We start from the raw sequence: 72089 nt of genomic DNA on the forward strand, positions 1-72089 counted from the left end.
TTAGTGAATATGTCAACCAACTATTCCTTTGTGTTGACATATTCCAATCTCACTTCTTTCGTTTGTACCAGCTCTCTCAAGTAATGATACTTGATCTCAATATGCTTAGTCTTAGTATGCATCACATGGTTCTTTGATATGTTTATATCACTTGTTTTATCATAATAAATTACAACAAGTTCAATGGTCTCTTCCTTCATGCCTTTCAACAATTTCATACAATGTTTGAAAATTTTACTACTGCAACAGCATATTCAGCCTCTGTTGTAGATTGTGAAATACAATTACATTTCTTGCTTGTCCATGAAATCAATCTTCTACCCAAGAATAAATCTCCTCTACTTGTTCTCTTTCTGCCATCAACATTTCCTACCCAATCAACATCTTTGTAGACTTTCAATTCAAATTTGTCACTTCTCTTGGACTATAGGCCATGGCCTTATGTTCCTTTCAGGTATCTCAATATTCTCTTTATTGCCGTCATTATGATTTTCTTTGGGATTAGCTAAGAATCTAGTAACATTTCCAACAACTAATGCAATGTCAGGTTTGCTATGTACAACATATTGTATTTTCCCAATCACTAACCTATACAATGTTTGATTCACCTTAGTAGAATCATCATTCTTGGACAATTTGTGTCTAGTCGCCATTGGTGTTCCAATTGGTCTTGAGTCTTCCATACCAAAAGTCTTCAATATTTCTTTGATATACTTTGATTGAGTAATGAAAATACATTTGTTCATCTAATAAACTTGCAAACCAACAAAGAATTTAATCTCTCCAAATATTGACATTTCAAACTCCTTTTTTCATTTGATCAACAAATGATTTTCTCAATGAATCCTCTCCTCCAAATATGATGTCATCAACAAAAAAATTAGCTAGCAATATTTTGTTTTCAACTTCACTTATTCAGATACAAATCATTGTTGTTATTAGTTCTTGCAAAACCAATATTCACCAAGTAATTGTGTAACCTTTCATACCATGCTCTAGGGGCTTGCTTTAAACCATATAAAGCTTTGTGTAACTTAAGTACCATATTCCTTTTGTTTGGATCAACAAACCCTTCAGGTTGTTCAATGTAGACTTCTTCCTCCAGAATTCCATTAAAAAATGTAGATTCTACATCCATTTGGTACACTTTGAATCCTTTGTAAGAATCATATGCAAGAAAAGTTCTCATTCCTTCCAACCTTGCAACTAGGGAAAACATTTCACCATACTCAACCTCTTCATCTTGTGCATATCCTTTACAAACTAGTCTTGCCTTGTTCCTTGTGACTTCACCTTTATTATTCAGCTTGTTTATGAAAACCCGCTTAGTTCCAATCACATTTTTATATTTTGGTCTGGGTACCAATGTCCATGTTTTTTTCTTCTCAATTCACTCAATTTCTTCATTCATTGCCTTGATCCAATCTTCATTCTCTAAAGCATCTTTGATAGATTTAGATTCAAATTCATATAATAAGCATGTGTCATTCTTCAATCTTCTTCTTGTCATGACTCCCGAATCTTCATCTCCAATATTTTTTTCTGGTGCATGATGTCTTCTCACATACTTTTCCAATATATGTTTAGATCTTCATTCCTCTTGTTGTTGTTCACTAGATTCTGCATGTTCAATATCTCCTATTGTCTTTGGCTATAACTCGGCTTCCTCTGTCTATTGGTTGGCAATCATAGTCTATGACTCAACTCCTATAGCCCGATGCTTGACAAACTATTGATGCTTGATAACCACCTTTTCTAGTTTAGGTAAGGTGTTAGGTTCAACTTCATAGACATAGACACACTTTGTATAATCTTTAGGTTCTTTCTTGCATTCTTCTTCATTTTCTCTCTACAAATTCATCAACTCTAACATTTGCACTTTCCACAATTTTGTTAGTGTTATAATTCAAATGCTTATAAGATTTTCTTTTAGTGGAATAACCTAGAAATATGCCTTCATCACTTTTAGCATCAAGTTTATGTTTTCTTGCATCTTTTAATAGATAACATTTGCTTCCAAAGACTTTAAAATAATTCAATTTTGATGCATATCCATACTAGAGTTTAAAAGGTGGCTTATTTGTTTCTTTCTTCACTTGAACTCAGTTCAAAGTATAAACTAAAGTGATGACAACCTGTCTCTGGTATTTTTGTGAAACATCCTTCTCCATCATCTGTGTTCTTGCACAATCCTAATTGATATTTTCCTTCTCTTAGCTACACCATTCAGCAGTGATGTCCTTGGTGCACTCATTTGACTCTTGATTCCTTTGTCATTGCAAAATATGTTGAACTGCTCTAAAATGAATTCACTACCTTTGTTTGATCTTGAACATTTCAGACTCTTGTCTGTTTCTTTTTTAACTCTAGCAAGACACCACTTAAACATTTGAAATGTATCTAATTTTCCCTTAGAAAACATCACAATCATCATTCTTGAAAAATCATAAACAAACAAAATAAAGTATTTATCACCATAATAGCTTTGTATTCCAATAAGACCACAAAAGTTAGTATAAATCAACTCCAAAATCTCATCTAAAGAATATGCCTTGCTCTTGAAATTAGACTTTGTCATTTTACCGATTTGTCATTATTTGTAATAACCCCAACCGGTTATAACTTTAACAAACACCAAATTCTTTTATAATTCAGTTGTTTGACATTTTGTCAAACACTTTGCAAGTGAGCTTTGATACCACTATAACGAGCCTTGTTGACTCTCAAATAATTTGTGATGGGAATTAATTCCTTTTATTTTTTAGTTTTGATGTTTTACAATTTTTGATACAACAATATAGCAACAAAATAGAAGATATTGTAATAATAATTTGAACTCAAATATTTAGAAATTACATATGGAATATACAACTGAAAATTCCAGATTTTAATACCAATTTAGATACTGATTATTTTTCACAAAAATATAAACAACCCAATAGATAAAATATCCCCTATTATCTAAATCAACAATACCCAAAAAAAATTAGAAGTTATAGGCCATGAACTTACATGTTGACATGCTTTGAAAACCCCTCTAAAATGAAGACTAGTAGCAGTAACAGAATTCTCCAACAAACAAATGCAACTGTAGATATGTTGCTCCCAAAGTGCAGATAGAAAATAATACCCAACAACAAATATAAACAGTGCCCAACCAACTCCAAATTAACTAGCACACAATATGATATAACAATTCCAACGAATGCCTCCACAAATTCCAAAATGATCTCCAATAGTAAGAAAAAATAAACTTCTTCTTAGCAACAATTAATACAGTAAGAAAAAAAGGCAATTGTATACCTTAGCACAATTGCAAATGTAATCCTCATAATTGAATCTACAATACTTCAGTTGTAGATCCCAAACCCTTATACTTCAGCAAGGGCACAAAATTTCAGAACTTTAAAAGTGTCACAAAGACAACAAGAGAAAAATAATGTTTAATTAGATGCCTTGCTCATTGAATGGGCTTATATTTATAATCTCCAAATGGCACAAAGTTTCCCAAATGAACTTCACTTAAGAAGCTTCCCACACACAACATTAAAATATAATAAATTGTCATTATAATCTAATTTATTAATTGCTTTTGCATCCAAAAATGACCTTTTCCACCATAACTTTATATACTGACATGTAAGGCCACTATTTCTTGTTCCCATGATTTAAAACTTTTCATCTTGGTTCCAATGAGCTATGATACTGAGGTGACCAACCGAAAAAACCAACAAAAATAACAACCTCACTATATTTAGATGAATAATAATAATTCAATCATCTTGAAAAAATAATTGAAGAAGCATTAGAATCAAAATTTGACAACACCAAAATGATTCGGATGATGAAAAATGATGACTGAACCTGAGGGGGTGACTTACTATAAATAAATGCTCTCTCCAAGATTCTTGGAGATCAAACCGAAAGCTCAAAAAAAAACTAAGAGCATCCTCCAACTCCTCTAACTCAACTAAGCTCATCAGAACCAACATATCGACTTAATATAAATAGTAAGTCCCTCAAATGAAGCCAAACACACCATAGGCTACTGGAAAGCCTATAACCACACAACTAAGACCCTTAAATCCCACTGCCAACTCACAAGGGTCACAATGGTGAATTGATTGGCCAACTACAGGAACCTACTAAAAATGGAGACATTACAGTCCTCCCTCCATAAGATTGCTTGTCCCCGAGCAATCTTGAAGCAAAATGAACACACGATCCACCTAGATCCCAAAGGTAGAACTGAATACTATTCCTGCTATGTGCAAGCAACACCTATAGCACCAACACCCAAATAATGAATATCAACATCAAAATTATCTGAAAGCTAACTCGAGGCACTGATGAAGGCAACAACCCATCAGGACACAATGCAACTAAAATACCAACTCTGTCAACACCTTAGTCCCCATCAAACTGATACTCACACCCAACTACATTGTAGAGATGGTAACAACCATAGGTACCTGAAACACTACCACCAACTCCAACCTTTGAAAAATTGTCTACAATGTGTAGATACTACAAGGGGTCTAATTTGTAGCTATCAATCCCATTTGCAAAAGATGGTGCTAACCCATCCCACAATGGATGGTATAAAATTGGAGCTAACCCACACTAACGCGAAACCAAATGCTCTACCTGTGGATCAAAATGTAATGAGCACTCCTCATAATGTAATATCAAGAAAAACTCCCAATCTCTATGAAGGGCTTATCAATATCAGTCTATGAATCAGAAGGTGGCTCCAATCTCTAACTCTAAACTATTGATCAGGCAAGATCCTAAGCAATCCTCTCAGCAAACCCAACCTCAAAATCCCTATTAGGAAGCATAGTAGTCAGAGTCTCTATAATCTTTCCCACCAACCTTCGAATGACACGAGAGCCTTGGATGAGAGTACCCTCAGACACTACGTATGAATCCTCCCCCACATTTGAACTCTCCAAAAGATACTCCATGAAAGACTCTATGCAGTAAAAATTATATGTGGAACAATCAACCTGCTCCCTTGTGATCCACAACTTATCCCTCTAAAAATGTGGCCTAGCCAACTTTCCAATGGTACCAACTTTATGAAATGAAGAAATAGATCTACTTCTAGTAGAAAGAAGCAAATCACCATGAGAGCTCATCTCCACTAATCCTCTCACCTCCTCAATACCTACTGTACTTATATGTTGGACGAATGTGTCAGCCACATTATCATGTCCATCATTCCCAACTGTAGAAGCAAAGTCACCACCAACCACAATATGCAACTAAATTAGATTTGGGGCTGGTGTGGTCCGAACATGCTCCAACTCCATGGTCACCTCATCTAATTGTGATTATGACTTCTAAAGAGTCAACTGAGTACATTGAAGAGAGTCCACAGTCACCTCAAGCTCTTGCATGAGCTCAACCTCCTCCTCCTCTTTCTCTTACAATGTCTCATAATAGGTACTACCCCACTCTAGAAGATAATCCCTGTCAACAACTAGTTGCGAATAGTTGTGCTTCAAGATCTTGATAGCCTCTCGAAGCACATAAACCTCTACTAGAGAAAGACTACTATCACCATGCTCATCAAACATAGGATCACCCCAATGAGATGTAGCCAACATTTGACAGATCACATCATAATGATTGAAGCTGAAGAGATGTCACTTTCACTCACCTTCAACTGACTGGTCACATGATGCCTTTGTAACCTCTGTCTCCTATACAAGATCTCTATCTCACTAATTGCATTGTGATAGGAAATTGAATCAGAACTATCCACCACAAGATCACTCACTTCATGTGTGTTATCGACCTCACATAACTCTACATTCGAGATACAACTACTATGTACCTCAATCAACTACTCATTTGAACAAATGGAAGCCCTCGCAATATCAATATCCTCGCATGTCTCAGCTTCCACCTCAAAAGATTAATCCTGTAAACACTGATCCTAGGACCCATCCAAAACCTCCTCAGAGTCATGAGTTGATACTTGGCAAGGGAAATCATACGCAGTGCAACTCATAGCATCATCAAATGTATCATTAATGTGTCCATACTATCTGCATCCACATCTCCTAATAAAGCCTCAACTACTCACATCTAACTTTGGACACATGACTCAATGTCAACCTATGAATCAATAATGCTAGAGTATGAACCCACATCTAATGACTCCGTTGTATCACCCAAATCACCAACATCAATGTTGGGTGACTACATACATGCATCAGTCCCACCTGAGGAAGTAACCGCCTCTTGCATCGAAGCAACACTATGACAACTCACATATAAATCTCCAATAATAATCCCCTCCTCAAGAGATAGTAAAGTATCAATAGTAACAACTATATCAACTGTCTCTACACTAACTACAATAACAACTCTAGGAGCCTCAACTTGTTGAAGCTCAGTGTCACTATCCTCTGCTACAAACACAACCACATGCCCCTGTGAAATAAGTCCATCATCGACACTCTGGATAGGACTAGCAAGAATCATACTAAATATAGGTCCATTTGCATCATGGACACTTGTCAGGGAAAACTCAAGCCTTCATCTTGTAGACCTTCTAAAGGAAGAAACCATGTATCTCACGGCTCTCTCAACCATCTTAGGATTCAACAAGCTCTTCACCAACCTCTATTGATGAAGCTTAGTATTCTCCATACTCTCCCTCAAGGAATTTAATTTCCTGCTATCTTTCTCACTACTCCGCCAACTCCCATAACTACTAAGCCTCTAGTATTTGTCCATAGCTAGAAAAGCTTCAATGTTGGTCACTCCGCAACAAACAATAGATCTGAAAATGAAATAACTTTCCTACCCCACAGGATGACAAAAAACCACTCTGATACTACTGTAATAACTCCAACCAGTTATAACTTCAACAAACACCAAATTCTTTTATAATTAAGTTGCTTGACATTTTGTCAAACACTTTGCAAGCAAGCTTTGATACCACTGTAATGAGCTTTGTTGGCTCTCAAATAATTTGTGATGAAGAATTAATTTTTTTTTGGTTTTGATGTTTTGCAATTTTTGATACAACAATATAGCAGCAAAATGGAAGATATTGCAATAATAATTTGAACTCAAATATTTGGAAATTACATAGGGAATATACAACTAAAAATTCCAAATTATAATACCAATTTAGATACAGAGTATTTTCACAAAATATCAACAATCCAGTTGATAAAATATCCTCTATTATCTAAATCAACAATACCCCAAAAAATTAGAAGTTACAATCCATGAACTCACATGTAGACATGCTTTGAAAACCCTGTAAAATGAAGACTAGCAACAATAAACAAATTCTCCAACAAACAAATGCAACCGCAGATATGTTGCTCCCAAAGTGCAGATAGAAAATAATGCTCGACAATAGATATAAACGGTGTTCAACCAACTCTAAATTAACCAGCACACAATATGATATAACAATTCTAGCGAATGCCTTAACAAATTCCAAAACAATTTTCAGCAACAAGAAAAATTAAACTTCTTCTTAGCAACAATTAATACAGTAGGAGAAAAAGGCAATTGTGCACCTTAGCACAATTGCAAATGCAATCCTTAAAATGAAAACTCATAATTGAATCTATAGTACTTCAATTGTAGATCCCAAACTCTTATACTTTAGCAAGGGTGCAAAATTTTAGAACTTTAGAAGTGTCACAAAGACAACAAGAGAAAAATAATATTCAATCATATGCCTTACTCATGAAATAGGTTCATATTTATAATCTTCAAATGGCACAAAGTTTCCCAAATGAACTTCACTTAAGAAGCTTCCCCCACACAACATTAAAATATGATAAAGTTCCATTATAATCTAATTTATTAATTGCTTTTGGATATGAAAATGACCTTTTCCACCATAACTTTATATTCTAACACATAAGGCCTTTGTTTCTTGTTCCCATGATTTAAAACTTTTCGTCCCCTCAGTTCCAATGAGTTATAATACTGAGGTGACCAACCAACAATACCAACAAAAATAACAACCTTGACATATGTAGATGAATAATAATAATTCACCCATCTTGCAAAGACAACTGAAGAAGCATTAGAATCAAAATCTAACAACACCAAAATGATCCTCAGGATGAAAGATGATGAACGACTTACTATAAATAGATGCTCCCTCTAAGATTCTTGGAGCTGAAATTGGAAGCCAAAATAAAAATTGAGAGCATCCTCCAACTCCTCTAATTCAACTAAGCTCATTAGAACCAAATTATTGACTTTATATAAATAGTAATTCCCTAAGATGGGGCCAAACACACCATAGGTTGTTGGAAAGCCTATAACCACACAATTGAGACCCTCAAATCCCACTGTCAACTCACGAGGGTCATGATGGTGAACTAACCTGGCCAACTACAAGAACTTGCTAAAAATAGGGACATTATATTATTTGCACATCACTTTATCAGGTTTGCTTAGTCTTGGTAACCCTCTAACTCTTTTCATTTTACTAATGCTTACCAACTTATCAAAATTCACATGACATAACCAAACATCTTCATATTGTGCAAATAAAAAAGTATCTTTAGATAGGTGGAGGTAGAACAATTTACCTCTTGTTTTCTCTCCACTTCCAACTAGTTCATCAGTAGGATCATAGATCTTTGCTTTCTCATTCTAGAAATCAACACTGTAACATAAACTTATCAACTGTGCTACACTCAACAAGTTATATTTCAAACCATCTGATGCAGTGCAAGGCAGGAGAAATCTCGAAGGAGATGTCCTAGCCCTTAGCAAATAACCATACAACAGAAACACAATACAAGATACAAGATCTGATATCAAACAAAACTCTTTACTCTTAAAATAACTATTTACATGCAATGTGCCCGGTTGTAAGGCCTTCCAGGTTAGGGTCAATTACAACAACAATTACAATAACAGTTCTGTAAGATCCCTCAAGATCCAACCCAAACTCTAGCTAGTCTAGTTCCACAGTCTGGTAGAAACCTCCAAGGTAGATCTAAACTTCTACTTGCAAGCCCCCTTCTTAAACTTCACTCTACTACCACATCCTTTTCTCCAAGCTAGATGAATAATAACTTAAGACTCTACAAGACCCCTTACTTATACCCAATTTAGCCACAAGTTGTCCTAGCCCATTACAATTTAAAATTACCCTTACATTAAATATATGCAGAAACCACAAGTCGATTGCAACACTAATCAAGTACCTACAACCCAAATTAAATGCCAAAAGGTCAGTTTACAAACAACTTGGGAAACACATAAACCAAGACATGATCGTGTTAGAAACCTCCACCAAGCATAACTAAGCCCCTTCATTGATTGAGCTAACTCGAGCAACAATATTGCCAAGTTCCCAGTGTAAACTAAGCCACAGTATATGCCAAGTGCCCCAAGCATTGCCAGACACCTTCATTAATCGAGTCACTCGATTAACACATCAACCAAAAACTACCCAATAATGACTGAGCATCATCTCTTCACTAACAGAGTCCTCCAACTCCAAAGCCAAACCACACCATCCTATAGGATGCTCCTGCATCACCATCAAACCAATATGCATTGTCAGACTTGATCTTTTCATTCAGTTTAATTGATCCTTTACCTTTCACATAACATGGTGCATCACTAACAAACTTAACACTACTTCCATTGTAATGTTCTTGCTTATCAAATTTACCTATATCACCAGTCATATGGTGTGAGTGACCACTTATTGGATACAATTGTTAATTGTGTATTGTCTTTGATGTTACACAAATGTCATACCAGTCATCAAATAGAGTCTACCGAGCACAGATGATCAACAAAGCAATTTATAGTGTTAACCGAGCTCCCAAGGTTAATGAAGAAAAGTTAATGTTTACCGAGCTCACTCGGGCATCAAAGGATTTTGTAGCAGAAAGTTAGTGTTAACCGAGCTCCCAAGGTTAACGAAGAAAAGTTAATGTTTACCGAGCTCACTCGGGCATCCAAGGATTTTGTAGCAAAAAGTTAGTGTTAACCAAGCTCCCAAGGTTAACAAAGAAAAGTTAACTTCTATTGAGTTCACTCAGTTATCAAAGGAAATGTGGCAGAGAGTTAGCTTCTACCGAGCTCACAAGGTCAGCAAAGGAAGGTTAGTGCTAACCGAGTTCACTCAGTCTCCAAAGGATTTTTTGCAGGGCTTGTAGTGTTTACCGAGCCTCACTTGGTTAACACTAGAAAACCATTCTGGAGCGGTGATCATCAACATTTGAAGGGGAGTAATCATCAACATTTGACAATTCAAATGCAATAAGTCTACCAATTAGACCATCCAAGGTCAAATCATTACTAGGTGTACATCTTAATACTTGAATCGTAGAAACTTTGATTGCATAGATAGGAAGTAAAGTCCTCAATACCTTACTTATCACAGTCTCATCAGTTATATGTCCTCCAACTCCTCTGATAACATTCACCACTTCTTTGATTTGGCTACAATACTGTGCAATATTCTCGCCTTCCTCCATTTTCATGTCATCAAATTTTCCTCTTAAGCTTTTTGCCTTAGCTTTTGACACATTTTTGTCTCCACAATGGATTTTTTCCAACTTGTCCCACATTTTCTTGGTAGCAATGTATTCCTTCACATCATTGAATAGTGCATAATTGAGGGCTGTTGAAAATTCAATCACCATTTGGTTGTGCTCCCATTTCTCTTTCATTTGTTCAACTATCATAGCTCTAGGCACTTGAATGTAGTCATTGTCCAATTAGTAGGATGTGGAATCTCCAAAGTGCAATCTCGTCAACCTTTGCCATTATGGGAAGCTCTCCTTGTTCAAACTTAGGTATCTCTCTCGTACATCTTGATCTTTGACTTGAGTCCCTTTAAACTTTCTTGACAAGCACCAATGCTCTAATACCAATTGTTATAATGCTTTAGAATAACTTGGGGGGGGGGTGTGGTGTGGTGAATCAATTATCTTTGGGTCTAAATGTACCAATTCAACTTATAAACTCTTTAAACAACTTAAACAAACTTAGATACCCACTTAATCTCTATGGTGTATCATCAATAATTTAACTTTCCATGCATTGTCTTAACTCTCTATCTCTATATGTGCTGACTGCCAGTAAATAAACTACTGTAAAATATGACATGCAAAATTAATAACATCTGCACATGAAAATAACACTATTGACACCAAGATTCAACGTGGAAACCCAATTTGGAAAAAACCACGAAGTAACATACTACCAACTTTTCACTCTTCTAAAGTGAGCTCAGTTAAGAGCCAACCCTATTAAACATTATACAACACACTGTTAAATGTGACCTTGTTAAAGGATTTAATCACCCTGTTAGGAGTGGCCTTGTTAGAGGACTTTAAAACATTCTGTTACACTTATATTTTTCTTCAGCCTTAACGTCAAACATTCAAGTCGTGGGAGTGCCCAAGTTGAAGTTGAAGTTGAACCTTTGGGTCAATTCAACTTCAAGTTCAGTGAGTTCATAATATACTTTCGAGTGTTGAAGTCGAAGTTGAATCTTCTAGCCAGTTCAAGTTCAACTTCAAGTTTTATCATTAGCACAAAATGTTAAAAATAGGACAGTCGTTCTCCTATTTGTCAGCATTCCTATTCACATATGATGGGGTTGAAGTTGAAGTTGAAGTTTCAGGTCAGTTCAACTTCAACTTCAAGTTTATGTTGGAATCGGTGCAAAATGCAGTGCTCAGTTCAAAGTTTCAGTTTCAGCCCTAGCAATCAAAAGTTCGAGAATCATTATGATTCAATCAAGATTGGGAGCTTCAAAATTGTATTTGAAATGGTGAAGCTTGAAAAGAATCCACCGTTCTTAAGTTCAAAGCTCATGGACAGTTTCAAGTATGCAGTTCACAGATCAATGACCCAGATTCAACAGTTGGAATGTGTGGCTCAAATTCAAAATCAAGCTCAGATCCCGTTTCAAGGTTCCAAGTCTAAGACCCGAGGCCAGAAGAGGATGGTGGATAATGAGATGAGATGGAATTCAAAGGAAATCATTGTTATCTGCCATGAAAGATGCATTGATGATAATGGAAGATATGAATTCAAAATCGGGCCTTATTTCATTATAAGTAATATGTTTTGGCTTTTCAGGCACTTGATAAATTCGTAAATGAATATGGGCATTTACGGTGGAGATATAATAGGTAGACTCTTATGCAACTTACAAGTAAATTCCAACATGAGATTCAAGTGCAGGTATTGGTGTATATATTGTTGTCAGTTTTAATACAGCCTGTAACTACAAATTTTTGTCTGCATTAAAATAACAGTCACAATCTAGGGAGCATAACTTTTTATCCCACAGTTGGATTTTGCTCAATTTTTGATATGTTGTAGAAAATCAAGTTTTCTAAATCTTCACTAAGATGATTTTCAAAATTTGGTCGAAGTCAAAAGTTATGATGGACTGTATGCGGGTCTGTCAACATATCAGCAAATGTAAAATGTTCTGCAATCAGAAAAATAGTCATGTTGCGGGGCCCACATATTTTAATCCAACCATTGGATTGAGCTAAATTTCGGATATGTTTGAAGAAACCTAGTTATCTAAATTCTCTCCAAGCCGTTTTGCAAGATTCCTGACGGATTAAAAGTTATGACTGTTTGAGTGTGGAAATATATTAATGACAGTTACAGAATTATGATTGCAATCTATAACCAGCACATGCCACCTATCCAACATGCACATGCAATTCATTTTTGTAGTGATAGGTGTCTATAAGAGGAGTTTGGACGAATTTAAGCAATATCATAATGTTTATTAAACATTATGTTTTTTTTTTTGATACATTACTCTTGCTCAATAATGGACAGTGGAATATGAAAGGTTGGGAGCAGTTTCAAGAAACAGTTATTCAAATTGAAAAAGAATGGACAGAAAGAGAAGATAAATAGTACAGAAAATAATAAGAGGGGGGTTCTTCTTTTTCTGTGGAGGAGTTCTATAGCTGCTGCTAGAGGAAGAAGAGATTTCTATTTTGTAGCAGAGGAAGCAGTTTCATTTTATGCAGATTGATTGTAATAAGGGGATGGAACAGTACTATTATTGTTTTATCATGCCTCTGAAATAAAGAGAGACATTAGTGTGTTTGATTTATAGTCATATACATTTGTGTTTTTGATTTGAAAGGATTTTGGAGTCCTTTTATTTCTATTTTAGATGCAGTTCTTTATTATTATGTCACATGTGATATATGCAATCTTATGGTTATGTATTCACACTTTTGCATAAAGATGTCTACAACTTTCTCTCTCCCAATTTTCTCTGCAATGTGAAAGACTTGGTAGATAGTCCTATGGCTATTTGCTGGTTTTTCTCTCATTATCAACTTATTAACCTTATAATCACGTTCATCTCATGTTGATGAGTGGATGTTAGAAAGCCTTGGTGTCTTCTGGTAAAAGGCATAACCAGCTATTAAAATTCTTTGAATATCTTTCTAAGAGGGAGCTGTACCTCTCAATTCAGAGGAAAGCTATCAATCCCATGATAGTATTTCCAACCGTTAGTGGCAGTTGTTCTTCTATTTGGGCATTTGGAGTCATTCTTTGTATTTAATTTCGGAAGGACAAAACTGTTTACTAACACATTCCATTATAATGTCACCTTGATTAAAGAATTTACAAAATGACTGTTAGGTCCAACTTGATTAAAGGATTTTTTATTGATACAATGGTCAGAATGTAACAATAAGTTTGATTAGTAAAGTACAACTCACTTTGCAAATTCAGATCTCCATTCACTCATCTGTTGGTTCATTGACTGGCCTCCATTGACATCTCTATCACTGATCTGATTGACATTTCCTCAAGCAATGACACTTCACAAAACTCTTCATACTTTACCTCTGCTATTCTCCTCTTCACAACTTCTCCTTAAGATCACCAATCAACAATGAACCAACCTTGAAATTCATTCCTTATGACTCCTTAAATAGGTAATTTGAGCTTTTTGCACTTAAACATCATTGTCGATCATAGCATTAGGTCAGTTTCATCAAATCCTTCCATCTTTTTGTTCTCCTTCTTCTAGAAATTTTTGATCAAATCCTTGCCCTTGATTCTATAACAAACTCTCCTCATGCATTAAATATGCCAAATCACCAATCATTATCTTCCATGCACTTTGAGTAATACAAAATTTTGACTATGTCGGCCTCAAAATCAAATCTTACTCAAACTGTAACTTTTGTTGTCACTCGACATTCACTGTGTTCTTTAGCTCGGTCATCACTGTGTAGCTCGACAATCGCTATACTTTCTCACTCGTCATCAACATGCTCACTTGGCCATTACTATGCTTGATCATTAGTATACTTATTCATACATTTGCTCGACAATAACTATCACTCGACTTCTACTTAAGTTTCTTAATGTTTTGCTTCAACTTTTGCATCGACTATGCTACACTAATACTCGATCAAGCTTATCCTTATGTCTTGTTTCAATTCTTAGCCTGATCCAACTGTCTTCCACACCTCATGTATTGATTGAACAATACATTATCTTATCAAGGGCTAACTTATCAAGTGTCCATTGTATTTTCATGATACTTAGCACATCTCAACTCAACCTTTCACTAGGTCATCTCATGATCTCTTCTTTTCAAATCCTCTTCATCAACCAAATGATATGTCACTCTATACTAATAGTAAATGTCTCTCCAATAGGTTTGACATCAATAACAACATAACAATTGCTCCAATTGTAATTTCCAACAACATGCATGTACATGGATAGTTTTGAGAATTTTATAAAGTATAATGCTAATTTAGGTGATAACTTAAGTGCTAATTTGTGCACTATATTACACAGTATGTTAGGTGCTACTAATTTAGGTTTTAAACCAAGTGCTATTTTAGGTGCTAAAATATGTGCTAATTTAGGCACTAATATATGTACTAAATTGGGCACTAATTTAGATACTAAATTGGGCACTAATTTAGATAGTAAATTAGCATTAATTTATGTCCTAAATTAGGTGCTATTTTAGGTGCTAAATTAGGCAACAAATAATGTTTAATTTAGTGCCTACTTCTTGTATTCATCACAAAACATGTCTGAAATAACGTCATCTTGAAAAATAGCACTGACATTTTAGAAAATTAGATAAAAATTACATTGAAATAGTGGATGGAAGCAAAAAAGGAAGCTAATTACATGTTTTGTTGTACTATACTAACAAAAATTAGAGAGAAAAACAAAATGTTGCTAGAATATGGCCATGCTTTCAACAACATAATACAAGTCTATGGAGAATACACACAAAAAAATAAACAATTAGCAAATTGAATGTTGAAAGTTAGAGGCAATGGATAATTTAGAGGTAACTGGTCCATATATATGAAAATATCACAAATTGTGAATGGAAAGTGGTAGAATTTTTTTGTAGAGGATGAAAAAATGAAAAAATAACACAATGACCATCATTGATTTTATGCACAACCGTACAATAATGACATAATTTGTAAGTAGATAAGGGCAAAATGGGAACACAGAGCTTGAAAGGAACACTTTTGTGAATCTCTCTTGCTCTCAACAATATCTAATGGTCTCCATTCTCTCATCCACTTATACAATAGACCGACAATTTATTTATTTAAGGAGGATGACAATTAATCAACTATTCAAATAGCTTCAATTGTCTTGCATGATTTGCACCATAGTTTCTATTATTGATGTAGATATAAAATTATAGAATTTCATGAAAAAATAGCCTTCAACATAAAAATGTTGATTTAAAAAAACTAAACAATTTATTTTTAGAAAGAACACCTCTATATAATTAGATAAGACTATATCTCTAAGCGTATTAAAAAAAAAAAACACTATTCAAATAAAAATATTTGTGAAACATTAGAAAACTTTATTTAAGCTCTAGATATCATTTTAAGGAAGCAATAGAACACATAACCCTCGCACGAAGAGTGCAACAATATTCAAAATTTTCCAATATAAAATTTCAACATTACGATGCGAAAAATAAATAAAAGAAGAATAAAAGGTGAAGCTTTTACCGTTCAAAGATGCCTGTTTCATTGGGTTGTACATTGGAGTCTTTTAAAAGGCCTCTCTGAAAGCTCGAAGGGAAAGAAAAATTTCATTTGCAGATTTGCAAACAGACATGGCTCCCGCTGCTGATCCAGAAGACATTGTCAACGACAATAGCAACCCTCGCCCTCTGGACGACGATGACATCGCCCTTCTTAAAACCTATGTAATTTCTCTATTCACAACTTCTTCCATATCTCTATTCACATTTCTTATCACTTTTTCCACACCTCTTTGCTCTTCTGAAACGCTATTTTTCGCTCTAGGGCCTGGGGCCTTATTCGGCTCCTATAAAGAAAGCAGAGAAGGAGATAAAAGAAATGGCTAAGAAGGTTAATGACCTCTGTGGTGAGTGAAGCACCTCAAAACCCTAATTTAAATAGTACTTAATAGTTATGTTTATTTGGCTACGTTGTTTTTAAAGTTGAAGGCTTCTGTAACCCTATGCTTTGATAATTCTCTCATGAGAAGTTCATAGGACCTATAAGATGTAAGTGGCAAAGGGTACTTTTAATGGTCACGAGCAAGCCGGGTGCAAATCTGGAGCAGATGACACTTCGTGAAAGCTCAGACACAGTATTTTTATTTATTTCTTTCATTTATAATACTGGATCAAAAAAATTCATTTCCCATCATGACAATACATTAGCCTAGACAAGACGAGGTCTAGATGACGTAACCTCTTGGAGTCAAGCTTGCCGATAAAGAACACTAGGTACTCAAATTGGTGAAAGCACTCTGGCATTAAACAGGCTTCTCAGACATGGTACATGAAAATTGATAAGTACTTCACAGGTTAAGTCCTTCTGACTCAAATCTGTATGCCAATACTATGACAGGGATATTAACATTTTTGATTCAGGGAATCAAACAAATTTTTTGACAGCTTTTTGATATGACTGGCTGGACTTTTGCACTATTACTTAGGTTTTGAGGTTTGTCAACAGTTTTTGTGGCATTTTTTATCTCTTAGTCTAAGTACGCAAGGTCTCTGCTAGATAAATTCAAAATGCAGGACTGCAAGCCTATGTTTACACCTATGGAGTCTGTTCTAAAGCTGTTGGCCAAATCTAGTTCTCCAGTTGGGAATGAATCCGTGTTTTAGGCATGTTTAATATATCTCATTGCCACTACACTGATCTCAACTATGCATTGAGTTTTATATCTTGCTTCATGACACCTCTTACTTCACATCATTGGGCTTTAGTGAAGTACATCTTGTGCTATGTCGAGGGCACTTTAGACTTTGTTATCCTTTAAGGATGAACCAAAGATCCCAGACTCATTGGTTACACAGATTCAGATTGGGGAGGCTCTGTTCATGATAGAATGTTCACTTTATGATATGTCTTCAGTTTGGGCACATGTGCCATCACTTGGACTAGTAAGAAGCAACAAGCCATATCTCTTTCCTTTGAGAGGCAATTTGGCTTCAAAGTATGCCTTTAGTTTTAGATATTGAAATGTCTCAAGCAGGCCCTTCATTCCTCTTTTTGTCACAGTTTTGTGATAATTAAGGGGTGCTCAGACTTGCTAAAAACCCAGCCTTCCATGAGCGAACCAAGCATATTGAACTTTGTTCTCACTTCATCTGCCAGCTAGTTGAAGATGGATCTGTGGACTTGCAGCATGTTCCTATAGTGGACCAGACTGCTGGTATTCTCGCCAAGTTCCTGATTCTAGGTAAGTTTGTAATATTCAGGGGCTCCTTAGTGGAGTAGACAAATTGACCATTGATGGTGGGTTATAAAGTAACATTTTTGTAGATTTCTATTTGTGTTTTACGGTCAATATTGAATATCTTGTATGTATTAGAATATCTCTAATTGTTAGGATTGTTTTATTATGGAAACATCGTCTCTTTGTAAACTATAATTGAACGACTTATTCATTCATCAATTTAGTCATAATACCAATTACCTGTATAACTGTCTCTTGGATTTCCTTAAATATGTTTTTCCTTTGAATTTTTTCTGCTTTAAAACGTGATTGGCATAGATATGTCAACGTATTAATTTTTAATCATACTTTATTGACAAAGTGTTATGTTCCTTTAGAATGATTGAATAGACTATCAAATCTTTCATTCAGTTCTACCTTTTTGGCAGAAATGTTTTGAGTTAATAGTTCCCTATGGTATAATGATTTCTTTTTTAATAAATTTTCCCACTGGATTTTTAATTTTAAGTCAATAATAACATAGAAGCAAAGAATGGGAATATAAAACCTGAATTACTTCATTTGATTAGTGCATATCAATGCTTCATACCCGGGTGATGCTGCTTTAGTTCCCTGTCAAACAGGCACAGCTTTTTAAAAATAACTGCAGCTTATTGAACAGTCTGTGTTTTTCCTGTTTTTGAAAATTTTCTGTTCATGCATTTGAGGTTAGTTTTGCCATGTTTCTTTCCCTTTGTCCTGTTTTTTAACCTGTGACAATTGGATATCAATTATCATCTATTTTCTGTGTAATTACATTGTTACCTTGGACAATACTGTATTTTGGAAATTTTCTTTTTTTAAAAATATTTATAGTATTTGCATTAAAATAATATTTTACTGAGGCGGCTATATCTTTCCATTGTAATGTTTTCTTTTTTTTTTCTGTACTGTAGAAATTATGGTTCCATAAGGCCACTTTGGTTGCCATTTAAACTGAATCTAATACCAATCACAACCCACAATCTTGGAAACAACTTGACAATTAGTTTTTAGGCCACATGGGATTAGTTTTCAGCCTGAAATAATGTTGTTGACAACAATTACATACATTCAAAGGAGGCATATTTTATTAATCTGAAGATTCAGTTTTCATTTCTCTTTTCCTCTTTCTTGTCATATTGCAAATTTCTTCTGTTTTTTTTTCATAATGATAATTAAAATAACCATAAAAAAAAAAATCTATGTATGTTGATTAAAGTTGACACTTCCAAATTCTAGGGTCTATCATAGCAGAAGAAATACAAACTTTATAGTTCAGTTGCTCTCTACTATAAAGATGAGCACTAATTCTAAGAAAGCTCTGCTGGGATATGTGACCATAATTATAGCTGGTAAAAAACAGTTTTGTCTCTGGAAATCTATGTTGATGTTTGTTGAGACATGTTTTTTTTGAGGTGTAGAAGTATATAAGATATAAGACCATCTTGGGTCAACAGCATATGAGCTATCTTTTGTACATGAAACTTCCCCAAAAGGTAATTTATAGTAGTTTCTTCCTCCAATTTGTAATCGATTTCTTGGGAGTATGAGTAAAAATCTGAGTTACACCAACTTTTCAGGACATGGATAGTGAGAGATGGGGGTATGCATTTCTAGGAAAGATTTTTATGGATGCCATTTTTAGGCAATAAATACAAAAGAAGGCAAAATTTTCAAAATATAGACAATTTTAAATATTCATATGATGACATTTATAAAACAGATAGCATATGCTGCGGAACCTTAATACAGAGCATGAGAGTTGACAAACAAATTAACAAGATGAAGCTCTATTTAGACTGACCACCAATTTCTCCAATGGTTGAGGTAAGCCTGTTCTTTGATTGACTAGACAAAGTTTTATGTAGACTGATTACTTTTGCAATTGAGGATTTGGCAAACCATGAAAGGAGACCAGCGTATAGAGTCTGTTTAAGCCAATGTAGTTCTATTAGTCCTCATATTTGGTTTGCTGAATTTTGGGTTGCAAAAATTGACAGAGGCTAGCCATTGTGTTTTGAATGAGGTAAACCTCTCATCACTTTGAATTTTTTGAATGGCTTCATGAGCGTCTTGTCCACCTCTTCATTATTTAGAGGCACTCTGCTGAACTTGCTGCATATTTTTTGGGATTTAGAGTGTAGGTTGCCATATGAAGTAGAGTGTTTATAGTGTCCTTCCCACCCTTTTGTCAGAATGTGCCCAATGTGGTTCTCATAAAATCTCGATACCTCTTAGTACAGGTGTTACACTGAGTAATTTACAAATTAGAAACTTAGATGCAAATATTTTATATGTTAAAAATTTAGAAACATTAAAATCAACAATTTATTAAAAATAAAGAATTTCTTACATCATTGTTGACTACCAATTATTATTGTGGATGTTTTGTTGCACTTTTTTTTTTCATTCAGGAATGCTTGTTTTAGTCATCCACCCTACCTTGGATTAATAATCATTAACTATAGAGGGTCATCACCCTAACTTGGATTATAGAGGGTCTTGAACCTTAGCATCCTGTCCAACAAAATAAATTAGTTGGCATGTCTAGCATCCATGGGCTTGGGTAATTCCTGTAATGAAAAGATTTTAAACAAAGTAAGTGAGGTTTGATGGTTGCTAATGATCATTTGTTGCTCTCTAGCTTTTATCACATCAGTTTTGACCAACCTATCTTCTCGATGTCTTTGAATGCATTGTTCAATGCATGTACATGGGATACAAAAAATGTGCTTGCAAACACCCTTCACCATTAAGCAAATATCTTACATACACGGGCTGATTTGGTGATTACTCATACAACAGGAGAAGCTCAAACCTCTTCTATGGCATCCTTCGAAATTTGAAAGAAACTTTGTGTCGTCCTTGCTCCCAAAACATTAATATTCCTAAGAAAATAAAAGCTAGCTGAACATGTGCTAATGCCATTGATGAGTGGTCAATGTCAATTATCGGTCCACCTATCTATAATGATAGAGCAGCCATCCTATTTCCATATTTGACTCATCTCCTCCATCATTATGCTCACTTTGGAGTTCTCTTAAAGGAGGGATATTTTATGGGCAAATGAATTCCAACAATAATTGCATCTTTGAACATTTGCTTCAAAATGTGGAGAGAATGCCACATGAAGTGTTATGGCATAGATAGAATAATTTGGCAATTGAAGACTGAATCACTTCTCTTTATACATGTAAAACCATGGGGACAACATAAATGGCCATTTTCTTTCCCTATGTAGAATTCTCTTATTGTTTCATCAATGGATTGGGTTGGCATTGACACGGTAGGCTCCATAGTCTCTGTTGGCATTCCTTTATTTCTTGCTTAATCTAGTAACCTAGGCCTTATGAGCTAGGGTTATCTATTCACACCCTTTTGAACCTTGCCCACTTATGCACAAAAGATTAGACCCTTATGGGGTTGCCCGTATTGCCCCTTTTATGCACAAAAGATTGAACTCTTTAAGGGTTGCTCGTAGTCTTCTTTCTCCTAATTTTTTTTGTCTTCATTTATGGCTTTAGCAAGTTGTAAAAGACAAAATTTTGAACAAAATGGGTCTTCAGCTTAAGGTTAGAGAAGTTTATAAGGGCATTCAAATATGGTTATATGAACTAACTGTCCTTATAATAATCCTGTTCAAAGTAGAACCTCCAACAGAACTTGTAGTGCTACTTTCTCTTTGTTGAATTTAATTTCGTTCACCCTCGCCACCTTCATTGGTTGGTGCACTTGTTAAATTTAAAAGTAAAATAAAATAAAATTCAATTGATAGTTACAAAGACAACCATATAGCGTTCGAGTCAAACAAGTATCGTGAAGTAATATCAATATAATGAAATATTCAGAGGGCTTAGACTAAAGTCAAAAATATGAACAAGAAAAATTAAAGCTCATGTTTCAAGTTGGATAAATTACTTAAAATTGAAAGGGTGCAATTATGTAAAGAAAAGGAGTTATTTGTTTTCAAGGAGATATGATCTTTACATTTTGAAAAGACATACCTATTAGTGAGGCATATATAAATATAGATTGAATTTCAACGATACAAAAAAACATTCAGATTCATATTCTAGAGATAAGATAAGATAATAATATTAATGTGCCACAAAAACCCAAAGAGTTTTATGGGACTGAGCATACAAACAGAAGAGCCAATAGCAGCATGATCACCAAACAGTGACAAAAAATAAACAACAAAACAAGAAACAGGACCAAACACTTGGTAAGGATTAAGAATCCTTCTTGGGTACAAAGTAGTCAGTCACAAAAGGATATAACCATGGACGATGCAATGTGATAGATCATTGTCGGATCTGCTGGAGGAGTGCCACTGTCTAGAAAGACTGGTGCAATGTCTGACCGCTCTGGAAGGAGTAATATTGGAAGGCCTTTTCATGCCTCATGACTGAGACAAGGGGGAGAAAAAGGCGGTGATGAGCTGATTTGAGGTGTGGTTCTAAGATGTGGCTAACTGAAGGGTATGCTCACAAAGTTGGATGGCCTCCCGAAGATAAAGTGCAAGACATCGCTGATCGTCATAGCTGAAGAAATCAGAGAGAGAGAGAAACAATCACTGAAAAGACAATAATATCTCCCCCTAATCTCATAGTAGATAGGGCAATGAAATAAGAAATGGCTCTTTGTCTCAGCCAATATACACAATCTACAAACCCGATCCTCTCTATCCAAATGGTGATAAGTTCGGACCCGAAGATGATGAGAACCAACTCTGAAGGAGCCCAAGGAGAGTCGAAGAGCGTGACACCAATGTCGATAGAGATAACCAGGACGCACAATAATACCATTTGGAATCTCAAGAAATTGCTCTGCATAAAATGCCATCTTAGGGTGTAATCCACCAGGAGGATTACACCAAGTAGTGATAATATATTGCTTGTAAATATCTTGTCTAACACACTCATTCAACACCTGCCGAGAGGGGAGGAGATGAGCAGGAGCATCCAGTGAGAACTGGTATGGAGAAAGACAATCAATATCAATCCCGGTCGAACCCAACAAAGAGGTGGCTAGGACATACTAGGAGAAAGTCTTTTATATTTATTATTGTATGGAGGGATAAGGAGCAACATTATGACTTTGTAATATGAATTCTATTATTTTATTTTTATAATAAAATAAAATGTCTTTTGTTTGTTTTTTAAATGGCACGGAGATTTAAACTGCAGATGAATTGTCCTTTGTAATAATTTTTTGGAATTCTGTATACAGTTTAAATGTCAGATGCGTGGACATGGTCATTTAGCATCTTGATTAGGATCATCATTGATATTGTGAAATATCAAATTGTTTCTGTATCTATGTCCAGTTTGTCTTTCAGAGGAGTTAGAGTTCAATCTAGACTAATTTAAGATTGCATAAATATTTGATCTGTCGCATCTTGATTATTTAATTGTTGGCAGTACAAGTGCATAAGAACTTTATGAAGTTGTACGTAAAAATTCACTGAAGTTGATTCTATTGCCTGAATGAGCAGAGGCACTAGTCTTTTATTATTGAAGTCAGAAGATCTATATCTTCCTTCCTACAAGCATCAAATCACTTATTTACAAATATTTTACAATCCATTCAATTTAAACACTCAGCATCCAGTTTTAGTTTCATCGAGTTCAAGGACCTTGCCAGCCGGAGAACTCCAAAGCTTAAATTTTCTTTAGAAAAGCTTTGAACCAAGTGATCAGGTTCGAGGAGAAGGTCTCCCCACCTAGGTGTAGTGGGGCCTGATGTGTAGGGTAATCAAGAAGTATTCCTGTTCGTGTTACAAGATTCAAGAAGAGTTGGTAGATTTTCGGATTTCCGGATGATTGATTGATTAACAGAGGAACAAATGTGTTCCTTATAAAGAATTACAAGGACGATGTTTCTAAAAGAAACAACGTAGACTGAAGACGGAATTAGAAACAAAACTGAAGACAGGATAGGAAACATTCCTATCTAGACTGAAGACAGAAGAGATAGGATAGGAAACATTCCTATCTAGATTGAAAGACGGACTACAGACAAGTAGTTGACCGTTATAGAAAGTATAAGATATTATCTTAATACCCTCCCTTAATGGTCAACGTACGAATGTCGGAACATTCTCGGATAACTGAGACCCTCCTTGGATCTACAAAATGCTGAAACCAAGAAGCTTTGCCAAAAGAGTGCTATGACTCAAAATAAATTACAAAACTTCGTTTTTGTGGAAAAAACGGTAAAACCCAGAATCTCATGCAACCTTGCGTATTACAGACAACTTGAAATGATTTTTGAGGAGAAAATCAACAAACCTAGAAAAACAGAAACAAATTTAGAAGGCTCTGCTCTTGTCGGAAGTCTCGTGAAGACTTTTTAGATGTGTTCAGATTTTTGCAGCTGTCTTGCCGGATGGAATCTGAGAAAGCTGGTCATCAGCTACGGATAGTTTGAGAAGCATTACTGCCTCTCGATTGTTCAGATCCCATGTATCTTGATCAGGATCCGGAGAAGTCGGACGCTGCTTAACACCCAGAACAAGTTGATCGGTGTTTTGATATTCGAAGATTGCGATGATGCGCTGCTTGTAGGTTCCATAATTGTGACCATTGAATTTGGAATTATGTTCGAGCATAATATTTGTCAGAGATGCCATGGCACGTTTTTCAATGAAAAATTGTGAAAATCTGTGAAGGCACGTTCTTCGAGGCAAAAATATGAAAGACCCAAAAGAATCAGAGAATGACCTAGAAGAGAGCTTGAAAAAACCAGAAGGAATTTGCTATCATTTTTTGGATCGGTTGGTTCGAAAATCGAGGCACCCAAAAAAAAAGGACAACAATCCAGTTGAGCTCTCGAAAAACCCACCAAGAATCTGCAAACAAAATATTTTTTCGACCCCAAAAATTAGGGTCTTGAAAAAAAACGGCCCTAGCTGAAAAAAGCTTGAAAAAACTTCAGATTTCTTGATAAAAAATGACAGATTTTTCTTCAAGGATCGATGTGCATGGACGAATGGGGCTAGAGTGTGCTGAACAAACACAGGCAGACCCGAGTTCGGGAATTTCTCTAGGCCGAAAACCCTAAGCGGGTTTTAGAGAAATTCAACAAAAATAATTTTAAAAAAATTTAAACAAATAATTTCACGAAGAAATTATAAATTTTTTCGAAAAAATTTAAGTAATAGCTCTGATACCATGTTATAAGATTCAAGAAGAGTTGGCAGATTAATGGATTTTCGGATGATTGATTGATTAACAGAGGAACAAATGTGTTCCTTATAAAGAATTACAAGGACGATGTTTCTAAAAGAAACAACGTAGACTGAAGACGGAATTAGAAACAAAACTGAAGACAGGATAGGAAACATTCCTATCTAGACTGAAGACAAAAGAGACAGGATAGGAAACATTCCTATCTAGACTGAAAGACGGACTACAGACAAGTAGTTGACCGTTATAGAAAGTATAAGATATTATCTTAATAGTTCGTTGGCCAGAATTGATTGAGAAGTCCTATCGGAGAAGTGGCAGGCTTTTGGATTTCCAATCTGTGGTTTTGGGAACCAACAAGGCCATCAATTATATACCTATTCGTGGTTTCCAAATTATCACATTGCCTGTCGAGCTGTGTAATTGTAGAGTACTGCATCAGTAATGTGAAGCCTCCTTAGAGGTTTTGTTATAAGCATTTTGTAATGCAATGCCAATTTGTTCCTGAATGAATGATTCTTGTATATCTCATATTCATGATATTTATACTCTTACCAGTTGCAGGGTAGTTTGCTTCTTAGTTGAATATTTATGACATGCCAGACATGGAGCTTGTAATGTTAGAGTTTTTAATAACTGTGAAGCCATTTATATTGACAGGAATAAAGGAATCAGACACTGGATTAGCTGCACCTAGTCAATGGGATCTTGTGTCAGACAAGCAGATGATGCAGGAGGAGCAACCACTGCAGGTATTTTATGTTGCCAACATCCTACTTGACTGCAGAATGAGGCAGACAATCATGGTTTTAGTTAGTGCTCTGATGTAGAGAGTTTTTTAAGCTTCTGTAAAGGAGATATACGTCTATGGGAGGTTTTTTGGTGTACCATCTGTGCTGGTTCCAGTTTTAGTTACAACCAACCATATAACTTATGTATGTTTTTACTGATGACGTGAGATAAAAGTGTATCTTTATCCAGTTCTTGTTTCTGCCATGCAGGTGGCAAGGTGCACTAAAATAATTAACCCAAATACTGAGGATGCGAAATATGTTATAAATGTGAAGCAAATTGCTAAGGTGACTTATTTTTGTTTTGACTTCTGAATATACTAATTCTAATTTTTTAGATGCATCAACTGGTTTATTTGGAAAATTCCAAACAGATTAATTCAAAATATCACTGCTGGGATGCTCCTTCATGGAGTGGTATTTTAGAGAACCTTCATGGAAACTTCATTCATGTTGTTTAGATCCAATATTGCCTTCAAAGCTGCAAATATTAATATAATATGTGCATGATTGATCTTCGAAAATGCAGTTTGTAGTTGGATTGGGTGATAAGGTCTCACCAACAGATATTGAAGAAGGCATGCGAGTTGGGTCAGTATTGACTTCCTAGACAGGCTATCTTTCTGTAATCTATGACAAAAGTGTTTAATCATTTTTGATTTATGAGATATTGTAATACATGCTATGTGCAAATTTCTACAACTCTTCTGTTTAAGTGATGCAGAAATGCCTTTGGATAGTGTGACTGATGACATGATGTTGGTTTATTGTGGAATAAATGGTTGATAACTTTTTTAATGTGCAGTGTCGATCGTAACAAGTATCAAATTCAAATACCATTGCCCCCTAAGATTGATCCCAGTGTTACCATGATGACAGTTGAAGAAAAGCCAGATGTCACATACAATGATGTCGGTGGATGCAAAGAGCAGATTGAAAAAATGCGAGAGGTTTACCAATTTTTTTTTCTTAATACTATATTTCTAAAGTCATATTTGAAGTTCTAGGTTTCTAGACTGCGGTTTCAAACACAGTTAAGCATCTATTTGCCCAAAGCCATGAAATATAAGGACTGCATCTTTACCACAGAATTTCCTTTGTAATGTGAAATTTGAGTGGTGTTGCACTCTTCCGTTTATGTGATTTAGTCTTTTTTCCATGGTTGAAAAATTAACTTCTAGTGCGTTTTGGGAATTTACAATGATAGCAATTCTGTGAGACAAGGTTCTAATAATTCTTATATTCAATATATTCCTTTCTTGTTTTGTCTCTGTAGTTTACTTCAATTTATTTTTGCATCACCTGTTATAGTTTGCAATAATTACTGTATGTCCAGTATCTGAAGTGGGACTACGTTTTTTGTTTATGCTTTTTCTAATTGTTTTGTTTTTCTTATCAGGTTGTAGAGCTTCCAATGCTTCATCCTGAGAAGTTTGTAAACCTTGGAATAGATCCACCCAAAGGTGTTCTCTGCTATGGGCCTCCTGGAACTGGAAAGACTCTATTAGCTAGAGCAGTGGCTAATCGGACAGATGCATGCTTTATTCGAGTCATTGGAAGTGAGCTTGTTCAAAAGTATGTTGGTGAGGGTGCTAGAATGGTTCGTGAGCTTTTTCAGGTTCGTAAATTCTAGATTGTTTTCTTTTTTGACTTTTCTATTTATAAAGTCAGCAACACAGCTTGTCTTCATGAGTAATATAAAGCCTAGGTTTTCAATCTTATTAGTACATGTTATGTTTGGAATCTACTCAAGTTCCACAAATATAAATGTTCAGAGGCATTTCAAAAAACATGGCATGCAACAGAATAAGCAGTGTTCTGTAGTATTTTCTTTGAATCAATAAGAGGCAAATACCCATTTTATTAATTTCAAAATATTTACAAAACCCCGTTCAAGTGCAAGCACCGGGGGAAAAAGAACGGGGTTAAGAAAACCCCGGTGTAACCTGGGACCGAAGTCCTGTGTACGGACAGATGCTCAATATGGGACATGAAGAGGGCGTTCCCTCTTTTACAAAAAAATTCTTGAGGGCATACCCCCAATTACGAAGTTTGAGAATGTTTTTGTAAAATTGAGTGATTACATTTTGAGAAGTTTTACAAATTTTTTCTCAGTACTTTGAATAACAATGACAAAGGTAGAGTCCCATCCTTCAAGAATTGAAGAAATTGGATTGAGAGCCTTATTCAGGAAGATGCTGTCCTCAAATAAATCCACCTGCCAAAGTGATTTGCTATAACACCCAAACAGATTTTGCTCGAAAGTGAGTTAGTACCAGAATCCTGAACACAATTGTCTATTATTTACTGGAAATACTCGAGGATATTCCATACCACAATATACTTCTAACAAGCCAATATATGGATTTGAAAAGAAAGAACAGAACAGTAATGCCACAGCACAAGCTTGGTGAGGAAAGCCCCTGCAAGGGTGTTAGTCAGACCTGGGCCTAACAATTAATGTTTAAAACCCGAGCATATTCCTTGCTTCATAGCCTATAATTAAATAAGGACAGAAAGCAAACTATATTTCAGAAGCTATGATCTAATAAATTAAATTTCAACTCTCTGCCGTCTTAGGTAATCAAGGCCAGATTAGCAATTAGAAGAAAAAATGTAAATTACAATTTATCCATTAAAACTAAATTATTTCCTACCACATTCTTCACCTATGTACTTTCAGCAGAACACAATTTGGGCTCCTTTTAATTGAAAAAGTGCCCACCACAAGAAATTTTTCTGGTTCCAGATTTTGACCCCCCAAATATAAAAGCCATGGAAGCCAAAGTCGAGCATTTCTACCTTAAAAGCACAAGAAAGGTAGAAGCTTGGCCATATTTAGTTCTAGATAAAGAAGCTTCTCATTATCATGACATACATACATACTGGGCAAGTCTTTTAAGAATGCTCTGCAATTCAGTATTGTAAAGCAGTCAAAAAGTACCAGACATTTAAACATAATTCCAGAATTTCAAGAAGTAAATATTAAAAAACGTAAGTGGAGATAAACCAGACTAAAATTTCTTTTGTTCATATACAGTAATCAACTATATTTAGGTTCATTTGGCAGTCAAATTTTAAACGATTTTCCAGAATAAAAGTAGTCCACGAGTTCATCTATCTAAATAAAAGACGAAAAGATTTTCAAAAGGACACAACTTCAGATACTAGTTTTCCCTAAAGGCCTCTTGAAGATCTTCAATGGCTATCCTCAGGGATCTTTCATGCAGAATACCCTCTTCGAAGTAGTGTTCTAACCTGTCTTCTTCGATGGGGTCCAGGATAGAGAAGAAGGGGAGGAACCTAATATTCCTTTGGCAAACTTCTCTACCCTCCTAGAAGTCTGTTGGGTCTTCAGTAAAGCTTATCGAGTAGGTAGGGATCCCCCTTAACTAAAGCTTATCGAGTAGGTAGGGATCCCCCTTAACATAAAGCATATTGTAGTTGGCCGCTAGGGGAATTGAAAGGTCCCCTCTAATATTCATGAGAAGAGTATCAAGGTCCCCCAGCAGTTGTTCATTGAACAATTCTCGGCAGAGATTGGCTATGAGATCATTATCCGCATAGAAATGGCAGACAACTGCTATAAACATGTCCATAATGTCTGCATTAGAGCGGAGCCTGTTGGGACAATTAATGTATTGAGTTCCCAAATATTGGAGAGCTGCTCTCAAAATCACTTTGTTTCTTATTGAGACAAACTGCATAATTCGTTCAATCTTAATAGGTTTATTGAAAGCCATCGGACGTGAAGGAGAAGTGTGCTTAATTGGGGTGTCCATGGCTAACATAATGCAGAGAGAAGCCAACATTCCTCAATAAATAAGGAAAAAAGAGGAATGTAATAAATGCTAGCACTTCTCAGGGAGTTATGAGAAATTAAGGCTAACACATAGGGATGAGTGTTGCATGCACGGAAGGTGCTTGTCAGCCTGACCAAGCACTTAATCGGAATGATTTAAAGTACATCCAAGATTAAAATTTTAGATATGGAAAGATTGCTTAGGCTCAAATAATAAGAATGTTAGAGGATGTGTAAAGTAGCAAAGGAGTAAGTAAAACAGGTCGTTTAATCTTTAATACCAAAATGTTTGAAAAATTGGATATGAATAAATAAATGATTAACTTGATCATGATTTTGCGGGCCTAAACCCTTACTCCTATCTAGTTGAGGCAATGTGTTTAAATGATCAATTAGGCTTAAATTAAGATGCTTTTGCACTTATATTAAAATAGTTATTAAAATTTTAAGAATTAAAATACTTTAAACTAAAAGTATATATTTCATAGTAAGGAAATCATGGTGGATAAGGGTGGGGAAACAAAATGGTCTTGTTTTTCCCATCTGCTCCTTCGTTAGCCAATTATTTTCTAAGTTGTTGCCTTCTTTGTAGATGTGATTAATAGTTAATTTCTTAATGCTTTTAGCTAATTCTAGAGCCTTGGATAGGAGTGAGTTTAATCTCTAATTGGACATAGATTGACGTCTAAAGGCATTAATCACAACTGCTGAGTCCCCTTATATTTCAACTTTATTCAACTTTAGCTTCACACAACGCCACAACCCTTCAATTAGGGCTCTTAATTTAGCTTCATTGTTAGTAACCCTGCCAATTGGCTTTGTACATTTGGCTATACGTTCACCCTGACAATTTCTAATGCAACACCCAATACTAGCAGTTCCTGGGTTTCCCCTTGAATCACCATCAAAATTGAGTTCGACCCAATTCTCTAATGGAAGGGACCAGAGAGAGCTCTTTTTTTCCTTATTGTCCACCCCACTTTGGCCATAAAAGGCTGGTAGTTTAAGTCTTGGTCACTTGTTTCTCATTTTATCATCCCATGGAGTCATTGGTCTTGATGATCCATTAAGGCTTAAAATTCTGCAATTGAGGGTCTCAATTATGGAGACTTTCTATCTTTATATCTAGTTGATCCCAAGCCATATTGGTGCTTTTGAAGATGCTTCTATTTCTCTCCTGTGAGAATTATGGAAGGAGATATTATCCATAGACCATAGTATATGCTGCCAAAATTTAACTTATGCTAGGAAATAAGATGGGATAATAAAGACTTAGGAAGGGCCATCTTGTAATTCATTTTGCCAAGGAACCAGTACCAAACCTTAGAAGCATAGGAGCAACTTAGTAAGATATGATCTGCATCTTCCTCAGATGTTTCCCATAGGAGGCAATTGGTGGGGCCCTCAATACCATTCTTCCTAATCCTATCAGCCGTTAGAATTCATTTTTGAAGGGCAAGCTAAGAGAAGGCACCAACTTTTGGCCAGTAGAGGGAATAAGGCAGATCTACCTTAGGGTGGAATCTTAGATTAAAAATATAGTTGTTGCCATCTCTTGAATTATATTTACCTTTCTTAGATCCACCCCATATTAGTATGTCTTCTTGTCTTGTAAAGTTGACTTTTTTATTTGTTAGTATTCTAGTTAGTTCCTCCTCTTGAGGGGTAATATTAAAGATAGAGAATGATTTCCATCTGCATCCACCCAAGGTTTCCTTATCTTCTTCCACATGGTTAATGAGGAATACACCCAATTTTTCCTCCAAAATGGCTCGGGTTGATTGTTGGTTTGCCATTTTGATAATAATTTGATAACCTCCCTAGGAGTCCGACCGGAATCTTAACTTATCCCCCTCACCAATTTTCCATGTAACTTTGTTCAGGATGATAGACTGCAACTTAACATGAATTTGGAGCCCTTAGGAGGATTTCTTGTTCTAAGGATACTGAGCGGGTCATTAGACTGCAAGTAGTTATTAAAAAGGGTCCTTGCCCACTTTAGATGATGGAATGTGATCATTCTCCAAATGAGCTTGGCCCCAAGAGCCATTGCTTGATCCTTCAGGTTTTTGATACCAAAACTCTTCCTTCACTCGGTCTACAGACCTTATCCTAGACCAGAAGGGATATTTTTCTCTTTTCTTCAGAATCTTGCCAAAGATACTTTTTTAAAATTTTATTGATAGTGTCCCTCTTTTGGACTGGCAAGTCTAGAACCGGTAGTTGATAAAATAGGTATGCTAGACAAAACTGACTTGAGCATAGTTATCCTTCTAGCTAAGGACAACCACTTTCTTTTCCAATATTGGACTGTAGCTTTAATTTTGTCAATAGGCATATCCCAGCTAGAAGAGTTCCTCTTCCCTTGTAATTGTATTCCCAAATATTTGTAGGGGAGGGAACCTTCCTTAATATTCAGGATATGACAGATTTCCAGCTCCGAAGTAGCCTTGGTGTTAAAAAAGAAGATTTCAGATTTAGACAAATTAATTTCTTGACTAGAGGCAATCATATAAGTTTGGAGAATGTTTTCCAATGTTTTTTCTCCTTTATACTTGCTTTCCTGTATAACATGGTAGCATCTACGAGTTGTTGGTGAGTTGTGGCTTCCTCCTCTTGGGAAAGCTGGATACCTTTAAGAGATTTGTTAATTTTGAAATTGCTTAAAGCTCTACCCAATGCCTTGGACATGATAATGAACAAGATAGGGGAAATTGGGCCCCCTTGCTTGAGTCCTCTAGAAGGTGAAAATAAAACCTCTGGTGTCCCATTGACCAAGACTGAAATTTTTGGGGTTGAGATACATTCAAATATAAGATTTATCCATTGTCTTGAAAAGCCAAAGGCATGTAGACATCTGCATAGAAACCTCCTTACTTATAGCTAATTTGATCATCATGCTTGGTGACCTATTATAATTAAGGGTATGGATTGCTTCTTGGGCAATTACAATTCCATCATAATTGGACCTTCTCGGGACAAAGCCAGGTTGCTCTTCACTTATAAGAGCAGGTAGAAGATTTAGCACTTGGTGAACCAAAGTTTTAGAAAGTAACTTATAAAGAGTGTTACATGAAGCAATTGGCCGAAAGTCTTTAGAGCTCTCAGTCGTGTCCTGTTTTGGAATAAGAGCAAGAATATTATGGTTAACCTCTTTAAGGAGGCCTCTTGAAATTCTGAAGCTTTCCAATGCTTTAGTTACCTCATCTCTCATAAAATGCCAACATTTTTGGAAAAAAAACATGTAGGGAAACCATTTGGCCAAGGGGATTTATCCAGAGCCATTTGGAAGAGAGCCTTAGTAATCTCTTCCTTGGATATCTTTTGTAGTAATGCTCTGTTTTCATCTTCTGAGATAATATTTGGAATATTATCTAGAAAATGGTTGAAAGGTTAGAGAAGATCATTCCAAATTGTTTAGCATATTTTCAAAATAAGAGACTGCCTCTTTTGCAATTTCAAAAGGTGTTTCAACTATGATGTTGTCTTTATTTTTTATTCTAGCCACTTTATTGGTTGCTCTTTTCAGTTTGGTATTGTTATGGAAGAACTTGGTGTTTCTATTGGCTTTCCTTAAATAGGTTTCTCTAGATTTTTGCTTCCAAAAGATTAGCATATGTTCTAATTTTAGTCTTAGGTCTTTTTCCTTAAGGTACAAATTTTCATTCATACCTCTCTTCATAACTATTGAGTTTATTTTGGCTAAGTCAGATTCAATTTCTGCTTTAATCTCAAAGATATTTCCAAATTTAGTTTTATTCCAATGAATAAGGTTTTGTTTGATTATCTTAAGTTTCTATACCACCTTGTATAACCTAGATCCTTCCACTTCCGAGTTTGTGCACCAGTTTTCAAGTAAATTAATCAAGGATCCATCTTTAAATCACATCATTTCAAATTTAAATGGGTTCCTAGCTGGGGTACCTTCTAATTCAATATTTAAAAGGACCGGATAATGGTCGGAACCGGAGAAGGGAAGAGTCTCAGAGCAAAGGAGACACCTGTTTAGGAATCTTGCCTGAAATAAGGAATCTATCCATTTTTTCAGCTATTTGACTGAAACCTTGTCTTCTCTTGTTCCAAGGGAAGTAATTATCCTTAGATTTAATTTCTGATAAAGCAGAGCAATGTAACCAGTTGTTAAAATGCATTGAGGCTTGAGACAATTTTGATAAACCTCCTCTTTCTTTCAAGTGATATTATTTGAGATTTTACCAGAAAAGATCTCTGGTTCTAAATAATATAAAGAATTGTTTGTGATAATCCTTTAGCTTTTTGAAGCATACTTTCAAAAATTCCATCTCAATTAAAATTTTAACATTATTGGATGATACAAAATCATCTTCAAAGCCCCTCTAAAATTGCCCAAGGAATTACCTATTCGACTGAGAATAGAACTTTGAAGTAATTCAATTGGGATGTATTTCCAACAATACCCATTTCCTAACTTTAATTTTATCAAAAGCATATGGATCAAAATTCGGTTCCCATCTAATGAATTTTAAATGACGAGCTTTTAAAAAGATCGGATCTCCATGCAATGATTTTCTCCTTAACTCATGTGATGAACAAGCTAAGAAAATAACATTATTTTTTTGGGTAGAGATTCTTACTTGGTCCTCGTAGTTAGATTTGAGCCATTCCCGAACTAGGATTCCTGAGGGATTGACACCACTCCATTTGACAAACAGTGCCTTGGATTTACAATAATTCCATAGCCCATTGGTGTATATGTCATTTATGGTTAGGGTTTCAGGTTCATTCAATGCCCTTCTAGATCCCTAGTTGGGTAGGATTGAATATTAGCTTTCCTAACTGTGACTAGATTTCGAAGATTCGTCGCCATCTTCTACTAGGAGGGAGCCGAAGGTGGACACTTATGAACCTCGAGAGGACCAAGCAGAATTGCATTGGCTCTCGAAGCAATATTTAACAAACCTATTGGAATAACCCAAATTCATTTATTGGCAGAAGGGTTTTCATCATGTCCGTCCAACCACTCAGCAATTCTCCGTTTGGCAATGGGCTCCATAGGATCATTGGCTTACGAATCAGGAGAAAGGGTGTTGAAGGCTTTCCTCTTTGTTGAAGTTGAATGGTTCTCCATTAATACAGCAAAAGTGTTTCTGATTTCAAAACAAACCGTAGGACCTGAATATAAAACTGCGGCCCTTGGAGATGGAAGCTACCGTTCAGAGGAGCCAAAGAGGCAGCTTCCCTGGCAGAAACCCTCCGAATTTGAGGGCAAACGCGAGAAACAGGTTTTCGGCAAGTCATCTGGATTGTATTATTGATCCTCCATTGTTTTTGTTACGTTTTCTGCAGTATTTATATGTGTTCCATGAGACCATTTTTTTCAGATTTTGCAGATGGTTATTACAATAAATTTAAACTTCGAAAATTAATATTTGACTTTTTAAAAACAAACAAATAGAAAATTGCGAAGAAATAACTTTTAACAATAAAATTTAGAAAATGTGAACATTTAAATATGTTACTTAAAATATAAATATGAGCCTGCACAACATATATCATTCCTGAAAGCCTCTTTACATTTGAAATCTGGTAAGCCCATAGCTGCCCGAGTCATAACAGCAAAAATCATATTTGCAAGATACTGGCAAACTATAAGGATTTTTTCGAACAATGGTGAGAGTATCAGATTTAAAAAAATGTAGAAAACGAGACAGACTACTTTGTTAAAACTTCAGGGCTTTTTCATAGCATACAGAAATAGAAAACAAATAAGATAGAGTTTAATCCATGAACTGTAGAAAATAATGTTTTGTTATGTTGATATTGCTAGTTACATTGGCAAATATAGAGGGTAGTCATTAATTACATTAAATAGTTGTCCAATTCAGATCAAGTATTAGTAAGTCTATGAACTAACTTAGATCAAAACTTATTAGATAGCGATCCAGCTACTGTTATGAAATTAGTTAAAGTGGAAACCATTTTGAAGTGATCCAAGGCTTCCATTGTGATTGAGTTTTGGAGGGGCAGTTAAATATTTTAGAAAGCTTATCAAATCTTTTTCCACAACTGCAATGCTTTATATTCCAGAATGACAATTGGTAAATGCTTTATATGAGGTAGAATTCAACAAAATGCAGTTGTTTTAGTTGAAGTAAAGGATAAACAAGCCAATGGTTTTGGCCATTGTGATTGAGTTTTGCAGGGGCAGTTCGATATTTTAGAAGGCTTGTCAAATCTTATTCCACAACTGCAATGCTTTATATTCCAGAATGACAATTGGTAAATGCTTTATATGTCGTAGAATTCAACAAAATGCAGTTGTTTAGTTGAAGTAAAGAATAAACAAGCCACTGGTTTTGGCCTTTGTGATTGAGTTTTGAAGGGGCAGTTCAATATGAAAGCTTACGAAATCTTAATCCACAACTGCAATGCTTAATTTCCCAGAATGGCAATTGGTAAATGCTTTAAATGTCGTAGAATTCAACAAAATGCAGTTGTTTAGTTGAAGTAAAGGATAAGCAGGCCACTGGTTTTGGCACTACCTAGCTTGCAACTCATATTATAGGCAGAAACAAATGTTAATGTTTGTGTTGGAATCCGTGTCATCACAAGTATGTAAGCTTGTTTGTTATCATTGAGATTTATTTCATGCAGCACTTTAGATGTATTGCTCATATGATGAATTATGTGTCTCTGTCGGAGCAAAAATTCAATATTTTAATTATAAATTAAATCCCATATAAAAATCACACACACACACACACACACACACACACACACACACATATATATTAAAAATTAAATATATCATTATAATTAAAAAAATATACATTAAAAAATTGTAATTATATATTGATTTTAAATAAATACCTTAAGAGCAAATTTGTCAACTGCACTATCTCAGATTGTGATATTGCTATCAGGATTCAACTGTTTGCCCATGATTTAGGAGGATTGAGGCCCTTTCAAATTCAGTTGTTTCCATGCTGATTCTGTGTTGACTTCCATACTAAATTGATCCTATTTCTAATTAATTCTGTGATTGTGAGTTTTTCAAGGGTTTCGGAGTTTTCACAATGAGTTTTTGCATGTTTTGTTTGTAAATTTTAATGTGGCAAATCATTGGAAATTGGGTCAACATTTTTTATGCAAATTGGGATTTTTTTCGGGGCAATTCACAAATAATCAGGTATAATCATTTTTTTTTTCATTTTGCATATTATTGCTTCTTTGGTCTGAGTTAATGCCAGCATGAAACAGATTGATTTGGGATGTTAGCTTAATCAAAATTTAGATTAAATTTGAATGATTCAATATGTTTCTTCTGAAAAGTATAGGATAAGGATCTCTTCTTGGGTGGCCTCCCATGCTGTAGTAGTTTATTGGTGACTAAACCTTCATATGAGGCTGGTGTTAGCATTAAACTTTACCATTAATCACTGTCTATAAGATGAGATTGCGAGTTTACTTTCCATTCAACAGGTCTCAAATTTCATCAATGGCTCTGTTTTTTATTCCTGCTTCTAAGCAATGATTTCCTCATGTCTGTGTTCTTGCTTTTATAGAAATGATGTTTATTCATATTGTATTGATTGTAAATGTATCTTGGATCAAGTGGAATTTTGTGAGGAACAAGTCTTCTCAGTTTCTGTATGAAATTACTGGAATCACAATAAAAATCGTAGCAAGTTAGCTAAATCTGGAAGGCTAGCCAGCTCTTGTGCTCTCCTCTCTACTCTACCTGAAAATGCTTAGGTCACATCAAGCTCACTGGCAGACTTCAACATCTTGTTTGTAGTTTGAAAGCCACAAGTGGAAAGAGTTGTTTTCATCTCCTTGGAATACTCAGTACTATGACATTCTAATTCTGGCAAAAATTAAGGAAATGTCCTGTTTTCATTTAGAAGGGGAGTTGAGGGAGTTAGGGGGATGGGTGCAAGGAGCGACATCCCATCTGTGTCTTTTGAATACTTTGGATGGTTGTCTATTTCCTCAAGGCATGTTCCCCTGGAACATGAGTTTTCACTGATAGCAAGAAATTGCCATGCATGGGGATGATCTTATAGGCGAATAAATCTCTTTAGTATTTTTTGAGACAAGTTGGTCTTTATATGCAAAAGTGGCTGGTTTTCAGATAAACCAAAATAAAATATTTATTTATGATAGCTGAATGAAGTTTTGTCAATTGTTTGTTTAAGTTTGTTGGTGAAGCTTCGTGGCTGGGAACTACCATTTCAATGCAATAGAGTATTGTTCCTTGAAGCTAAAGGAAGGTTAGTGGCATATACAATGTGAATCAAGGCCTTGACATTGGACTATAGACATTAGTTACTAATGCAAATTGCATGGTTTGTGTTCTGCTGCCTTTGTTGGGTCTTACATTTCAACAAAATGTGCTTATGGTATCCTGCAATTTCTTTCCTTCTAAGACAATAGAATGAAATGTTTTTTGTAATAAGGTAGATAGTCTGGTCAATTATTTGGGAAATAAAGTGTCTTTGAATCCAATTTTGCAAGCTTTGCACAGCATAACAAAGGCAGGTCTGCTGGTACACAGAATATACGTGAGAACTTGATGCTGGTACAATAATTAAGTTATCAATGTACGAGGCATGGTCCACATGGGGCTGGCAGTGTTAACTCTTGTGTATCAACAAACTTGTGATTAAGATGTCATTTAATCTTTTTTCTAAGCTTATGGCATGGAATGTCTTCAAACTTGTATAAGGTGGACAAATAATGAACAAATAATTGTGCTGTATATAATGGATCTTATACATTTCAAGCATATATTTGTCAACTTATACGACCTATTGATTTTGTTATTAATATTTTGTCTACTTCTGTTCCCTAAATTTGTTTAGATATGATCATACAAATTTTGTTTTCTTCTCCTTAAGTCATATCCATTGGGGCACTTCTGTGGTTCTTCGATTTATGCATTCTCAAGAGAATGCTTTTTGATTCAATTTGCCTCTTTGTGCAGATGGCCCGGTCAAAGAAAGCTTGTATTGTCTTCTTTGATGAAGTGGATGCCATAGGTGGGGCTCGCTTTGATGATGGTTTAGGTGGTGATAATGAAGTTCAACGTACCATGCTCGAAATAGTAAATCAGCTGGATGGTTTTGATGCACGGGGGAATATTAAAGTTCTGATGGCAACTAACAGGTTTAAAGACTTATTTTTCTTTCAAGGGCACGCAGAATCTATTTGTGAAGTTTTATTTTTAGATTTGTTAGGCAACCTTATCTCCCAAAATATGTGCAAATGCTTAAGGAAGTTGTGCTTAAAGTTATGCTTTTTCCATTTTTTGAAGCCATCATCAATCTGAATCAATTCCGAGACTCAAATTAACAAAATTAGGCAAGCTGATATTCAAATTGGACATGGAACCAGACTTGGATCTTGTGGGAAAACTGCTTAAAGTTGGCAGTTTTAAAAAATCATTAAAAGAAGAGGATTTAACAAAGAAAGTACTTATATCTCACATATTAGATTATCTTAAACATACACTAAAAAGTTAAAGCTATAGTTTAAAAATTTGATATCGGCAATATTTGGGCCGACCCAAAATTTTTGAAAAAACTCGAAATCAGCAAAAACTCGGTGAAAAATTCGGCAATAAATTGGTATTTTTATTGAACATTTGAAATTATATAATTTCTAAAAATATTCTTAAAAATGCATACATAAACCCCAAATTTGTAGAATATATAATAATTTGAGATATCCACCATATATCAATCAAAGCTGTTTGTTGAACAGTAATTCATAGCAAGTAGAACTTAGTAGATTAACATAGTGCTAGAATCATATACCAAAAAACAAGTACAACATCTGAATATAAATAAGCTCAATACATAGAAGTCAAACTCCATGAAACTGCTACTTCTGAATACACATTAAGTTCAAGTTTCAGTATCAATGTAAACTAAAAGTAGCTATCACAAATTGTGCATACGAGTAAAACTCAAAAGGATTGTTGCTGCTGGGTGGGTGGTGTTGAAGTAGTTGCTTTGGCAACATCCTCAATAGGTGCCCTAATAGGTGCCTCACGCTCGACAAAAGCCTCTGATGGATGACCAAGTTTATGTTCCTTCTCATGTGCTGCCACATCCGCATCCCACTCATTTGCTTCTCTCTCAAACCCAGCTAGCCGCTCATCTATCAATAAAGGTCCACCCACATCCGCATCTACATCCTCACCATCAGGATGAGCAATCCAATTTGCTGAATATGGATCAATGTCATCCAAGTCTAGTGCTTCTTATGAAGCTTACCCTTTCACTTTCTTCTCGTGCAAGAGAAGGTTGTAGTTCACATAAACCAAGTCATTCAGGGACTTCTAAGTCAAGCTATTATGTTTCTTTGTGTGTATGTTCTGAAAAGTAATTCCAATTTCTCTTGTAACCAGAAGCATTGCAAGGTTGCGATAAAATTCGGATGGCAAGCTGTTGAAGAGTAGGCGTTGTGGCACCATAATCTTCCCACCACAGATCTGCAAGGATTAAAAAAACCATTTATGATGCGGTAAAACTTTCTATAAACTTCATGAGTGAAATAAATGGTATGAGAAAAGTAAACACATGTTCTTTTTTACCTAGCTGCAAGGTTTCTCTTACATTTGCAACCAGGAGAAGAAAACAATGGCCCCTCTTCCCTCTTGTAGCTCTGCAACTCATCAATTATGAGGTCTCAGAGGTTCGTATCAGCAACCAATCTTCAAGTATATGTGTCCAAGCCAATTTGAACCTCTGCATCTGCTTTAAAAGTGTTGGAGAAATAGTACTTGAGGTACAAGAAGTAGGTAGCTGCATGAATGTGTCGGAGTTATCAGTTCCACCTACAATCAACGATGTTCCATATGGGTCTATATTTGGTCTCATTTGACCTATCCAAGTGCTGAATGGCCTCTTTTGCCCTATCCATGGCCTAATATAGAAACCTCATGGGTTTTTTATCCCCATCCACAATTGGTAGAGCCTTCACCAACGATTTTGATACCTGGACATAATAAAACATACAAAAATCAGCTAATGAAAATATTTTAAAATTAAATACTAAATAATCAATGAATACTTGAAAACTTACTTTGAGGGTCTTGTATGCGTGAATATGTGGCCTCTGCTAACACACACACTTCAACACGGTCATTGTATGTGGATTCATCCCGGAATGAACATTGGATTGTTCATCCGAAAATCAGCCTGCAAAGCGACCTGTTGCCTTCTATCTAAAGGGAATTGCTTGTCAGATATCCTCAGATTCGAGATGTTTAAGCAACCAAACCCTGTAAGAACGAAGGATTTGAAAGAAAATGCGACTAATCTATATGAGAATGTAGATTAATCTAGAATGAGATATGCACGTTTAATCTAAGAACATGTAAAAGAAAGCTATGCTAAAATGTATGCATATTAAATCTAGATGAGAATTAAACTAAGAATGTAAAATGTATGTAAAAATATGAGCAAATGTGAGTATGAATTTCAGCAGCAATTCGATGCGAAAATCTCCTTAAAATGAAGAGATGAGGGTCTCTTAAATAGACTTTCCTGGAATCCATCAACGGTTGAGATCGATTTCAATCAACAGTCAGGATTAAAGGTGAAGTTCAGTCATAAAAGGAGATTCCCAAATTAAAGGGAGTTAACAGATTTAATTTGAATAAAATAAGGAGTTAACTGATTCAATTTGAGTAGAAAAAGGAGTTAACTGATTTAACTCATTTTTGATCAATACTGGAAATTTCCCTTTTTGAACTGAAGAGAGATTTTGTTGAGATATTTAATTTAATAAAATGAGATATGCTCTCATAATTACTTTTTCTATTTAATTAAATAATCTTTAATTAATTAGAGACACTTTTCTTATTTAATTAAATAACTTCATTTAATTAATTAGGAATGGCTTCCCATTTAATTAAATAACTTTGTTTAATTAATTAGAAGAAAGTACTCCATTTAATTAAATAATTTCGTTTAATTAATTAGAAATACCTTTCCCATTTAATTAAATAATTACATTTAATAAATCAAGATAGGCGTATTTATTAAATTAAATAAATTTAATTCCATAGTACATTAGCCTTAGGATATAATTTAATTTAATTAAAGTATAAATACTTAATAATTAAATTACAATTAAATCAAGTAGGTTTAATGCGACTAATATGAGTACGTACTATAGGAATTAAATAAGAAATATGATGAATGCAGATTAGGGTTTTTTGCATCTGACAATTAAGTCAAGTAGCGAATAGCAAAATGAGAATTGCCTATTAGAATAGGTCTTTAGGATTGATCAGAAATAGACCAGAATTGGTATAATGGCAATGAGCCAATTTTGGGGTATTACAGGTCTCTTCCATTAGCTTTTCAAAGCTAGCATCAAATACAATCTTCATAATCTTCTTTGCTTCAAGCTTCGTGGCATAAGGACTTTTTAACCATTTTTTATCAAGAAACATGTACTTGAGGTCTAAGAATGTCCCAGATATGCTTTCAAGTTTAGAAAATTAGTATTAAAGCGTTTGACCCTTGCTCGTACAAGATCCTTACCACTAATGTGCTCTCTCATAAGACTCAAGACCCATGTATGGTTGTAGATGTACTTTGCAGTATTCCTTTCATCTTCAACCACCTTCTCCACATAGCTCAATTTCCCTAGATCCTCAAGAAACAAGTCAAGACAATGGGCAACACAAGGGCTCCAAAATAATGTGAGATGTTCCTCCATCAGAAGTCTACTGGCTGCCACATACGCAGCTGCATTATCAATCACAATCTGGATGACATTAGCCACTCCCACTTCTATTACCACCTCATCCAACATGTTACACAAATTTTTTGCATTTTTTATTTGATTAGAGGCATCAACTGCTTTTAGAAATACCAACTGCCCCCCTGAAGCAACTATGAAGTTGATGAGTGTCCTATTCCTGCCACTTGTCCACCCATCAGAGATAATAATGCAACCTTTTTGTTCTCAAATTTTTTTTGCTCTTCCACAAGCTGATGAATGTTTCTTACCTCGCCATCTAACAACGACCCACTCACCTCATAGGGAGTTGGGGGCTTCAACCCCTTACTTGAGAAAGAAATTGAAGTTACCACATGATCCCAATATGAACTACATAAAGCATTGAAGGCAATATCATTGCAGATCCAAAATCTTGTAATTGCCACCTTTGTCTTCTCATGCATCTCTTTGTTCCATGCAAGGCTTAGCAAGCCGGGTTGAGCACCAAGAGTGTTTCGTGGAACCCAAAAGTCTGATAAAGACCCACCCACACTCCTTGACCCTCGTAACCGAAGCCCAATAGAAGAAGCCTCTCCACCTGTTTGTGATCCTATAGAACTAAAAGGCCCCATCGGGGCTGCCATGGCCTCAAATATCCTTTTTCTGCTGCCTTATTTTGTGCATATTTTGAAGGCTTGTCAAAGCCTCTCTTGTAGCTTCTTCCGGGCATTTATCACACGCTATAATATCATTGCGTGGAACTTTCGCAAGATGGTATTTTAATCGGCTTATACCTAAAGTCATATGTTTTAAGCAATGAATACATTGGACTTCTCCTTTGTTTGCCCCTGGGATACCATGTTTCCATAAATGGTCTCTCTGTCTGCCACTAGTCATCTTGTGTGAGAAATAGGTAGACTTTGAGAACCTAACAAAAAAATAACAAATTATAATTAATAGGTTAAAATGCACTAATTGTATCTATATTTATTGATAATAGATGTATGAATTCTAAATAATAAAAATCTATTATCAGTTTCTTATATAAATTTTATTATAAAATAGTGTATGTACTATATCTGTATAAAAAAGCAGATTAATAATTATTAAATAAATTTAACTATACGGAATACACATTTTTAATCATAATGTTAAGTTTTTTACTACTGTGTATTAAAAATAAATTATGAAACCCTCTGTAATTAATTTCTATAAAATATACTCTACACTGTCTACAGAATTAAATTTTTTTTATATATAATATATATTATACATATTACATATTAACTAAATCATTAAAAAAATTGTATAATACTATAATTATAAACTAAAAGTATAAACGCAAGCTGAGCCTTCAGCAAAATACCTAGATTTTGCACCATAGTTCCAAGAATCATGGCGATTCACGCGATTCACGCGATTCGGCGATTCGATTCAAGCCAAACGATTTTTTGTGAATCGGTGAATCGAATCAGCGATAAAGGGTTTATGAAATAAGTTACTCACTAAATTTCAAGGGTTTTTTAAATTTTCCGATTCATGGCCGATTCGATTCCGATTCATGGCCGATTCACGATTTGATTCGGCCTTGCCGATTTCGATCCGATTCCGATTCTTGTTACTTTGTTTTGCACACAGGGCCACGAAATGCAGTCGCTCAACTAGAAATCGCACAGCAGGGTCAAAAAATCTGGTCACACAGTTGCGTGGATGAGCAGAATGAAGTCGCGTGGAGAGTGGATGTTAATGTGTTTTCAAGTTGCAGCGTTTTTTGCAAATAAACTCTAACTCGTGGGCTAAAACTTTAGCATCATTTTAATAATATTTTTGCTCACATTGTTGACTTTTTTCAACATTTTTTTGGTTTATTTACGCATGCGATTTGGTGGGTTTTGCTGATAAAATCGCAGCGGATTTTTTAAAATTTTGTGGCCGGTTTTATGTGTGATAATATCTCGTCAGTGCAGTTCGCGAAATATTGCAATTTTGGCGATATTTTTCCGATTTTTTAAACTATGGTTAAAACTAATCAATTAAATTTATACCACATCACACTGAAAAAATAAAAAAAATGTCATATTGAAAGTTAATACAAGGGAGTACAATAACAGTCGATAATATTAATTTTTGTTACCCAGAAGGGTAAAACCACTAGGTTACCAAAATGGTTATTACTATTTACTACTGTGGTGAAATCTAAATTTGATATCCTTTGGTGGAGGAAGGCATATCATTTTTGGATGAGGTGACAGAGAGGATCACATACTCTTACAACATGAGAAAAATCATTAATTTACCAATGATTGAACCTATTTTCTTTAAATGCTAAAATCCTCCCCATGATCCTTGGGTCATCTGTTTCAGTACATTACATATTGACCAAATTCGGTGACATCTTCATCTTTACTTTCATCCTTTTCAACCTATGAATGCCTGTTGTCATGTTGACCTACTGCCTGCCTGTTGTTACCCAAATATTATTACACAGCTTTTGCCATTTATTTTGTACCCCAGCTTGCACATGCTATGGAATTCTTATAGTGAGCTTCAATTGGTGTTTTTCCTGGGGTTTCTGCAGGTATGTTAAACCCTGTACTATGCAGCGTGATTTAAGAGAGGATCATAATTTTTTATTTTAACAAATTTTAAGCAATATATTAAAAAACTTTTTTGTTTTAATTTACTGTCCTGCTGGTATGTAAACTTAACAAGTCCTTATTTTTGTGCATATCTGGCATCTTTGGTTAAAATGCGATAGCTCTCTTTGATATCAGTTCCTCCAAAAGGGAAAGGATCACCTCTTCTAATAAGAGGCACACAACATCTCTTTATGCTTCTCATTCTCTCTACTCTTCAGTGCATCCTTCTTAAAATCTGACAACCACCCCACTGCTGGCTAGGCAATCTTGTTAATGTTTTGCATAAAGATAAACAACAATAAGGAAGAACAAATTGGTTAAAAGGACGCAAGACATTATCCTAGGAAAATCTTTCCACTTGAAGGGGAAAACTCAACCACACCCAAAAAAAATATCTTTTATTGATAATAAAATTGTTCAAGTACAGTACTTTCACTTGAAACTACTATTTTAAGAATTGGGAGACTTTTCATGTCACAGCTAAAGGTCTCTTCAAATTTTTCCTAAAAACAAGTCTGTTCATATTTCCAAATGTATGTGAGATGCATGACACATGTCTCTTCATTTAATATTATCTCAAATAAATATCTTATCCAGCTATAAACAGAATTTATAGGTATTATCTAATTTTCAAACATATAGCAAAATCAGCAGCAAAGATTTCTATCGCAGCTACGACCTTCAACAGTCCCTCTTTGCAAGAGAGAGATCTTTAGTATGGAAGACATGCATAGCTGCAACCAAAGATGTCAATGATAAATTTACATCAGATAAGACATGTTATCTCAGCATATCATAACTCACCATAGTTACTTCATAAGCACATGACTTCCTCCATGCCTACTCGTAGAGGATGGTCCACCACACATACTTGCTAAGGGTGGAACGAGGGCTTTCACCTCAGACTTCTCCAATAGAAGAATGCATTTCCACCATGCCTACTTGTAAAGGGTGGTTCACGATACCTATTCATGGAGGGTGGAACAGGGGCTTTCACCTCAAACTTTTCCTAGGGTCTGCTTGGTTCGTGGAATTGTAGATTTAGCCAAATCAAGGTTTTGCAAATTTTCATTCCTATTTTTGGGATTTTACTTGTACTGTTTGTTTCACTCGATAGATGAGTGGAAAGATAAATTTTTATGTATAAAAGCTTGGAGTTGAAGGCAGACTACAAAAAATAGTCCAATCTAATTTTTTTACACTCCTCAAAAAGCATAACCAGTTTTGATTTTCAATTCCTAGTTGCTAGTGGGAAGCCTGATAACCTGGTTTTGAGACAGAATTAGAGGTCTGGTATTTTAATTCAATTTTGCCAATTTTGAAACAAACGTACATTTTTTCAAATCCAGATAATGAAAAAGCCAATTTCTGTCATTTTCCACAAACCAAACGGTCCCCTAGAGAAGAATTCGTTTCCACCATGCCTACTTGCAAAGGGTGAAATAAGGGATTGCACCTCGAACTTTTCTCATAGAAAAGAACTAATTAACAAGGGATTGCACCTTGGATTTCTCTCACTGAAAAAAACTCATTAATATATTTATAGGAATGACTGAGATTCTCTCTCAACAGAGACTCCCTCTCAGCAGGGTAGGCTTTGATCACCACAATAGGATAGCAGATGTAACCTCCCTTGAAGCTCAACATCTCCCTTTGAATATGTATTATGAAAGCAACATCTTCATCTCATTGCTTCTTGCTGCATTCTGCAATCAAGAGATGTATCAAAATTTTATAAAATCAACTATAAGGGAGATCAATGTTCAAAAAAAACACACTATCCCCAGTGATGTAACAAGAATTTAAGATCAATATTCAAAGATTGAATGCTTATCTCTAACAGTCTTCAAAAAGATAAACTGAACCAATAAAAATCATGTCACCAGTTACTGGTTTGAGCTATTTGATGAAGAATGGCACTGTGTCTTCTTGCAATTGCAACTCATTAAAATAAGCCTAGAGCTACCAGCTGTGTCTAGACAGTACATCTGAGGACAACCTGAGTATGTCAAGCGGTCTTGTCTTTCTTCTGGTGATGACACACGATGTGAATAATAGATTCCAATACCACTCGACACGGCAGCTCTCACTCAGAACTCTTTCTATCTCCAACTCTGCCCTTTATCAACAGTTCACAAGCACACTATATGTGATTATAACCCTATGCTGTTGGCTCTAACAACTCTGATTAAAACGCTTGAAAGCCTCTATGAATCTTCATTGCTGTATTTCACAGTTTTCGCACAGGTGAGCTCTGATATAAGCTCACACCAAAAGCATCGATATGGGGGTTTGCATCCAAAAACGATGAACAAGATTTGATCACACAATGTTTACATATATCATCCAGCATATGACGATTTGCACAGGTCTCAGATTTAAATGGAGGCATCTTCACGTGCTGCTGCGACCAATATTTCATCTACACTTGTTGCGACTGTCATCACCCCTGCTAGCTTCCGCTTGATATACCTCACCCTGTATATTATGCTATGGTCGTTGAGGAGATTAAACTCTTCAGTCCATGTCTGTTCATTAGTCATCAAACATTCAAACTCCAGCCCAACCATGGATGCCGCTATCCGTTTTGCTCCCATGGGAAACAATTGAGTACCGATTAATGGTTCTACTACTGCAAGTGAGGATCCCCACTCTGCTTTAGTACCGATTAATGGTGCTACTACTGCAAGTGAGGATCCCTACTCTGCTTGATGTATACGTCCGGAATGATTATTACTTCCCATTATGTATAGTGTGCCTTCCTTGCATGATAAGCAGAACCCACACATAAACTGATTACGAAAATGGCTTTCTAGCTTTCAACCAGCCAACCACCACTCACGGAAACACCCGATAGTCTCCTGAGCCTGTCTTGAACAGAGCTCTCAATATATTAACAGCAGATAGTTTTATCAATAAGTCCAGACGTTCTCTTCTCCCAACTCCAGTGTAGACATTTTCAGACAATTGTTTTACTTCAGAAATTCAATCAAAGTCCCATGACCACATTCTCTATGATGTCAAGACTGTTGACTATGGGGGATATTCTCCCCATACAGTCTGGAAATGTACAGATGCAACTCAAAATGATTTGCAGAACCTAGTTTACACAAACGATGTGAACCAACGAAAATAGCAGGAAAACCATTTGACAAGAATGTGAATTGGTAAGACATAATAAGCTTTAATAAACTGACTATCATAATAAAGAGGCTTTGAATGATAATAAAGCAGCCGGCAAATGTAAAACAGCTCTTCCCATATCCATGGTCACACATAAGCTGGGCCTTTCGCCATTTTGTCTGTCAAATCATTTGACGTGTTTCCTTTTGAGATCAAGACAGTTTCTGTTAGCTGAATAATTCCAAAATAATTAGCTCAATTCAACAATTTCCTGGATCCTGATATGCATGAAAGAAGTGATATGCATGAAAGAAGCAGATGGTCAAGCTCCAATCGGAGAGCAAATTTTAGACTTAAACAAAGAAGCTAAATTCAGTGCGTTGTCTCTCCACCCATGCAAATGCAGACCCAATTAATATTTACAAATAGCAGATAATACATAATGTCAAGTGATGCGAGGGCTGGTTATTGCAGAAACCGCTATAGCAAAACACACATCTGATAGTACAAAATGATTTAAACATAACAAATATTCCTATATCAGATATAAATGAGGTAATCAACCAGTAACCCAAGAAGATACAATGACAAAAATCATACTTTGAGACAAAATAATATATGCTGAATAAAATGAGCAACATGGAGCTTGAGACAAGGAAGCTTGCTTTGAACAGGGGACACAAACAATGAGAATAAGAATATGCCATGCATGAACTGAACAGAAATCAGAGGGCTGAAGAGGTAGGAACAAAACATGAAGAGAGAACAAATAGCTAGAAAGACTCCCTTATCTGCTGTTATTTAACTTGGCTCTGATACCATGCTAATGTTTTGTCCAAAAATAAAGATAAACAACAATAAGGAAGAACAAAATAGGTACAAAAGACACAAGACATTTATCCTGGGAAAACCCTTCTACTTGAAGGGAAAAACCCAAACACACCAGAAAAATATCTCTTTTATTGATAATAAAATAGTCGAGTACAATACTTTCACTTGATACAATTACATATAAAGAATTGAGACTCTTCATCTCACAAATGAAGGTCTCTTCATTTTCTAAAAACAAGTCTTTCCATATTTCCAAACATACGCCTCTTTGCATGACCATGCCACATGATGCATGTCTCTTTATTTAATATTATCTCAAATAAATATTTTAAATATCTTCTCCAGCTAAACACAATTTATAGGTATTATCTCATTTTCAGACATATCGCAAAATCAGAGGTAAAAGATCTCTATCGCAGCTACAATCTTCAACAAATCTGACACCTTTGCTTTCCCTCTTTAATTATTTTCGTTTGCTTATCAAACTCGCTTTTGTCTCGCAAAAATATATTGTAGTTGTCGGTTAAGACTAGCCCCCATTTGCATGGCCTTGATGATAATTTGAGTCCTCTTTTATCACAAGTCCTATACCCAAGAACATGGATAGATGGGATTTGATGATATTAAATGCTTCCACATGATTGGTAGTTTAAGCTTTTGGCCAATTCAAGGTGTTCAAATAAAACTTGAAAACAAATAGAAATGATTGCAAGTTATGATTCCTCTTCAGTTGAGCGTAAAATAAATAAATAAATTTATAACAATCTTACCTAATGCAAATCCGTTTAATGAAGTATATGTGCTTAAGTTATGATTGATTGGATTTGCTCAAGCTTTGTACAAGAGTTTGGCAAAGCTTATGATCCATGGGATGGCATTTTGATAAGCATGTAGCTATTCTAGCTTGCCATGTCGGATTGAGGCTGAATTTGTAGATTTTTTGAATGAGGATGTAAACAGTGTAGATTTGATGTTGAATGATGGCTGAGATGCATGAGTGTAATTCTATTTAATGTTTGTTAGCTTCTAGGTGAAGATAAAAGATGAATGGTCAAAATTGATTGCAAATGGGTTTTTGGGAATTGAGGTTGATTGGGATGATTTTATTAGTTGTTGGGTTGCTTAATGATATCAATTTTCCACAATCCAGTGTATCTTTCTGTTGGGTTACTTTTTAAGGTCAGTATAAAAAATTATCTTTTTGTGAGTGGTTGAGATTTATTGCTGTCTGGACGTGTAATAAGAAAATCCTTGGTTGTTATTTCACACGTGCAGGCCCTCAGATTTCTGAGAGTTTCGTCTGAAAACCCTTCCAAGAGCTCTCAGACAAAGTGCTGGTATAGAAAATGACTTTTGAAATGCCAAAATAACTTCCAAATCTTCAATTTATGCTTTTCCAATTTTCACTCCAGTAGCAATTTCAAATTAGGGTGTTTTTCCACCCTTTTTAATTAAGTTGCCGGTTCAGATTTGAGTTCGAGATGCAGGTTTGAATTTGTCCAATTTTTTTTGCGTTGGGTTCGGGTTCATTTTGGGTTTGTCTGTACAATCTTTTAAAAATAATAATATAAATGTATATATATGCTGTCATGCGGTGTATGGTTGCTAGACATGTTTCGTGTGTTGTCTATGGTTGCTAGACTCTGGCCATGTTATGCTCTAAGATTCTGCAGTGTATGGTTGCTAGATCCATACTGTGCTGTGAGTATGCTCCTGTGCAGTGAAGAGACATGCCGTTTAATACCAAAATAGTGCTGAAACGTTTGCCATGCAAGACAAATGCCATCTAATATGAATGCCGAAAAAACATTTAATAATCCTTGCCGTTTTAGGGTTGGAATGACAATAAAGTCAAAAGATTTTGTTGAAATGTCAAAGTGACCAAAGTCCCTCTTCATTCGCTCTGGGATCACACGTCATTTCTGATGTTTTCTCAAATACGAACAGTGTCCTGCTGTGCGAATTTGAAGCAGATTCCATAGCCCGATGACAACTTTGCAGCGATTTTGAATTGACTGCGAATACTGAGTGAATCTGCTTCCAACTTCAGCGTCTGTGCAGCGAATATGGTAACTTAGCTTTCTAACATAAAATAATATTGTATTCTTATTTTAATCTCTTTTTAGGATTTCAACGTCGTGGTCTTTATAAATCACAAACCTGCCCCCTTTTTAAGCCACAAACTTATTTAATGCCTAGGGACTTGGGCTGAATATTTTGAAACTTATTATATTGGAAGTGACTATAAATATAATAATTACTTTTATTAGAAATTTATCAACACCAATTAGGAAATAATTAAAATTATTTCTAATTTTTTTCCAAATTAAAATAACCGTGTTCAAGATACAGAATAAACTTGCATTAAATTGATAAGAAATCCTCAATGCTTTGGGTCTATGAATTGGACCCATGTAAGGACATAATACATACACTCTAGGAAAACATCTTTGGTGCTCAGTGATGAGTTACTTCATTTATTAAATTGAACTTCAGTATCTGTAAAATATAGATGAACATCAGAAGTACCTTTATTACCGTATTGACATAGTATTAATACCAATTCCCAAACCTTTTCATTTTAAAGTTAGGTGTTCATTTGACATTTTCCTGTATGGGGGATTGATGCTTATAAGAATGTAGATCAATTATCAGATGAAGGAACTGATGATTAGAATATAGAAATTCAGTGAGATTCAAGAACTACACTGGGTATTGTTTATTAACATATGCCTATTATTTATGCACTAAAGTTGTGCTGCCCCCATTGAACCAGGTGGCGCTGCCCCCACTTAGATATGATTCTCTTACCGTGTTGCCTATTATTTATTTAGGCTGGTAGGGGCAAACATGTTCTTTTTTGTATTTGACCTTACGAGCTTGCCCCCACCCATTGCCCTAACTATTGTTTAAAATTTAAATACTTCATCCCAATTCTTATGGACAATAACGCTTTCTACCCCTCCTCTCCATCCAATCACTAGTGATCAAATGATCCAACCTTGGTTGATTCAGCAGTCAAGAGTAGAGTTCCCAGATTTGCCATGAGTCATCCTAGTCAGTGAGTCGAGTCATACTCGATGAGTCAGATGGACTTTGACTTGGACTCGACCGAGTCAGACACTTCACTCACCCAACTCTGCTGTCCGAGCCTCTTCACTCAGCTGGCATAAATATAAAGTTGGCTTTTAAAAGACTCAGAGAACTTCTTTTTGACTTATTTCTTCCTTGTGAACAAGGGTGTCCTTTATCCCCGACTTTGTTTGGTCGTCACATCAATAAGTTGGAAGAGTGGTTAAACAAGGCCAATGGAGAAGGCATAAATTTGGTAGGTTATGTGGTAAGTTTGCTTTTATATGCTGATGACCTTATCCTTATTGTTAAATCTGGTCATGGTTTGAGAGAGCTCCTTTGTCATGAGGTAGGGATGCAAGGCGCTACCCATAAGACTAGAGTCGTGATCTTTTCTTTGAAAAGAAAGAGCAGCAACATTCATTTATATTTGAGTGCAGCTCTTTAGAGATGGTGGATGAGTACAAATATCCAGGAACTGGTTTTCATTATAGATGAAGTTGGGAGATGCAGATCAAAACAAATTCAGGAAAGATGGTAAGCCTTTTACCTTCTCTAGAATAGATGCAGGAAAGCTGAGTTGTGGGATTGGAAGACTTGGGGGAATAATGTATCAAAATGGAGGCAATTAGAAAGAACCCCAAAACATCTTATTACTAGTAACCTCAAGGTTAAGTCTACGGGCCCTTATGAGATTCTCTTGGTAGAGATGGGTATGTTTCGGGTTGAAGCTTCAGTAATTATTTGCTTGGTAAGCTACATAAAAGAAGTGGGAAATTTGGATAAGCATTGCTGGCCTAAGATGGCAGTTGAAGAGGAGTTGGACCGTAGGAACAAAAAGGCGAAGGATACTAAATAGCAAGTGGTTGAACACACAAAACATAAATATCTAGAAGTGCCCAAACACTAACATTGAGATGGAAAATTAAAAATAAAATCTTATTATATTAAAGAGTTTAACCCCACATGGGAACATGATGATAAAGAGTATTTAAGATCTGCAATTAAAGAAAAGGCCAAAATCCTAATTGCCCAATTGAGGACCAGGTCTCACAATTTGAGATGTGAAACGGGTAGATGGACAGTTCCCAAAGAGGATTGGGAGGAAAGATCCTGTAACTTTTGCAACGAAGGGGTGGTTGAAACAGAGTGAAATTTTATCAAAGAGTGCAACTTATGAAGATATTTGGTGGCAATACGATGACAACATACTAGTGAGCAACATAAATGAACTTTTTGAAAAGACAAGATTGCACAAAAGGGCTACTTTCTTAATGCAGATCCACCATAGAAGGGTCAATTTGGAGAAATTGTAGCAGGCAAATTAATTGGTTTTCTCTTGGTCCCTTAGACCTCTAGTCTAGTGGACGTCTTTAAACTTCAATTCAATTCAATGCGATGCAGCCCTAAAAATTCAAGTTTAGATGCAAAAGTCATGTCTGGAACTAGAGTGGTTTACTGAGTTTCAATAACATCATCAAATAGAAGCTACATGAATGCCACTCTTTCCTATGATAGCTGCAATTTCTTGTGTTTTTGTGCTTTGTTCAACAAGCAAGAGATTTGGCAGGAAAAGATTTGTAATTTGCATTTGTGGGCTTTATTCGTACAATTTTTGGCATCTTAGAAATTCAAAAAAATGATGCACGCTAATTTGGTCCCAAGGTGCTAATTTGGTCTCTGTGGCAGGGGTGCTGCTTCAAAACCCCTGCAAGGGATGCTACCCCTTGACCTCCTTGTGGGTGTTGTCTGTGAACCCCCATTTTATTTTTGAAGCCCTCTACAACTTTGAGCTTGTGCAATACGAGTCAATATCTACACTCTTGTCATTAATCTTCCTGGATAATACTTGATGTCTTCATTTGAATTTCTAGGTATGATTGTGTCAAGATTTTTCCACCAATGTTTCTAATCACACTACGCGATCCATCATTAGGAGGCAAGAGAGCCAAAGAGAAGAGAGAGATGATGGATCATGTAGTGTGATTCGAAACGTTGATGGAAAAATCTAGACACAATCAAACCCAGAAATTCAAATGAAATCTAATGGATTATTGAAATCTTATAGCTCTAATTGATGTATACTTGTACTTCTTCTGTGGGGGATGATGTAGTTAGCATAAAATGCCTATTGTTGTATTTGATAATATTGGTTATTTGTCAGTTTATTGATTGTCGTCAATTTGTTAATTTGCTTTTGCACTTATGTGATCAATGTATATGTATGTACTTGATTGTTGATCAAATTAGCTTCTATTTGATATTTGATAATTTTATTATCTTCAAGTTTTATTCAATAATGGGTGCATGAAATGAGTTTTAAATCCAGAAAATTTTCTAAATACTAAGGGTTTTTCCAGTTTGTCGAGCCTGAGTAAGAGTCTGGGAAACTATTGATTGAGAGGGATTTTTCACTCTTTTTGTACAAAAAAATCATCCTTTGGATAAAATGCCAATTTTTGGCTATCTGGCAGAGAGAGTTAACCATCTTCTCTTGGTGAAAGAGAATCTGCTAGTCTCTCCCCTCAGCTCAGCCGGGAGCTTTGGTTTCCAGAGGCAGTGATTGGCGACAGTAAGGTAGTAGAAAAATTAGACATTCCTAATGTCCAACAAATTATTTAGTTTGACACATCTGTCTCGCACCCTTTGTTTCTCCAATGATCATTTCTTTGATTAATTTCAAATCTGAACTCTACTCTGCAGAGATGATCATTGTCAATCTCTTGGAAGAGATTAGACTGCCAATTTCATTATTTTTGATTTGACTTCTTTTTACAATGCCAATTATCAATCTAGAAATTGACTATTTTTAATCTCACAGCTGTAGAGACATTTCTAGTCACCTTCCCTATCGCTTTGAAAAGGGACCCTTTCAAGCGTTATGTTAGGCCTATAAAGTATTGCGAGCCATATTTAGCAGAAGTTTGGCCAAGAAACTATGTCCATGGTTTGGCTTTCTACATGGCTTGGTCTGTCTGGTTTAGTTGACTTTCTAAAACTATTATTGAAGGTAATTTTTTTTAAGTGTGCCATAATTTACACTGTGTCTTCCCTTTCACCTCAATTTTAGGAAGCTTCAATAAGTGGGCTGTTTGAGGAGCCCTCTATTGGAACCATGGTCTCTTCTTCTTTTAATGGTTCCAAGGTTGATCTCTCTTGCAGAATTCGTAACAAGGAAACATTTTGAGTTATGCACAATGTGTCTGGTTCCTGTAGTTCATGGGTTTGTCTCTGATTCTCCATTTACATTCTATCTTGAAGGGAAAGAGTAAGAGTACACCAATTAAGTGTTTTAGGGTTTGAAAAAAATGCTACTACCTAACAGTCATGATATTGGTGTAGTTATTATAATGCTTTTTAATAACAACATGGTGTTAAGTTATTGAAAGAAATAGAGTGACACTATGCTGCAATCAAATAGAAACCTTTGTTGCAGAGATACTAGACTTAGTATACTTCGTCTTTAACTACTGAAGCCTATCTTGTTTGGTTGTATACTTGTGATCATTTTTAGTTATAGACAACATGTTTCTTATCTTTAAACTGGTGTTTCGGACAAGCCTTTGAATTTGGGTTATAAACTTATATGTTTCGTTGACTATGCTTTTGTTTATCATTGTGCTTGCTCCTGTTTCATTGTATTGTAACACGGTTAAGAAACTGTTTTTGTTTGTTGGAGTAAATATTTGTACAATTTTTTGATGTGGCCCTTTGTCTAACACACATCACTTCTTCTTTCATGTGTAAATTTGAAGGCCTGATACTCTTGATCCAGCATTATTACGGCCTGGTCGGTTGGATCGAAAAGTTGAATTTGGCTTACCTGATTTAGAAAGCAGAACACAGATTTTTAAAATTCATACACGCACAATGAATTGTGAGCGAGACATTCGTTTTGAGCTGCTTGCACGTTTATGCCCTAATTCAACAGGTTACTTCAGTGCCATTTGATCCCTAATTTGAATAGGGACGGTCAATCTGTTCGTAGTGTTGAAATTGGTAGATGTTTTAAATAATTGTTAGGATGACTGTTTTCAGTTTGGTTTTTAAGGTTGGAATCTATCAGATTCTTTAATTTTGTGGGGGTTGATTTAGTATCTGGAGCAACTTTTAATGTAGTTAAGCCTTTGCTTTTATTTTTTCCAGGTGCTGATATACGTAGTGTGTGTACTGAGGCTGGAATGTTTGCCATAAGAGCACGTAGAAAAACTGTTACTGAGAAAGATTTTCTTGAAGCTGTCAATAAAGTCATCAAAGGCTATCAGAAGTTCAGTGCCACTCCGAAATACATGGTGTACAATTAATAATATGGTATTGTGTATGCCATATCTTCTATTGGATGTTTTGAGTTGGATGATGTTTGCGCGGCCACAAAATATAGCTGTATTTGTGCTGTAAAATTCCTGCCATCTTGTTCACTGCAGCAAAATATTTGAATTCTATTTCTAGATAATTGCATTGTTGCATGAGCACCATGAAAAAAAGATTTCTAGTCTATCAATTTGCATATTTTTCATGTTGCTTTCTAAGATTCTAATTGCTTCTTGATTGCAACCTTGTCAATGATTGTAATATGCTAATATATTGCAATTATGCCAAAAAGTCATTTGTGAACATTTATTTCCTCCATTTTGAAGCAATTTATGGAGTTTGATATTATTCCAACCTTGGAAAGTTCTCTTTGCCCATCAGATTAAATTCTCTGATGTTCCTTATAACTACGTTGCTGCTCCTTGCAGTCTGCTCTGATCATTCCTTGCTGAAATGGAGTGAAGACTGAAATTTCCTTGAAATTAATTTGTGTTATTGGTTGCATAATTTTTTTGATTAATTATGATGGGAAAATCCTGTGAGCGTATGGTTGCATTGACAACTACCTCAAATATTTGCAAATTTAAATTGTTTCCTGAAATTGGAGTACACTTAAAAACCCATTGGATTATTATCTGGGTAGGTGAAAAGAATTTTATCTCTGTCGCAAAGCCCTGTAACTGGCCAAAACGCAAACACATTATTTGTTAACCCCAAAGCTCGGAAACTAACCAGCCTTGGACGTAAATATGGTATAGATCCAAACCACTAATTTTGCAGCATGGTAAACAATGCTCATATGCGAAGCAATTAAATTAATTTATTGCAAAGATGGACATGAATAAATTAGGCGCACGTTATACAAATGCAAGTTGGCCACATTTGTTGATTTTCTAATATGTTTATGTTAAGTTTGTAGTTAGTTTGATATGATCATGAGTTTTATTATTAATGGTAAACCATCATCATTATATATATATATATATATATATATAGAGTGCATATATTATACATATGGTTATTTGTATTATTATTACACTAACTAATGATGTTTAAACCTTGGAGACATGAAGAGACATGTCTCCTCTTCTCATACTTATATGAGATACAAATCTGCATTTGAAACATATTGATAACAATGACAATATAATTACATTTGCAGACACGAGCCAAGTAATTTAACATGGTATCAGAGCCAAATTGCGAATGTAAAGAAGCAACTTGTTCTAGAGGAACTCTTCATTAAAATTAAAATTTCTCTAAACATCTTAAGAATAGTTTGAATATCGTAAAGGACAAATGAAGACAAGAAGATCGGCAGTAGATAATATTTCTCTAGTGGGATGACACTGATCACAAATGAAACCGATTGGGAAAAAATACAAGATAGAGGTGTCCATATCAAAACATACACGTGAGTCATAGCAGCCATATATATATATATATATATAGAGGAAGCGCATCGACTCGACAATACAAAACTTTACCGCAACATCCATGTCAACCTGTACTAAACCCACCTTACAAGGGATCTCGTGTTTGAAGGAATGCAAAGAGAGAGAAGGGTGGCTATGTGTAATGACCGTGGTCACACAAACAAGGATGAATTAACATGTATATTCTTACTCGTCATTGCTTCGTGCGACTCCCATAAGGCGAATGGGGAATGATACAAGCCAAGTGACAACTCGATATTCATTCAAACTACATCAACATGACATGTAGAATATATGAAAAAAAATATTAAGAATAGCCAAGGGAAACAACGACCAGGCCCACGGTCAATCCCACTCAGCCTATTATTGATCACACACACCTTGGGATGGACATGAGAGTGGGCTTGGTCAAAGGGAATACCCAACGATTGGCTTGAGCCCATAATATATAGTGGAAGTCGTAGGTTAAGTATGAAAGCAATCTACGTAACCTGAGAACCCACTAAGTGTTAAGACTGAAATAAGAAATAATTAACAAGAAGAGAAGAAAAGGAACAATTTATGAGTCCAAGTCAACATCCCTATAGATTAGTGCATTCAACCAACGATTTTTTTGACACAGGAAAGAGATTAAAGTTTGAGGAAGGATTTTCTCCCGTGTTCTTGCTCGAATGCGAACCAATAGAGATTGAGATTGCTCATTTTGGAAAGTGTGAGGCATCATAAATGCCGCAAGCATTGGAGAGAGGTGTGTAGTGAATGTAGATGGGTGGTGTTTTGTACTTGTCCTTTAGAATGCAAGTTTTGATAATCTTTTTGATTATGGATGCATGTAAGACTCATAATATTCTCATGTGTCGATGACTTTCTAAGACTATAGTGTCTTGATCATTCCTTCTTTCTCCATCATAACTCCACCAGTTGGTGTCAAGAGTTTCTTATAACTTAGATCAATACTCCCTTGATGTTGGATGTGTCCCTTCTTGTTCGATTCCTATCAGAATCTCCGCCTTGGTGTCATTTGTTGTGCCAGTAGTCTGCAATGACTAGTGGTGGAATGGATGCATTGTGTATCTATATTTGCCTTCTACGCTGGTCGATGTGGAGGAGAGTGGTGATTCCATTATCTCTGGTGCTTGTGTTTATAACTGCTGCGAAGGATATCCAATATCTTCCCAACTGATCTCCAACATCATTTCATTGAAGGTCGATCATATATTATGTAGATGAAAGTTTCTTCATTATTTCGTCAACTGTATTTTCTTTGTATGTCCATGCCCTTTGTATCATCTATTCCCATTCAAAGCAACTGTAATTCTATAGACTAGATTCTTCTTTAAGAATTTTATGAAAGATCCATAAATACGTAGGAAGTTTGAGGAGTTTAGAAAGTTTGTGTGTGTGTTGGGAAGTAAATTCAACAAACAAAAATATATAAATGGAAGCATAGTAGACATAAGTGAGCATCGAATGGAATGCCAACGAAGACGGAAATTTATGTGACGGGACCTCAATCGATGGTCAATCAAGGTCCGGCATAATTGAAATGAAGAGAATAAGTGGTAATTAAGTCTATGTTGGGAAGAAATAAAAAGTCAAGACTATTAAATATATTTGATATTTAATGAAATAGACATGAGATCCTTACCTACTACTATGAGAAAAATAAAAGGTAAGTATGTTTTATTTAGTTGAATGATTATAAATTTAAAATAACATGTTTATAAAATTTTACTAATATTCATCATAATATTATTATGAAAGGAATTCCTAATAATATTATCAGTTATATAAAAAAAAAATAAAACTCATAATAATACTGATTATAAAATGTTATTTCGAATAATAAGATAAAAAAGATAGTAATATTGTTTTGAGAATAAAGATGATAATATTTGTTAATATCTTATCATTTTGAAAACTAAATATTATTATTATCTTTGAGTATTATAGTAGTCCTTTTCTTATTTTTATTATTAATAAGAGCTATTTGCTTTGATTTTTTTTTCTTCCGAAAATGTTTTTGTAGGAAAAGAAGGATTAATATCAAGCTGAGGGAGCTTAACGCTCCATCAAAGGCATTATTGGATGAGGAGCTCAGGAGATCAAGATTTAGAGGGAACCTAACATTTTGTTAGAGGCAACCTTGAAAGAGAGGGAGCAGATAGAGGATATGATTTTGTCAAACTTCAATGATCTCGATCATATTGATTTAGAAGGAGTAAACCATGTTGCGATGGAATCTTTAGTGATCGATAAATTGTAACAATAGGACTGTAATTCATGCAAGTATGTGATTTTAATAGGCCTACCCCTTGTGTACATCATAAGAAAGTGGCGACTTCATTTGAACCATCTATGATAAATGATAAATGATAAATGAAAGTTGATGTATGAGTTGTGGAGCCATTCACGTGGCACAATCATACTCAATCAAGATATTGGCGTATTGTGGATAAGTTTGTGTTCACTTATACTATTATGCTAAAATGAATATTTGTGCCTTCAATAGACGAAAAAAGCAAAAGGTTATTTGCCCTGATCTTTTCCTTTATGTTTGAGGATGTTCTTATAGGGAAAAAAAGTTGGTACTTTACACATGCTACCAGATATTGTGTAGACGCAACCTAATGATAGTAACTCCAAAGACCTCGATGATCAAGATGGATAAAATAAGGCTCTCATATTTGATGATTGAGATTATAAGATTCTTCTACATTAAGAGGGAGTATGCCACTTCTTTGAAGGCAATGTAGGAGCTTAGAAGATTAATACTTAGAGGGAGTTTAGAAACACATGTAGGTGACTGCATGATGTTGATGGGCCTACTCCTATGTATATCATGAGAAAGTGATGACTTGTCACTAGAAAATAAAAAAAATGATATTAGATTTAGAGTGAGTTCGACAAGCATCCTTGGGTAAAAAGAGTTTTTGAGGAAGTAACAAGAGGACCTGACTTCCCAGGATTGATGTTTAGAGGGAGAAATTTTGAGATGCAACCCTTTGTGGCTGATATCTTCTCTATGAGGAGAAGTTCTCAGAGAAATTCTTTATAATGCACTTTGTCATGTCCCCTTTTTAGTGACGTGTTTTTTTTAGTGACTTTGCAATCATGGACTCTCGTAGGTAGATGTTTTTGGTGAGAGAGTCATTCTGATGATTATTTGGGGATTGGATGGTCTTATTTGCTCTTGGAGAGATGGAGTTTATTATATTTTTATTTTTTGTGTTATGTGGGGCCAAAATATTATAATTTTGAGTTGAGTTGCACTTTTTATTTTATAAAGTTATTTTTTATAAAAGTGCATTATAAAGGGATTTCATAAGAATATTTTATGGATACTGCTAGAAGTTCTTAGAGGCTTCTTAGGAAAGTGAATAAATAGGGTGCTTGGCCTCTCATTTGGAGATCCCAAGTTTTGAGTTTACACTACTTTTCTCTTTGAGCATTTGTGGCGCCATCTTGGTCTGCAAATTGTCATTTGATCTTTGGGAATGGAGTCTCCTAAGGATTTGCATAACTAAGGAGGTGAAATATCTTTTGAAGGGTTGCACTTTGGAAGTGGTATTCAGTTGTTTCAAGTTGGGCTTATTTGGACATTTCTATCAGGGTTTGATTTTCAGCCTGGACATGCATTTTTGCTCATATCTCACTGTTGGCTGGGAGTTTGATTTCTATTTTCTAGGAGAACTTTCCTCGGAGCCTAATGATTATTTCTATATGATTTTCGACACCTTTCAGCCTAGCATTTATTTTTGCCAAGAGCTGTACCAGTCCGTACATGTAGGACTGTACCTGCAAGCCGTACGATTAGTAAATTGGAGGGCAGTTTGGAATTGCATTTTCATCATTTTGTCTTCAGCATTCAGTCTCCAACATTTGCTCAATCCAAGTTCTTTCATTTCAGTTTGTAGTTGCAAGAAATTCTCAGTTGCATTCAACTAGAGAGGGTTTGTTTGTAATGTGCCATGTTGTATTGCTTTGAGTTGAAAATCGTATATCATATGTAAAAGCATTTGGTTATCATTGAATGAATAAGTTGGTGCTATTTTACATCAATTATTTGAGTATATTTGTTGCACAACAATTTCCTTTATTCAACATTTTACTTTCAGCAGTGTATTTAGTTTGCATGCCAAGTGTTTAACGAAATTACATAGTTCAATATTAGTGGTTATTAGTGACCTATTGGCAAGGGCCATTACCATGGTATCAGAGCTAAATCTTGCCATCCTGAGGGTTTAGTTGGGGTTGGCTCCACAGATTTTACACTCGCATGCAAACTTTGCTTGTTAGGGAACAAGATTTTGACAAACATCCATACACCATGGGTGACAGGCAAGAGCCTAGCTCACCAAGAGACAATAGGAATGAGGATCAGGAAAGAAGGGAATTTTTTAGAGCAATGGTTACAGGACAAGAGCGGATGGCTTAGGCTTTGCAGGCACTCACCACCATGGTTGAGTGCATGAACCCACAGGACATACGCAATCAAGAACAGGATAGGGGGACACCAGAGCAGGATAACAGGAGTGTGGCAAGTTCATAGGGTGCTCTTAGGCATAGGTCATGGACTACAAACAGGCCTACACATCCTACATTCCTCAGAGAGGTGACCTAGGAGGTAGTAGAGGATTATATGCTAGAGGATTTTCAGGATGGTCTTCAAGCTGCAAATGCAGAATGATAGGTACTACCTCCACATGTTCGTGAATTGCTAAATTTTGATCGATACTTGAGTCAGAGAAGAGAGCACATGAGGAGTAGCAGGTAAAACTGGAGGCCTAGAGGAGGTTAGGATAGTGAGTTGCAGCGAGCTGCTAGCAAGTTCACCTTACCATCTTTCAACGACAGTGGATAGATGACAACTCAAGCCTGGATCCATAGGTTAGATACATTCCTAGCATTAGGCCTATGTCAGAGACAAATGCTATCAAGTATGCCACTTTGTATTTAGGGGGAGCAACACATGATTGGTGGTCATGTGGTATGGTTACATTGCAGCATAATCAGGTGACATCCTATCATGATTTTGTGGATAGATTGGTAGAGCACTTTGATAAGAAAGACTCGGAGGTCTTCTTCCGTGATCTTGCATAGCTGAGACAGACAGATAGTTTGGAGGTCTACATCAGTGAGTTTTGGAGATTATCGGTGATGGTGCAAGATGTGTTCGAGAGGTTGGTTATACTATTCACTGAGGGGTTGTTTGAGCCTCTAAAGGGGTGGATCAAGGCATTCGATCCCCCTTCATTGTAGGAGGCTATGAGGAAGGCACGAAGCATGGAGCACACACCACCCTCCAGCAGGTTCACCTCCAGGAGCACTTCTTAATTCAAGGACAATAAGAGGTTTGGTAAAAACAAGGGCAAAAAAGGTGATACCAAGGGTAAGTCTACTGCACCTTTGGATATGGAGACATTGAATGATTTGCACAGGAAGAAGCTATACTGCAAGGGTCCCTACGATAGAGATCATGATTTTCCTATAAGGCCTAAGGGTAAGGCTAATTGTGTTATGTGGGCTTACTACGAGGATTCAGATTCTAATAATTCTGGACATGAGATTGATCATAGTGATGCAGAGCCCAAGGCAAAAGTAGAAGCTCCAGAGCCTGAGTTGCACTTCCAAGAGGCATGCTTATCTAGCATTTAGCAAGAAGGCTCTTTTAGACTGGGTGGTGTTCTAGCAGGGCAACGAGTTATTACTTTGGTTGATACTAGTACTACACACAATTTCATTGATGCACATTTTGTTGAACATCGTGGTATTATGACTGAGGAGGGTATGTGCAGGATCATGGTGTGCCAAAAAGTGGCGATGTGAAAAAAAGAGAGTTTGAAGACGCCTAAAAGCGCTTCAAAATCCGCTCTGACTTTTTTTTACCTATCCAGGAACCAAACCTGGAAGGTTAAGCCGAGCCTTATCAGATATCCGATATCATATCAGATATCCGATTTTAAATCCAATAGCCGACTAATAATTAAAATCATATAATAGTATGATATATTATTTAATATTATTATTATTGATATAAAATAATAATAATAATATTAAATAATATATCATACTATTATATTATAATAATAATATTATTATTTAATATTATTATTATAATAATTATTATACTATAATATAATAATAATATTATAATTATTATTATACTATAATATAATAATAATATTATTATAATAATTATTATACTATAATATAATAATATTATTATAATTATTATTATACTATAATATAATAATATTATAATAATAATATTATTATAATTATTATTATACTATAATATAATAATAATTATTATACTATAATATAATAATAATAATATTATTATATTATAATCGTATAATATTATACTATAATAATAATATTATAATAACATATTATATTATAATAATATAATATAATATTTCATATATCATAATATATAGTAATGTAATATAATATATATATATATATAATATAATATAATAATAAAAAGTAATATCTTATAATATAATATATAATAAAAAAGTATAATATATTATAAATTATAATAATATAGTATAATAATAATATTTTATATTATAATATATAGTAAATTAATATAATAAATATAAAATATAATATAAAAATATATAAAATGTAATATATATGTTATATTATATATATTATAATATCGAATATCCGATACCTGTGCATGGATTAAACACAAAATCACAGACCCACGGCCCTTATTTTCACGCGAATTTGGGCCAGTCAGATCGGATATCAGATAATAAATCGGATATCAGATAGCAAATCGGATATCAGATATAAGGTATGTTCCCCCCCCTGACTCATTTTTAACCTAAATTTAATAGATTTTAACAAGATTTTGTTTGTTTTAGTTGAATCTAGGGTTTTTTTGACAAAAATGGTTAAAATTTAGATTTTTTTTTAATATATATTACGTTTTGCAATTCAATAGGAATGGCTAATCAAAATGATGACACTGAGGCAGGGAATAATATTCCTCGCAACCCACGACCAAACGATCCAATATCCCCACAAAACTGTCCACCAAATGATCCTCTACCTCCTCAAAACCCTCCTCGAATCGAGGATTTGATAAATGAAAATCTCACTGAGTTGAGAGGTTTGCATAGAACATACAATAATGTACCTGCACTGGCTCCTATGTTATCCACGTTAAACACCATAGTGGATAAAATTGAAACTCTTACAAACCAACAAAATGCCGCTCTTCGTTGGCGTGATGAAATGCACCAGATGTTTGATGATGGTTTGGATTATGATGAGGTCGCGGTCCTCAACATAACCAAAGACGATTTGGCAAGCCTTTTTGCTAACCCAAAAACGGGTATACCAGTTGACCCAAAAAAACCAAACTATCGATTAAATGGTGCACAAATGACGCCATACGTGCAAATTTTTGGGACCGTTGGTGGATGGTCTTTGATATCCCTCCACATGGCAATTTAGACATACCATTTTATTTCCTTAAAAAATTATATGCAGAATTTGTGTTGAAACTTAAAGTGAACTATTGGAGCATGAAGCCCAACATGGGCTTAGGACTAGGAGCTCCTCAGGATAGACCCTCTTCCCAGCGGAAGAAACTTGGCACTTTTGTCCCCTCCCCTGATATCTCCCCCCCTCCTCGAGTGCAGCATCCAGATATTATGGCAGAGGCTAGCTCTTAGACCATCAGAGCCATTCATAGGCTGAGTAGCCTAATGATATCTCAGGCTAGGTCAGTCTTGCCTCCTCGTGTTGATGATGTTGGTGCCAGTTCATCATCAGCTAGCTCATCACACGTTTGTGTGCCTCACACTTGAATTACATGCAAGAATATTTTCCTGGGTCCCATAGGTGATCTTCCTGAGTATCATTTTGTATTAGACGAGGATACACCAGACGCATGTGCAGAGGCTACAGACCCTGATGTGAGAGAGGAGGGGAATGTAGAGGCATGGACTCCTTCGATGTCGGTACGTGTATACATTTTTTTGTTATGACATATGTGATTTAAAGTTAATTTTTATAATAGAGTAATTTAAATTTTTAAGCCATACTGACTTTTACATGTATGTGATCTTCATTCATGTTTAGTTGATGACCGAGGAGGAGCTCAGACAGATAGATGATGCTACACTCTCGGCCATTTCATTTGGCCTTGAGACATCTACGGTACATTATGTTGTGTTCACATTTCTTTTTTCTATTTGATATTGTAGCATATATGGTTGCTAATCTTTCTTTTATCTTGCAGATACCACCTGCCCCGGGGGGACAAAGTGCGGGGGGTGAGCCAGCATGCATTGACAAAAGAAAGGTAAGTAGATGTTTTCTAATTGATTAAATATTGATGCATTCTTGTAAAATTTTTGTGGTAATCTCATTTAATTACATTATTTATTGTATATAGGGTGTGGCTACTGGCGATGAGCCTGTACAGATTCGGCGTCCTAGATCATCAGGGATTTTCATTCGCACAGAGAGCCCCATTGTATGTATAAGTATCATTTATTTTTTATTTTTTTAATTGATGCAGAGGAAAGTATGATTGTTGTTCTATACAATTTCTATGATTTTTTCCGTACCAATAATGATTCATGTCTTGCATATGTTCATTACAACTTAAATAGGCTTATATGCACCTGTCCAACCGACCAAGTTGGTTACAAAGGTTTATTTAATCAAACAAATACCAAATTACTACTTTCCCTCCAAAACTAATATGACTGTTTGAATTTGAAATTCAAATTTCAAACTATAGTTTTTATGCATTCCCTAACTTTCTAAACTATTCCATTGACTCAAAATTGGTCATATGGATTTATTAAATGCAACTAAGTAAATTTCCAGAAAACTGAAGTTTTTATTATTTTTTCTCCAAACCACCGTACACTTGATCTCCCCCTTTCAACTGAGATCACATATGACATATATAAAGGTTTACATGACCGTTGGAACAACCATATAGGTGTTCCCAACCATAAAACAAACAAACAACCACTTTTTGCTAATACTGTTTAGACTCTAAATACCCTATTCTAAGGCCTTTTGGTCCCATAGAGTCACTTGGTTTATAACCACACCAAAATGCTTGTGGGCCTTACATGTGCCTTTATTACAAAACATAGACCAACTTGTAAAATATGGACCAAACCTTTATTCCAACTTCCTAATCTACTTGAATCCTCGCTTTCATGGAGTGGCAAGGTGTTCGGCAACAGAGATACTTGTTCCCCCCTACCACATAGGTTAGGTGCCCTGCACCACCTTTCCTCTCTCTCATTCTGAACACTAGTCCACCAAGTGAGTGATGTTCCTCTCAGTCTTGTTGTTGCTACTTTTACCTTCTTATCTGCCTCTATGTCTTCAAGATCAAAGTAGTTCTCAAGGGCCTCTATCCACCCTAGCACTTCTTCACTATCCATTTTACCCTGGTATATTGGAAAATTAATATGGTTCTTCCCATCATTACCTTGTACTGCCTTAATGATTCTCATAAATCTCCTTTCTTCAGGATCATCTGTTGTCTCATGCTCTTGCCTTGCATTACCAACCTCTTCTTCTTCATGGTTCTCTCCATGATTTCTTCCTCTAACCTCTTCTCCTCTAGGTTCTTGCCTTTCCTTTTCTAAGGATTCTATCCTTGCAATAAGCTTCAGCCTCTCTCTTCTCATCTGTCTTTCTTCCCTCACTCTAAATGCTTCAAGTTCTCTCCTCTCTCTTTTCTCTTTTGCCAACTCTTCTCTCAATTCTTCAAGTTCTCTAGCCATTTGATTTTTAGGAGGCATTTTCACAACAAGTTTTCTTCCTTCCCAAGGGCCAACTCACTGATTCTCTTTTTTTCCTCACCAAGAAATCTCTGGACACCACTTATGTACCTTTCAACTCTGGGACACACAAGGAGGAATTAGACACACCAAGGCTTCAACAAAGGGACCAACACACTAAGGATTTTCAAGATTATAGGTCTTGGTCACACTCCTAAACACCCAAACTTCAAAACCCTCCTTAAAATGGCTTAAAAACCAGGGCCTGCTTGTTCAAACCCCAAAACTCAATTCTAGAACGTTTTGACTTGTCTAATGACAAGATATGATCACGACAACCTACATGAACCTATCAAATGACACATCTACCATATGAAATCCTAAAATCCTATCTCATGCGCAATTACAACTTTCTTCCACATATGAGTCCAACATTATAACTTTGTATGCTTCCATGAGCCATAATTGGTGCAAGGATTGCCCAATTGACTTCAAGAGATGTTCCATGACCTCTGTAATGCCTTGGATCTTCAATGTTCCCCTGATGAGCATGGGATGCTCTTGCATCACTTATCTTCATAAATAAATTCAAAACTAATTTCCGTGATATTAACAACTACTATTTTGTATCTCATAGGAGACTCCTAGTGCACATGAGGTTCGACGGGACAGTTATGTAGATTTGATGACGCGACCACTCACTCCTGAGGAGGAGCCTACAATAGTAAGTTGTAGTTTGAATTCATGATTAAATATGTTATAAATTTAGCATGCTATGAATTATAATGTTATAGTTTAAATTGTAGATTCATCTGACAAAGGTATTTGAACATATACAGCCCACAATCACAGAGGTACCAGCATTGCCGAGGGCATACGAGAGGACTCCTGATCGGCGCAGGAGGTCGATGAGAGAGGTATTTATTATGAAATTTTGATAGTATTAATCTCCAATACGGAAAAGATCATTATGCATTTGAGTAATTCAATGTTAGATACGTAGAATCATATAAATTTAGTAGTCTAACTTTGGGTTTTCCTTTTTTGTTTATGTAGGAGGCATCCGATCCACCTAGTGCAGCGAAGAGGCTGCATTTTGATCATCCACCAGCACCCTAGGATAGTATAGTTTTCGTAGGATGCATCATGAGACATTTTGAGATGGCATATGCCACATTGTATATAGAAACATTGATATTATACACATTTTGATGGCAGGATCAACCACATTTTGTATATGGATCTATGTATTTTGATATATATATATTTGAGTACTTTGTCTATGGATACATGATCTTTGATATATATTTGTGTAAAATTTTGTCTATGGATACATGTATTTTGATATATATTTTTATCATTTACGTGCACAATGATATACATATTAATTTAGTATCTAGTATTGTTCAATTTATCGTGGATCATGTGTCATGCCCTAAATTTTACTAGTAAAAACACAACAATTTTTTTTTTTTTTTTAGCTTATGAAGTCGCATAAGAAATTACATATTGTAAAACAAGGTTATCATTGAATAGGAGTTCAAGACTCATGTGAATAGTGTGAAGGTGTTAACATTTTAGTCACAGGTGGTTTTCAAATAGATTGGATGACAGTCTAGTTCAAGTTAGCGTCACGAGTCAAACGAGCAAGTTCAAGATACAACACTCATAAATTAGTGAGGTAATTCATATCCTAACAAGCCTCTGATACTAATATTCTATTAGGGTCTGTCAGTTGTATCATATGGACTAGGTCGTGATTCTAGCATGTAAGGGAAGGGGATCAGAATTACTTATTATCCTCATTACCAATGTACACACATTCATTAATCATTACAATATATATTAATGTGACAATTAGTATATTACTATATCCTCATTATCTATCAACATTGCTTCCTCACCAAATTATTGAGTGCACAACAAGATTGTAAGCAATCTACTAAGTTTTAAATTTATACAATCAATGGTATCACATAACATCTATGGATTGTTATTATCAACTAGTCATTTACAATACCAGAAGGAGAAAACTTTCTTTCACATTTTCAAATGATAACAATGATGTCAAAGCAAATATGTGACTCATACCAATGCTTTCATAACAATATAAACTCCAAATGAAACATGCATATACAACCTTATCAATATTTTCTTCTACACGTACATTAGGTAACAATGATACAATCTCCTTCCATCACAATGGGGCAACATAAGGGACTTTTCAAAATCATAAGGAACATGGACATTGAAAGATATGGACAATGAGTAGCATGAACATTGTCCAACATGATCGTTGAGAACATGAACAAGCTGGTGAATCCTACTTCACAAATGAGGGCACAATGTCAAGTTTTCTCATCCAACATCAATCTGCAAGATGATCATTCCAAGCCATTTCCATTGCTCCCTTGGACACAAATCTGCATATGCAACACAACAAAATAACAAGGACCATGGGTGCTTTCCACCCAACCATAGGCCTTAAAGAGACCACCCCCGCGCTAGGGAACAAGGCTCAAACTGGGACACACATACAATCTTTCAATGCATAAACATTACATTTCAAACTTGAACAATTTCCCCCCAAGACTATTTCACAATGGCTTCACAGATGGAACCATAAACATAGGGTGAAGGTGTGTTCTAAAATGGAGACTTGCCATACCAAACCATATTTGTAATAAACAATTTTCATGCCCTCTCGGGGCTATCATAATTCACCAAATTTCATGCCCTCTCGGGGCTATCATAAATGAACCATTTAATGCCCTCTCGGGGCCTCCACATTTCCTCCTCCAAACCCACTACCATCAGCTGTAACTCCTCAAACTTCCTTTCTACACCATACTTTCCTTATCACCCCCAGCAAGATATGAAATGTTATGGCATACAATGGAGCCCATACTCCAAGGTTCTCAATACATTTTTCGAACCCAACTTAAGCCCTTCACCCTGGACTTCTCTTCCCTTCCCACAAGGGTGAGTGTAAGTCCCAATCCCATAACAATACTCAAGCACAAAACAAGAAAACAAAACCAAGTAGAAATAAAACAAGAAATTTTGGCAAACACCCCACTAGTTTGGCCAAGACCCTCTAATAAAGCCTTCCCACTAACTTATTTCAGCAAAAACACTAAGCCACTCCATCCTTACGAACTTGTCTCCTCTAACGGTTCATCGATAACCCTCACGAGCTCTGAGTTATGACCCTCGAAGGATCGACCTCAAAATGCACTTAGAGCACCTTGAAGACTCCTCGGTACGGGGTGGCCGCAAATGATGGATGGTCTTCGTGGCCAAAAAAAAGGTGTGACTAGGGTTCAGCCGCTCATCTGGAGCTAATGGGACTGACAATTCGATGCCAAGATCAGCGGTTTCAAAGTTACGCTGTGGTGCACCTATGAACTGAGGCACACTGCGAGTTTTGGCATCGAGCGAGATCGTTGTGCTGAATCCAAACGGAATGTGATCTCTCAAAAATGAGATAGGTTATTTTAGGCCTCAGGATCACCGTCCTTTAGCATTTGACAGTTCTTCGATAGCCCTCACGAGCTCTGAGTTATCACCCTTGAAGGATCGATCTCAAAATGCACTTAGAGCACCTTGAAGACTCCTCGGTACGGGGTGGCCGCAAATGATGGATGGTCTTTGTGGCCAGAACAAGGGTGTAACTAGGGTTCAACCGCCCATCTGGAGCTAATGGCACTGACGATTCGATGCCAAGATCATCGGTTTCAAAGTTACACTGTGGTGCACCTATGAACTGAGGCACACTGCGAGTTTTGGCATCGAGCGAGATCGCTGTGCTGAATCCAAACGGAATGTGATCTCTCGAAAATGAGATAGGTTATTTTAGGCCTCAGGGTCACCGTCTTGTAGCATTTGATAGTTCATCGATAGCCCTCACGAGCTCTGAGTTATGACCCTCGAAAGATCGACCTCAAATGCACTTAGAGCACCTTGGAGACTCCTCGGTACGGGGTGGCCGCAAATGATGGATGGTCTTTGTGGCCAGAACAAGGGTGTGACTAGGGTTCACCCGCCCATCCGGAGCTAATGGCACTGATGATTCGATGCCAAGATCAGCGGTTTCAAAGTTACGCTGTGGTGCACCTATGAACTGAGGCACACTGTGAGTTTTGGCATCGAGCGAGATCGCTGTGCTGAATCTAAACGAAATGTGATCTCTCGAAAATGAGATAGGTTATTTTAGGCCTCAGGATCATTATCCTGTAGCATTTGACAGTTCATCAATAGCCCTCACGAGCTCTGAGTTATGACCCTCGAAAGATCGACCTCCAAATGCACTTAGAGCACCTTGGAGACTCCTCGGTACGGGGTGGCCGCAAATGATGGATGATTGTTTGAAGACTACTCCATGTGTCACTATCTTTCTTGGAAAAAAAATTGCTTTTGAACATCAAGCTTGCAATATTATCAATTATTGTCAAACTTTTTCAACCAAGTCAAAATGTCAAATGCAAATATTTGTTTGCATTTTTTGCTAAGGGGAGTTTCATAAATTGACTTTGATTTTCTATGTCTCTAGTGCTTGAACATACTTAAAATGGCTCTTTGGTCTTAGAGCTATTGGTATTTTCTAACTTCATGGTCTATGATATG

General features: G+C 35.7%; 1 protein-coding gene across 1 annotated transcript; it reads left to right on the top strand.

Moving 5' to 3' along the window:
• The first annotated feature begins 16045 nt into the window (after window positions 1–16045).
• LOC149543144 (26S proteasome regulatory subunit 7-like) lies at window positions 16046–56602 on the top strand. The gene is made up of 10 exons (XM_089798043.1): window positions 16046–16234; window positions 16335–16416; window positions 25620–25711; window positions 25961–26038; window positions 26280–26341; window positions 26556–26700; window positions 27150–27368; window positions 38518–38699; window positions 55693–55868; window positions 56084–56602. The coding sequence occupies exons 1-10, from the start codon at window positions 16142–16144 to the stop codon at window positions 56239–56241; spliced, it is 1287 nt and encodes a 428-aa protein (XP_089654169.1). The 5' UTR covers window positions 16046–16141; the 3' UTR covers window positions 56242–56602.
• The last annotated feature ends 15487 nt before the right edge of the window (window positions 56603–72089 follow it).

This window comes from Cupressus sempervirens, chromosome 8 (genome assembly GCF_028749045.1).
Source record: "Cupressus sempervirens isolate cs-2001-9-10 chromosome 8, ASM2874904v1, whole genome shotgun sequence".
In the NCBI taxonomy this organism is placed as follows: Eukaryota; Viridiplantae; Streptophyta; class Pinopsida; order Cupressales; family Cupressaceae; genus Cupressus; species Cupressus sempervirens.

Coding starts and splice junctions, on each gene's coding strand:
- LOC149543144 (XM_089798043.1), top strand. CDS start 16,142: ATGGCTCCCGCTGCTGATCCAGAAGACATTGTCAACGACAATAGCAAC. Junction 25,712..25,960: donor AGGAGGAGCAACCACTGCAG/GTATTTTATGTT, acceptor TCTGCCATGCAG/GTGGCAAGGTGCACTAAAAT. Junction 55,869..56,083: donor TTTATGCCCTAATTCAACAG/GTTACTTCAGTG, acceptor TATTTTTTCCAG/GTGCTGATATACGTAGTGTG.